At 47.1% G+C, this 72,089-nt stretch overlaps 1 long non-coding RNA gene and 1 gene segment (V, D, J or C); one reads left to right on the top strand and one right to left on the bottom strand.

Moving 5' to 3' along the window:
* Positions 1 to 21,789: 21,789 nt before the first annotated feature.
* Positions 21,790 to 39,942, bottom strand: LOC144497147 (uncharacterized). Its single transcript, XR_013498519.1, has 3 exons — positions 37,782 to 39,942; positions 36,373 to 36,508; positions 21,790 to 22,048 (listed from the first exon to the last, which is right to left on the bottom strand). It is a non-coding gene; the product is annotated as an uncharacterized LOC144497147 (long non-coding RNA).
* LOC144497146 (Ig kappa chain V region Mem5-like) lies at positions 36,285 to 45,842 on the top strand. The segment is given in 4 exon segments: positions 36,285 to 36,422; positions 36,609 to 36,896; positions 37,531 to 37,569; positions 44,925 to 45,842. Coding segments are annotated over 4 exon segments (705 nt in total).
* Positions 45,843 to 72,089: the final 26,247 nt, after the last annotated feature.

Raw genomic sequence — 72,089 nt, 5'->3', positions numbered from 1 at the left:
TTGAATCATTTTGCAATGTTACTGAAACATTTGTAAAGAAGGTTACTACAAATTCAGCACTGAAATGGTTAATAGTGAGAGTATTTAAAGACACAGTGTCCCTTTAAGAGACTGTTAACCAGTCAGGAAGCTGGAACTATTGTTCAGTCTGTCTGGGGGAAACAGGTTGAGCATCAACAAACCACAGATCACACACAGATCAGGAGAACTTTATCCCAGAACATTGCAGCAGACTTGGATCAACACAGTTCACACAGGATTCTGATTGGCTGTCAGTGTAGAAGCTTCTAGATTTCATTGCAAACCTTACCGCACAGCACTTGGCTGAGTTTAAGGGTGAGGCTAGAATTAGTCCCAGTGTCCGGGGATCAGTCAGGGTCACTGTTCCAAAAGCCCCCATGAACCCTGGAGGCTGCGAGTGTGTGGACAATGGGCAAGGATCAGGAATCCACAAGCTCGAAGACAGAAATACATTTGTATAGCATCTGCCACCACCATCTCAGGAGTGGGATTTGAAGCATCATTCCGTTTCTGTGGATTCTCTGCTGCTTTCAGTTCAATGAAGAGTGCAGGAGGACATGGCAGGAGCAACAGCAGACATACTGAAAAATGAGGTGTTAACCTGGTGAAGCTACAACACAGGACTGTGTGTCAAACAGCAGAAGCAGCAAGTGATAGACAGAGCTAAACCATCCCACAACCAATGGATCAGATCAAAGCTCTGCAGTCCTGCCATATCCAGTGAATGGTGGTGGACAATTAAACAACTCACTGGAGGAGGAGGCAACACAAATATCCCCATCCTCAATGATGGAGGAGCCCAGCCCATCAGTACAAAAGATAAGGTTGAAGCATTCACAGTAATCTTTAGCCGGAAGTGCCGAGTAGATGATCCAGCTCGACCTCCTCCGGAAGTCCTGCAGACTAGTGCTCCAGAACATTCCATGCCCCGAGCCAAGCTGTTCCAGTGCAGGTACAACACTGGCATCAACCCGGCAATGTGGAAAATTGCCTGGTTATGAATTGTCCACATCAAACAGGACAAATCCAATCCACACAATAACCATCCCATCAGTCTAATCTTGATTATTCACAATGTTATTGCTGTTACTGCTGTTTGTGATTGATATAAATGATCTGGAAGAAGGTGTAACTGGGGTGATCAGTAAGTTTGCGGACGACACGAAAATGGCTGGACTTGCAGATAGTGAGGAACATTGTCAGAGGCTACAGAAGGATATAGATAGGCTGGAAATTTGGGCAAAGAAATGGCAGATGGAGTTCAATCCAGATAAATGCGAAGTGATGCATTTTGGTAGAACTAACGTAGGGGGGAGCTATATGATAAATGGCAGAACCATAAAGGGTGTAGATATGCAGAGGGACCTGGGTGTGCAAGTCCACAGATCCTAGAAGGTGACGTCACAGGTGGAGAAGGTAGTGAATAAGGCATATGGCATGCTTGCCTTTATAGGACGGGGCATAGAGTATAAAAGTTGGGATCTGATGTTGCAGTTGTATAGAATGTTGGTTTGGCCGCATTTGTAATACTGCGCCCAGTTCTGGTCACCACACACTACCAGAAGGACATGGAGGCTTTAGAGAGAGTGCAGAGGAGGTTTACCAGGATGTTGCCTGGTATGGAAGGGCTTAGTTATGAGGAGAGATTGGGTAAACTGGGGTTGTTCTCACTGGAAAGACGGAGGATGAGGGGTGACCTAATAGAGGTGTATAAAATTATGAAAGGCACAGATAGGGTGAACGGTGGGAAGCTTTTTCCCAGATGGTTCAAACGTGGACAAAAGAGCTGAACTCCAAAGGTGAGGTGAGAGTGACTGCCCTTGACATCAAGGCAGGATTTGACCAAGTGTGGCATCAAGGAGTCCATGCAAAACTGGAGTCAATGGGAATCAGGGGGGAAAACTCTGTGCTGGCTGGAGTTATACCCAGCACATAGGAAGATGGTTGTTGTTTGGGGTTTAACTCTACAATCTATATTAATGAGCTGGATGAAGGGAATGAGAGGATTGTCGCTAAATTTGCTGATGGTAAAATGATTAGTAGGAAAGCAAGTTGTGAGGTGAATACAGAGTCTGAAAAGGGATAGAGGTAGATTCAGTGAGTGGGAAAACATTGACTGATGGAGTATAATGTGGGAAATTGTGAGGTTGTCCACTTTGGCAAGAGGATAGAGCAGAATACTAGTAAACTGGAGAGATTCTATCGAGTGATCTGTGTGTCTTTGCATCCAGGAACAGCAAAAAATTAGGAAGGCAAATGGAATGTTGTTCTTCATTCCAATGAGGATGAGTATAGAAATAGGGATGTCTTACTCCAGCTGTACAGCACGTTGGGAAGATCACACCTGGAATATTGTGGACACTTTTGGTCTCCATTCCCAAGTAAGGATATAGTAGCATTGGAAAGAGTTCAGAGAAGATTCACGAGGCTGATTCCACTGAGTAATGGATTGTCTTATGAGGAAAGCTTGAGCAGGTTGGGCCAATACTCATTGGAGTAGAACTTATTCCACCACCTCAGCACCATCTTCACCAGGGCAATTAGGGATGGGTAATAAATGCTGGTCTGCATAGAATCACAGAAAATAGGAGATGGAGGAGGCCACTCAGCCCTTCATGCCTGCCCCATTATTCACCATGATCATGGCTGATTATCCAATCAGTATCCAGATCCTGCTTTACCTCTAAATCCTTTGATCCCATTCACCCCAAGACCTAAATCTAACTCCTTCTTGAAAACATACAATATTTTAGCCTCAACTGCTTTCTGTGGTAGTGAATTCCACAGGTTTACGCCTCTCTGGGTGAAGGAATTTCTCCTCACCTCAGTCCTAAAAGGTTTACTCCGTATCCTCAGACTGTGACCCCTGGAACCCACCACGGAACCCACCACGGACAATCCCACCATTGGGAACATCCTTCCTGCAACTACCATGTCTAGTCCTGTTACAATTTTATAGGTTTCTATGTGATTCCCCTCATCCTTCTGAACTGCAGCAAATATGATCTTAACCAAAACAATCTCTCCTCCTACATCAGTCCATTATCCCGGGAATCAGTCTGGTAAACCTTTGCTGTGCTCCCTCCGTTGCAAAAACATCCTTCCTCAAATAAGGAGACCAAAACTGCAAACAATATTCCCAGTGTGGCCTCACCAAGGCCCTGGATAACTGCAGCGATGATGTGGCGATGCCGGCATTGGACACCCCAGTCCAACGCTGGCATCTCCATATCATGGCTACCATCGACACCGCAACTGGGGCTCCAAGTGGAGAGAATCTCCAAGGAGATCGCGCATATCGACATCTTACTATAACTGCAGCAAGACAGATACGAGGAACCATTTCCCTTAATTATAGAGGCAGCAGATTTTGAGAGTCTTGAGGGAAATCTTTTCACCCAAAGGGTGTTGGGAATCTGGAACTCACTGCCTGAAAGGGTGGTGGAGGTGGGAACCCTCACAACATTTAAGATGCATTTAGATAAATTCCAAAGCAAACAAGGCAACGGACCAAGGGCTGGAAAATGGGATTGGAATAGATAGGTGCTTGGTGGCCGGCACAGACATGGACAATAGAATCCCTAAAGTGCAGGCGGAGTCCATTTGGTCAATCGAGTCTGCATCGACTCTTACCCCATAACCCCATGTATTTACCTCACTAATCCCCCGAACCTTTTAGAGCTTTATAGGTTTCTCTGAGTTCCCCCCTCATTCTTCTGAACTCCAGTGAATATAAACTTTAACTAATTCAATCTCTCCTCATACGTCAGTCCCACTATCGCAGGAATCAGTCTGGTAAACCTGGTCTGCACTCCATGTAGAGCACGAACATCCTTCCTCAGATAAGGAGAACAAAACTGTGCACAATATTCCCAGTGTGGCCTCACCAAGGCCCTGTTTCACTGCAGCAAGACAGAATTATGAAAACGTAGAAACATAGACACAGAAACATAGAAGATAGGAGCAGGAGGAGGCCATTTGGCCCTTTGAGCCTGCTCCACTATTCATTACGATTATGGCTGATCATCCAACTCAATAGCCTAATTCTGCCTTTTCCCCATAACTTTAGATCCCATTCACCCCAAGTGCTATATCCAGCCGCCTCCTGAATACATTCAATGTTTTGGCATCAACTGCTTCCTGTGGCAATGAATTCCACAGGCTCACCACTTTTTGGGTGAAGAAATGTCTCCTCACCTCCATCCTAAATGGTCTAGCCTGAATCCTCAGACTGCGACTGGTTCTGGACTCTCCAACATCGGGAACATCCTCCCTGTAGCTATCCTGTCTCATCCCGCTAGAATTTTATAAGTCTCTATGAGATACCCCCTCATTCGTCTGAACTCCAGCGAAAACAATCCTAACCTAGTCAACCTCTCCTCATACTTTTCATTTCTAGTCAGTGCGAGAGTGTGTGCGTTTCACATGTTTCTTATTTTCTCAGGTATTTAGTAACTAATAAACGTATTCAAGAAAACCTGGTTAAAATAATTCCTTCTAAAAAATTAAAAGAGGGGCGGCATGTTGACACAGTGATTAGCACTGCCGCCTCACAGCCAGGGACCTGGGTTCAATTCAGGCCTCGGGTCACTGCCTGTGCAGAGTTTGCATGTTAACCTGATGTCTGTGTAGGTTTCCTCCGAGTGCTCCAGTTTCCTCCCAAAATTCAATACAGGTTAGATGGATTGGCCATGCTAAAATGCCCCGAGTGTGTTCTTTAGGTGGATTAGCAATGGTAAATGTGCAGGGTTACAGGGATAGGGTGGGGAGCCTGGGTAAGAAGCTCTTTCAGAGAGTTGGTACAGATTCGATGGACTGAACAGCCTCCTTCTGCACTGTAGAGATTCAAAGGCGAATAAAGGATTACGTGGACTGTGTAAGGTTTCCACGGGTGAAGGGATCCATTTTAAATGAACCTTGTTGTGACCAATCGAGGGCGGGGTTGAATAAAGTCAGGGATCCAGCTGATTACTCCTCACCCAGGAGCAAAACAAAATTGGGATCGGGTTCAGGAAGTTAACAAATGAGGGACCTTGTCTGAGGATTGGTCACAACGTGTACACAGCAAGATCCCACACACAGCAATGAGAACAATCAGCATTTTCAGTGATGTTGGATCCGGGATAAATATCGGACTGAACTCGTCCCAAAGAGAAAGTAACTGAGAGTCTCCCCAAAAGCCTGGAACACTGAAGCCACTGGATTGTGGGCCCTGCTGTAGCTGTTTGTCATCAGAACTTTAGCAAGAGATAAGCAGGGAGTGGAGAGAGCAGAGTGAAAGCTGGGGGAGGTGGCACCTCGGTGTCTCACTGTGCTGGTGCTGTGATCAGTTATACCAGAGAGTGTGACAGGGAGTCCGACTTCACATCAAACTCTGCCTGTGTGTGTCACACTGAGACTGACAGGAGTCTAGAGAGTGATTTCACTCCATGCTGCAGGAATGTGAGCACAGTCTGCAAAGGTCCAGATCTCCTCCACACGGTGGGTAAAAGCTGCTTACTTATATCTTGCTGCTTAAAGGGGGGAATGGAAGGAAAGAAATACAGCTGGGCTCCCTGTTCCACACAATGTTCTTCAATCAACCATTTCATTGACTGCAGCTTCCTCACCAACACCTTCAACTATTCAGCATTTGGGTTTGAGAAAGTTTCAGCATTGAAAGGGTTAATAACGGAGGATTGGGCTTTACTTACTCAGTCTGAGTTTGGTTCCTTTACCGAACGTAAGGCACACTGACAGCTTCCAGTGCAGGAGCTGTACAAAAACCTCTGCTCTCTGCCTCACTCACTCACTCACTCACTCATCTCTTCTCTCTCACTCTTTCTCTCTCACTCTTTCTCTCTCACTCTTTCTCTCTCTCTGTTTCTCTCTCTCTGTTTCTCTCAATGTCTCAGTGTTTTGTCGGGAGAGTTGAGAATTCTAATTTGAGATGATAAATCTTTCAGCTGCTCTTCATATGTGGACATGGAGAGTAAGAGGGAAACTCGAGGCCTTCAGCGAGCGGTGGACACCACAGGGACTGGAGTGTGTAGTGGACAGTGCAAATAATTTGTCCAGTTTCCTTTCTTGTCTTTATTATATATTATATAAAACTGTGGGATGTGTCAGTACAGGAGGTGGGACTGTGTGTCCATTATTATATATTATATAAAACTGTGGGATGTGTCAGTACAGGAGGTGGGACTGTGTGTCCATTATTATATATTATATAAAACTGTGGGATGTGTCAGTACAGGAGGTGGGACTGTGTGTCCATTATTATATATTATATAAAACTGTGGGATGTGTCAGTACAGGAGGTGGTGCTGTGTGTCCATTATTATATATTATATAAAACTGTGGGATGTGTCAGTACAGGAGGTGGTGCTGTGTGTCCATTATTATATATTATATAAAACTGTGGGATGTGTCAGTACAGGAGGTGGGACTGTGTGTCCATTATTATATATAATATAAAACTGTGGGATGTGTCAGTACAGGAGGTGGGACTGTGTGTCCATTATTATATATTATATAAAACTGTGGGATGTGTCAGTACAGGAGGTGGGACTGTGTGTCCATTATTATATATTATATAAAACTGTGGGATGTGTCAGTACAGGAGGTGGGACTGTGTGTCCATTATTATATATTATATAAAACTGTGGGATGTGTCAGTACAGGAGGTGGGACTGTGTGTCCATTATTATATATTATATAAAACTGTGGGATGTGTCAGTACAGGAGGTGGGACTGTGTGTCCATTATTATATATTATATAAAACTGTGGGATGTGTCAGTACAGGAGGTGGGACTGTGTGTTCATTATTATATATTATATAAAACTGTGGGATGTGTCAGTACAGGAGGTGGGACTGTGTGTCCATTATTATATATTATATAAAACTGTGGGATGTGTCAGTACAGGAGGTGGTACAATGAGATATTGTTGGAGACACTGACTGTTCCTCTCCTTTCAGCATTTTCCCTTCAATCACAAGTCAGGAGAATTGGATTGAAATGGAGAGCAGGAAAATATTCAAGGTGGAAGGAGAGAGATTTGTACCTGCGATGCAGAATGCCAGAGGCCAGAGCAGCTGGATGGCTGAAATCATGGTGTGTGGTCGTGTCCCTGTGCCTGGTTACTGATAAACTCTCCCTTCACTGGGCTCTGCTTTATAAAGCTGCAGCCTGTCAGAGTCTCACTGCCTGTTCCTCAGTTTGTAAATGGTCTGACCCAGAGAAACCACGTCAGCACCTTTCACTTCCTCTTCTTCTCTCTCCCTCCCTCAGTCTCTGTCCCTCAGTCTCTGTCCCTCAGTCTCTGCTCCCGCTCTCTCTATTCACCCTTCTCTGTTCCCCCTCTCTCTGTTCCCCCTCTCTCGGTCTCTCTCTCTTGTTGTTCCTGTCTTATTCTCCTTCTTTGCCCTCTCCTTCACTCATTCTTTCTCTCTTATCATTCTCTCCCTCTCTCTTCCTCAGTTCAGCTCTCCTTCTCCATCACTTTCTCTCCAGCACTTCTATCCATCTGTCCACTCATCTCACTCTGCCCCAGAAGAGGCACCACCCTCCTGGTATCCACTCTGTCAGTCCCCTCACAACCTGATATGTTTCAATAAGATCACCTCTCATTCTTCTAAACTCCAATGGGTTCAGGCCCAGCCTGTCCAACTTTTCTTCATAAGATAACCCCTCACCCCAGGAATGTGTCGGGTGAATCTTCTCTGAACTGCTTCGAACACAATGATATCCTTTTCCAAATAAGGAGACCAAAATGTACAGTATTCCAGATGTGGTCTCACCGAGACACTGTACAGCTGCAGTAAAACTTCCCTATTTTTATATTCCATTCTCCTTGTAATAAACACCAACATTCCATTTGTCTTCCTAATCACTCGCTGTAGCTGCAGACTAACTTGTTGTGATTCATGTCCCAGGACAGCCAGATCCCTCTGTAGCACCGAGTTGTGCAATCTCTCTCCATCCCAATAGTTTACTGCTGTTCTATTCTTCCTGCCAAAGTGGACACCTTCACATTTACGCAGTTATATTCCAAATGTTTAGCCACTCACTTCCCTTGTTTCCATCTGTTTGCAGACTCTCTATCTCCTCTTGATAACTTACTTTCCCCAACTATCTTAGTGTCAAAAAACAAAGAAAATTACAGCACAGGAACAGGCCCTTCGACCCTCTAAGCCTGCACTGACCATGCTGCTGTCATTGGTACATCAGCTCCATTCACTCCCTTCATCCAAGTCATTGATCTGGATTGTGAATAGTTGTGGTCCCAGCACTGATTGTTCCAGAACTCCACTAATTACAGCTTCCCAACCCCAAAACAATCATTTACCCCTCTCTCTGGTCTCTGTTCGCTAACCAATCCTCTATTAATGCTAATATGTTACCCACACACCATCAGCTTGTATCTTGTGTAGCAAGATTTGATGTGGAAATTTATCAAATACCTTTTGGAATTCCCTAAATATCACATCTACAAGTTCCCTTCATCCACTTTGTGAATTCCTCAAAAGTGAACAATCACACATTTATAACATAAAGAAACTGCTCCACATCGACCATGGTGTCCATGTCCTACTGGAGCCTCCAATAGGGACCAGTAAACGTGGGCTTCCTCCCCACTGAACCCTCCAATAGGGACCAGTAAACATGGGCTTCCTCCCCACTGAACCCTCCAATAGGGACCAGTAAACATGGGCTTCCTCCCCACTGAACCCTCCAATAGGGACCAGTAAACATGGGCCTCCTTCCCACTGGAGCATCCAATAGGGACCAGTAAACATGGGCCTCCTTCCCACTGAACCCTCCAATAGGGACCAGTAAACATGGGCTTCCTCCCCACTGGAGCCTCCAATAGGGACCAGTAGACATGGGCCTCCTTCCCACTGGAGCCTCCAGTAGCTGAGCTTCAAACTTCACATCCTCTCCATCATGTAGGCCTCTTATTTCCATCTCTACAACATTGTCCGTCTCTACACTACATCAGCCCCATGAGCGCAGAGACTCTTATCCCTGCTTCTCACTCCTCCTAACTCTATTATTCCGATATCCTCTCCCGGCTCCCTTCATCCACACTCCATAAACCCGAACTTGTCCCAAACGCAGTGAGTCCGGACCCTGTCTCACACCAAGTGTCGTTCCAACACTACCTCTGACCTCACTGACCCATCACCCCTGACCTCACTGACATGTTACCCTTGACCTCAGTGACATAGGAATATAGAATCTTGAAGCAAGAGTAGGCCATTCGGCCCTTCAAGCCTTCTTTACCATTCATTTTGATCATGGCTGATCATCGAATTTAATATCCTGATCCGCCCCCTTCCTCTCATATCCCTTGATCCCTTTCGTCCCAAGAGCTATATCTAATTTCTTCTTGAAATCAGACAAAGTTTTGGCCTCAACCCCATTCTGTCAAAGTGAATTCCACACATTCTCCACCCTCTGGGTGAAGATATTTCTCCTCACCTCAGTTCTAAAAGGTTTACCCTTTATCCTCAAACTTCAGTGAATATAATCCTAACTAACTTAATCTCTCCTGTTACCCCTGACCTCACTGCCCTCCAATTCCATCCATGGCCTCACTCCTCCCTACCTCTGCAGACTCACATTCCCTCCCTCACCTTCCATCTTCTAACTCTGTTCTCCTGCCCATCGCTGCTTCCTTCATCCCACCATTGACAGCAGAGCCTTCAGACGCCCAGGCCCTACTCTCTGACCTCCCATCCCTAATCCCTCCCCCTCTCCATGTCTCTCTCCCCATCAAACTCTATCCTTTCACCCAAGTCTTCAATCTCTCCTCTTAACGTTCCTCCACCCCCACCCCCTCCCACCCCTATTCCTTACTGCAGCTCTGTGAAACATCTTGGGCTGTGTTGTACACTAAGGTGCTATATAAATTCAGGTTCTGTGTGGATTTCAGTTGGGGTGAGAATTGGACACTGGTGAAGGCTCCTGCAGTCAAATATCCTGCCGACAGGTTCCAGAGTTCAACACACAGAATGGGACATTGTGTAATGTAGAACTTTTTAATAATTTATTCATTCACGGGAAGTTGGTGTCACTGGCTACACCAGCATTTATTGCCCATCCTTAATTACCCTGAGGAGATGGTGGTGAGCTGCCTTCTTGAACCGCTGCAGTCCATGAGGTGTAGGCACAACCACAGTGCTGTTAGGGAGGCAGTTCCAGGATTTTGACCCAGCGACAGTGAAGGAATGGCACTATATTTCCAAGTCAGGATGGTGAGGGACTTGGAGGGGAATCTCCGGGTGGTTGTGTTCCCAGGGATCTGCATCTTTCCAGTTAGTAGTGGTTGTGGGTTTGGAAGGTGCTGCCTCAGGAACCTTGGTGAGTTCATGCAGGGCATCTTGTAGATGGTACACACGGTTGCCACTGTTCAATAGTGCTGGAGGAATTGAATGTTAGTGGAAGGGGAATCAATCAAGCGAGGTTGCTTTGTCCTGAATGATGTTGAGCTTCTTGAGTGTTGTTGGAGCTGCACTCATCCTGGGAAGTCCAGAGTATTCCATCACACTCCTGACTTGTGCTCTGTAGATGGTGGGCAGGCTTTGGGGAGCCATGAGGTGAGTTGCTCTCCACAGAATTCCTAACCACTGACCTGCTCTTGTAACCACAGTATTTATATGGCTTTTCCTGTTCAGCTTTTGGTCAATCATAACAACCAGGATGTTAATAGTGGGGGATTCAGCGATGGTAATGACAGTTAATGTCAAGGGGAGATGTTAAAATTCTCTCTTGTTGGAGATGGTCCTTGCCTGGCACTTGCGAGGTGTGATTGTTACTTTCCACTTGTCACCCCAAACCTGGATATTGTCCAGATCTTGCTGCATTTGGACATAGACTGCTTCAGGATCTGAGGAGTTGTGAATGGTGCTGAACATTGTGCAGTCATCAGCGAACATCCCCACTTCTGACCTTATGATGGAGGGAAGGTCATTGATGAAGCAGCTGAAGATGGTTGGGCCGAGGACACTACCCTGAGGAGCTCCTGCAGTGATGTCCTGGGGCAATCTCAGATTGAAATCCTAGAACCACAACCATCTACCATTGTGCTGGGTGTGACTCCAACCAGTGGAGTTTTCCCCTGATTTCCATGGGTTCCAGTTTTACGAGGGCTCCTTGATGCCACACTCGGTCAAATGCTGCCTTGATGTCAAGGGCAGTCACTCTCACCTCACCTCTGGGGTTCAGCTCTTTTGTCCATGTTTGAACCAAGGCTGTAATGAGGTCAGGAGCTGAGTGACCTTGGCGGATCCCAAACTGAGTGTCAGTGAGCAGGTTATTGCTGATTACAGCTGTTAGAATGTGTCATCGACAGTTCTATCAATCTCTTTGCTGATGATGCAGAGTAGACTGATGGGGCGGGAATTGGCCAGAATAGATTTGTCCTGTTTTTTGGTATACAGATCATACCTGTACAATTTTCCACATTGCCGGATAGATGCCAGTGTTGTAGCTGTACTGGAACAGCTTGGCTGGGAGCAAGGGAAGTTCTGGAGCACAAGTCTTCAGGACTATTGCTGGATTATTATCGGGACCCAGAGTCTTTGCAGTATCAGCCTTATTTTTTCCACTAATGTGCTGGGTTCTGCCATCATTGAGGATGGGGATATTTGTGGAGCCCCCTCCTCCAGTGAGTTGTTGAATTGTCCACCACCATTCACAGCTGGATGTGGCAGGACTGCAGAGCTTAGATCTGATCCATTGGTTGTGGGATGGTTTAGCTCTGTCTATCACTTGCTGCTTCTGCTGTTTGACACACAGTCCTGTGTTGTAGCTTCACCAGGTTAACACCTCATTTTTCAGTACATCTGCTGTTGCTCCTGCCATGTCCTCCTGCACTCTTCATTGAACCAGGGTTGATCCCCAGGCTGGGTGGGAATGGTAGAGTGGGGGATATGCCGGGCCATGAGGTTACAGATTGTGGTTGAGTACAATTCTGCTGCTGCTGATGGCCCACAGTGCCTCATGGATGCCCAGTTTTGAGTTGCTAGATCTGTTTGAAATCGATCCCATTTAGCATGGTGGCAGTGCCACACAACACGATGGAGGGTACCCTCAATGTGAAGATGGGATTTTATCTCCACAAGGACTGTGCGGTGGTCACTCCTACCGATACTGTCATGGACAGATGCACCTGCAGCAGGCAGGTTGGTGAGGATGAGGTCGAGTATGTTTCTCCCTCTTGTTGGTTCCCTCACCACCTGCCGCAGTCCCAGTCTAGCAGCTATGTCCTTTAGGACCCGGCCAGCTCGGTGTGTGGTGGTGCTACCGAGTAACTCTTGGTGATGGACATTGAAGTCCCCACCCAGAGTACATTCTGTGTCCTTGCCACCCTCAGTGCTTCATCCAAGTGCTGTTCAACATGGAGGAGAACTGATTCATCAGCTGAGGGGGTTACGGTATTTAGTTTCCTTGTCCATGTTTGACATGTTACTGAGAGATTACATGGAGTCTGGAATGTTGTTGAGGATTCCCAGGATAACTCCCTCCTGACTGTATCCCACTGTGCCTTCTGTGCTGAGAGATTGGAGGTAGTGGACACGGTTCACCATTTTCTCCCGTCTCAGTAACAAACATCCAGCTGCTCTGAGCTCCTTCTTTCACTTCCTCTGTTGGTTACGTTTCAATCTTCCGATCTGACAGTCTTTGCAGTTATTTTTGACATTGGGGATTTGTGCTGTGGCCTGAATCTCTAACAATAACTGTCCAATCAGTGAAAAGAACAGCAGCTCAGAGCAGTCAGGACTGAGGAGCCAGGCTCACTGGGAAACACATTGGGAAGATCAAAGCCATTGGTCTTCAGCTCCCGATACAAACTCCATCCCTCCCCCTGAGCACTGTCTGCTGCTCAACCAGACTCTCTACAACATTGGCCTCATCTTTGACCCCGATCTGACCTCCCCCAAATCCTCCACATCACAAAGACCAGCCTCTTCCCCCGGGAATCGGAATGAGCTGACTACACAGGAGAGTTTTCACAAACAGTGAGAGAAGAGGCAAAGACTTGGGGATAGTAGAGACAGATGGAGGAAGCTCAGTTTGAACATTTTCAATTGGCTCCCCCGCAGCCTCAACAGCTTTATTTCAGGGAGAAAGTTCCAGATTTCCACCAGTCTCCAAGTGACGAAGTGTTTCCTGATCTCACCCCTGAAGGGCTGGGCTGGGATTTGAAGATTCAGTGACCTTGTTCATTCCAATAACATTGGCTCAATTTCCCATCATGCCTTCATCTCTACATTTGTCCATTCTCTAGCTAATAATGAATGTTTTAACTTCAATCTCAGTCAAATCATTTCATTCACCCCACTTCAGGTGTAGTGAGAGACACAGTACAGTAAAACAGTATTGACCGTTTCCTAGTGACAGGTGTAGTGAGTGACACAGTGCAGTAAAACAGTATTGACCGTTTCCTAGTGACAGGTGTAGTGAGAGACACAGTGCAGTAAAACAGTATTGACCGTTTCCTAGTGACAGGTGTAGTGAGTGACACAGTGCAGTAAAACAGTATTGACCGTTTCCTAGTGACAGGTGTAGTGAGTGACACAGTGCAGTAAAACAGTATTAACCGTTTCCTAGTGACAGGTGTAGTGAGTGACACAGTGCAGTAAAACGGTATTGACCGTTTCCTAGTGACAGGTGTAGTGAGTGACACAGTGCAGTAAAACAGTATCGACCGTTTCCTAGTGACAGGTGTAGTGAGTGACACAGTGCAGTAAAACAGTATCGACCGTTTCCTAGTGACAGGTGTAGTGAGTGACACAGTGCAGTAAAACAGTATCGACCGTTTCCTAGTGACAGCTGTAGTGAGTGACACAGTGCAGTAAAACAGTATCGACCGTTTCCTAGTGACAGGTGTAGTGAGAGACACGGTGCAGTAAAACAGTATTGACCGTTTCCTAGTGACAGGTGTAGTGAGTGACACAGTGCAGTAAAATGGTATTAACCGTTTCCTGGTGTCAAGTGTAGTGAGTGAGAGGGAAAAATTTAGATTGGGGACTCAAAATGTCACTCACTGAATTGTTTCAAACAATTAAAAAGGTGAAAATGAATTCATTTGCTGCAAATCGCTAAAGCTTTCATCCAGGAGAGAGAGAGAGATCGTGAGAGACACAGAGAGAGAGAGAGGGAGCGAGAGCATGAGAGAGGGCAAGTGAGTGACAGACCGAGAGGGTTCCCCTCGGGGCGTTCTTGAGCAGTGACAGGCAGGGACTGAGGAAATGGGAGCTTCGGCTGTTTAGATTGTTCCTGTCGGTGGAAGTCTCCAAGATTCCTCCCACCCCCTCCACTACTACTTGTAGCTTTGTTTTGAGTCGGAAAGTTTAATGTTGTTCATATAATTGTTATCAGAATGGAAATATACATATCTTTCTATGTGTGTGTGTTTGTGTACAATGAAGAATTTGTGTGTGTGAGCTTTCATGTGTTTCCTTCCCTAATTTCTCATTTGTGTGTGAAGTTTCAGCAATTTGAAGCTTCACAATGTGGATAATGAGTTGGATTCAAGGACAATATAATGAAACAAAGCAAAGTTTGAAGTTATGAGGTTTGAGTTGAGATTTCTGTCCAGAAAGCAGAGTTTGATTGTTCTCTAAAGATACACCAGCTTTTCCCTGTGTTGAAAATGAAGCAGCTTTGCAGCAGCCTCTTGCAGACGAACACAGAGTGAACTCTTTGCAACAACTGCTTAAACTTTCAGATTGCTGAATCCATTCCCCTGAGCAGAATGGAGCTTGTGTCTTTATTTTCAGAGAACCACAAATGGAACAAGATTGCCGACAGCATTAAGACTCTGAGAATTGATCTGAAGATTTTTATTCCCACAGCATGGTCATGGTTTAGAACCAGGTGGCACAGTGGGACCTGGGTTTGATTCCCGGTTTGGGTCACTGTCTGTGTGGAGTTTGCACATTGGTTTAGAACCTTTACTTTATGTTGAAAGAAAATGATTTAACCCCTTCAGGGCCAATGGTATCTTTTGCTTGGGGACAAGAGGTCTGATATGGACACACTGATCAAGGGTCTTATATAGCTGCATCATTATCCCCGGACTCCTAAACTCAGTCCCTCGATTGATGAAGGTCAGCACACTATATGCCTTCTTAACCACCTCCTCGACCTGTGAGGCCGATTTAAGAGTCCAATGGACCCGGACCCCAAGGTCCTTCTGATCCTCTACACTGCTCAGAGTCTTACCCTTGATATTATACTCCTTCATCCCATTTGACCTGCCAAAATGGATCACTACACATTTATCCGGGTTGAAGTCCATCTGCCACTTCTCCGCCCAGTCTTGCATCCTATCTATGTCACGCTGCAGCTTCTGACATCCCTCCAAACTATCCACAACACCACCAACATGTGTTGATAAACATGTGGGATTTTCAATCTGGATACAAAGTCACACACATCAAGAAAAGGGAGTTTCAGTTTTGAAAGTGGAAATTATAATTCTTACAAAGTTTAAAGATTTGAGCTTTGGGTCCTGATCGAGTTCTCAACAGGAAATGTTTATTTTAAAAGGTTTGACAACAATTGACACAAATCCAAATGCTGAAAGCTTCTGTGCTGAAGGAAGAGTTTAAAATGTGTTTGTCTCTTCCCAAAATATGAACCCGAAAGCTTGAAGTTTGTCAGAAATGTAACTTGTATCAGAGTTAAAGCAGGCAGCTCAACAACAAAACTATTCGGATCTGGAATCATTTTAAAATGTAAAAATCACCAGCAACAATCTCCAGAGTTACTTTCCAGAGAAGAGAATGTTGTTTGAGGTGTTAAGAACCGCGCTGATGTTAAATGTGAGAGGATCTCAAAGCTCAGAATGGGAACATGGAACATTGGTTCTTAGTGGTGTCGATTTTCACTCTGGTATCCTGTGAGGAAAAGTGTGTGAACCAGGGAGAAATAGTCCAGTCTTTGTGTGAACAATTAATACAGAATATTCATCCAGGTAAAAGAAAAAAAACACACAAGCTCTATAATACACGACAATATATTTAACTACACTGAGGGCTAGACACACACACTATTACATGAAGCTACCCCTTTGTTCTCAATCACCTACATTTCCTGAACACTGAGATGTCCCTTTGTTCCAAAACAACATCCAATATTATGTAACTCTGTGAGCTAAATCCAGTGAATAATTACCACACACAGGTTATGTGTCAGCGTTCGGGAAAATTGTCTTCAGTTTCGTGAAGGTGAAACCTGCTGCTTCTTTTCAGGAGACTGTTTCTGCAGCTGAGTGTGTGCTGATGTTAGCTGTGTCTGTGTCTGTCTCCCCTTTTCCCCAGTCACTGTGCTATGGATATATCATTCTTTCCCTTTGATGTTACCCACCCTGTGGAATCGGCTTTGGGCATTTCCGTGTCGATTTCCTTATCCTTCCACTTTGAAGTTATCTTTTCTAAACCCCATTGCTTTCCTCAGGTACCTCAGTAAACACTTGCTTTTCTCACTGAGATGCCAATTCACATCTCAACATCTCTTCAGACATCTCCCTGATTTATTTTCTTTTATCCCAATGTCATTTGTTTATTTTCATTTTCCCCAATTCTTAACAGAGGGGAAGGTGATAAAGACACAAAACATGTTAATGTCTGGACTTCCTCAGAGTCGTGTCCTCGGCCCAACAATCTTCAGCTGCTTCATCAATGAACTTCCCTCCATCATAAGGTCAGAAGTGGGGATGTTTGCTGATGACTGCACAATGTTCAGCATCATTCGCGACTCCTCAGATACTGAAGCAGTCCATGTTCAAATGCAGTAAGACCTGGACAATATCCAGGCTTGGGCTGACAAGTGGCAAGTAACATTCACGCCACACAAATGCCAGGCAATGACCATCACCAATAAGAGACACTCTAATGCCCTTTGACATTCAATGGTGTTACCATCACTGAATCCCCCACTGTCAACATCCTTGGGGTCACCATTGACCAGAAACTCAATTGGACTCACCAGATAAACACAGTGGCTACAAGAGCAGGTCAGAGGCTAGGAATACTGCGGTGAGTAACTCATCTCCTGACTCCCCAAAGCCTATTCACCATCTACAAGTCAGGAGTGTGATGGAACACTCCCCACTTGCCTGGATGGGTGCAGCTCCAACAACAATCAAGAAGGTTGACAATCCCGGACAAAGCAGCCCACTTGATTGGCACCACATCTACAAACATTCAATCCCTCCAGGACCGACACTCGGTAGCAGCAGTGTGTACTATCTACAAGATGCACTGCAGCAATTCACCAAAAATCCTTAGACAGCACCTTCCAAACCCATAGCCACTTCCATCTAGAAGGACAAGGGCAGCAGATACATGGGAACACCACCACCTGCAAGTTCATCTCCAAACCACTCACAGTCCTGACTTGGAAATATATCACCGTTCCTTCACAGTTGCTGGGTTAAAATCCCGGAATTCCCTCCCTAGTGGCATTGTGGGTCAACCCACAGCCCGTGGGCTGCAGTGATTCAAGAAGGCAGCTCAGCACCACCTTCTCAAGGGCAACTAGGGATGGGCAATAACTGCTGGCCAGCCAGCAATGCCATGTCCCATGAATGAATGAAAAAATGTCAAATCGACCTGATTTCTATTTGAAAAATATTCTGAGTGTAGGCCTGAGGCCTGCTGCTGCCACTAACTTTTATAATTTTGTATTTTACATTTTATTTCTGCGCTGCTTTGATTTGTAATATTTGAACTCAGTTTGTATTTTCTTACCTGATCCACACTGATCTTAACCCAGCTGTGATTGTGCTCTGATTCATTCAGAAGAAGAATCAGGGGTGAGCTGTTTTTCCAGATCGTGTTTTCTCTCTGGACTGGCCACACAACTGCTGTTCAGACTCAATCTTTTATTTCTCCACTTTCTCAAGTTAGAATATTAAAATAAGTTGTTTCTTGTTTATTACAGGTACTGTTCTACCGCATTCTGTGGTGTTGCCGGTGTGGGACTGGGGTAGGCACAGTAAGTAGTCTCACAACACCAGATTAATGTCCAACAGGTTTATTTGGTAGCACGAGCTTTCTGAGCGCTGCTCCTTCATCACCTGATGCATTCTGTGAGCCTTGGTCTACAGACCAAGTCGCTGAGGAATCTTATCTGGTGTGCTCACCTGAAGCATCAGAAGATGAAGTTTAATTGATGGACATAACAGCTGATTGATGACAGATGTGAAGACATCATCAAGAGCTCCGTCAACAAGCTGAATATTACAAAGTCTGCTTCACATTGAGGTCCCTGTGGGAAGAACTGAGATTTGTTTTGGGACAGACAGTGTCACAGTCTTCACAAGACTGGAATGGAGCCAGAAATCCAGGTTAAAGAGACATTGTTTCAGAGACTGAGTGCTGCAGCCAAGGTGGAATAGTCACCCAGGGACAACAGGAGGAAGGGTTAGAAACAGAAACGTTTAAACAAAAGTTTATCTATTAATGCAACAATTAGTCTTACATTAACGCTGCAATGAAGTTACTGTGAAAATCACCTCGTCGCCACACTCTGATGCCTGTTTGGGTACACTGAAGGAGAATTTAGCATGGCCAATACTCCTAACCAGCACGTCTTGCAGACAGTGGGAGGAAACCGGAGCATCCGGAGGAAACCCACACAGACACGGGGAGAACATGCAGACTCAGCACAGACTGTGACCCAAGATGAGAATCGAACCCGGTTCCCTGGCCCTGTGAGGCATCAGTGCTAATCACTGTGCCACCGTATCGCCCCTTAAGTGACTGACTGTAGTGTTCACCCATTGAGGTTACTCAGCAACTTGGGCATGTGTGTACCCAGGGGAGGGTAACGTGTACCAATTCTGGGGGAGCTGTCATGGAACAGAGCAAATTGGGGTTATCGTTTGTGTTTAAACAAACATCCGACTGTCTTCTATTCTTCAGATATATACAGAGTGCTTTCTCCTTTCAATAAAGTTATCTTTCTTCCTTTTCATACACATTATCTTTCTTATATATTCTTTTTATCATTATTCAATAAAATGGTTGTTTTAACACAAAACTTGTCCCAGTCGCTCATTCCTGTTCCGTCCAGAGTCCGGTTCTGAACCTCAGTGAGACTCTGAAAGGAACTCTCACCGCTCCTTACATGAAAACACTTTATTGGACTGGAAAGTCCCTCCAGACAAACTGAACCAGATCAGTTGCTAACTATTGTCTGTGTAAAAGGTTCTGAGCAAATGATTCAGGGTCAGAGATGGAGTGCGGGAAAAAGGACACAACATACAAACTACTGAAGAGACCTGAATTTAATAATCTGGCCATCAGCTGTGACATTGGAACCAGACAGGGGGAGATAAGCAAAGATCCAGAGTGAGAGACCTCCCCACCCCCCACACCTCCTTTGACATGAAATGGTTAATATGGCCGAAAGAGTAAGAAAACAGTTTTTTAAACGATCGACGCAATAGAGAAACTGACTTGAAGAGAATCGTGGCCAGAAGGAATAAAAAACAAAAAATGAGAAGGAATCTGTGTTTGAGACAATTGAAGGATCTGGAAAAATAATTTTTCCCAACAACTGACCACAAGTTGGGTTCAGGTAAAGGGAGAGCTGGACAAAGGATGGGTGGGTGTATTAGTGAGTGTATTAATCAGCTACACAAAGTAGGAACACAGGATTAACACCATGATGACAGGCAGAGCTGGGAGCCTCACTGGAAGTGAAGATACTGGGCCATTGAAAGAGAGGAGAAGAAGCTACATTGTAGAGTTGTGTAGACAGCTTCAGGAATTGAGGTCTGAGCTCACACAGCAGCAGGAGGAGCAGAATGAAATGAGGGGGAGCGACTCCCCCAGGACATGCCAGAGTGAGGGATAAGGTCATGGTTAAGGGGGCACCGGAATGCCCGGGATTTACCCTCCAATGATGGCAAGTACCAGGATGTTCCAATCGGGAGCCTGGAGGTGAGCGACAATTTGACCAGCCTCGTTCTGACCTTATTGGCTGATGGGGCTACAGAAAAGTGACCAAACTTGTGCCCCCTGGGTAAGAAAAGAGTCAGGAGGAGTGTGAGTGACAGAGCAGGAAGTGAATCCAATGACAGACATACAACTTCAGGGGGACAGTAGACCAGAGGGCTTCCAACTCATTAATATGACTGACTCACAGTCTGAAGGGAGGGGATGGGACATGTTGTCTCAGGAATTGATAGATAATGTTAGGACAGATATTGAAGATATAAGATTTAGTACGGTGCCTCCACACACATATCAGACTGTGGAGAAATTCCATATTATCAATGTACAGGAAAACTGACAGGAATTAGTAGTTACACAGCCCGTGACAGGAGCTGGGAGAAACACAATCACATTTCTGATCAGTTTATCACAGGAAGATAATGACGGAACATATCAGGGGCAGAGGGATAGAAACTTCTTGAAGACTTTCAAGACAGTCCAAACCTCCCCTACACACTGCTGCATTCTCACAGGAGATTGCTTTCTACCTCATAGAACCCCTACAGTGCAGAAGGAGGCCAATCGACCCAGCTAATCTGCACCGACAACAATCCTCCCCAGCCCCTATCCCCATAACCCCATTTATTCACCCTGCTAATCCCTCTAACCTACACATCTTGGGACACTCATGGTCAATTTAGCTTGGCCAATCAATCTAACCTTTGGAGTGTTGGAGGAAACTGGAGCACCCGGAGGAAACCCACACAGACACCGGGAGAATGTGCAAACTCCACACAGTCACACCAGGCTGGAATTGAACCCAGGTCCCTGGCGCTGTGAGGCAGCAGTGCTAACCACTGAGCCATTGTGTCTCCCGAGTCATTTATTTCACACACAAACACAGAAAATGCTGGAAAATCTCAGCAGGTCTGACAGCATCTGTGGAGAGAGAGCAGAGTCAACGTTTCAAGTCTAGAGTCTTGAGGGCGAGCGACGACCCAGGAGATGCCAGAGTGAGGGATAAGGTAATGGTTCACCGGGAACCGGAACGCCCGGGATTTGTTTCAGATTTCAGCAGACGCAGTATTTTGCTTTTATCTCAGACATTTATTTTACTGAATCTTTATTTAACCAGGTGAGTCAGTTGAGAACCAATTCTCATTTACAACAACAACCTGACCAAGAGGCTATCGCCACAGCAACAGAAATGACAAAATACAATTGATTGAAAGATTAAAAACAATCCAACACAAATTAGCAGTGACAGAGAATTGACAGTTTAGTCAGTACAGGATCAGTTAACAGAGATTTAACCTTTCAGTGAAAGGCTTCCATGGACAGGATGAGATTCCTATCCGCAGGATTAGAGACTGACATTATTCACACTTTCTGCTACAGATCCCTGACTCCTTTACGGTGACAAACTCTCATCGTGTGGGTCGGACCCTCACTGGTTATGTATTCAGTCCAAGGTGGGACAGGAGGTTAAACATCGACGCTGCCCCAGACCGAATGTCTCGGGGAGCAGTGGAGAGAACCCTGACCACAACCAGAAAGTTGATGGAACAAAGCAATCGAACAATCCCAAGGGGAAGGGGGCAGGTGAACCTGGCCACAGGAAAGACTAGGAAACCGGAGGATTCAGTGAGAAATCGAGGGGAGATGGTGAGAATGCAGAATAAATGGAGGGAAGTAGGGAGGGTGACAGCAGCTGGTGAAACTGTTACAGTTTAATAGTTAGTCTGTGTATTTGCTGTTATCAGAGAGCTGTTGTTATCCAAAGTGGTGCAGATGCTCATTGTAATAACTGGAGGAGACTCGATTTGGAAATAACTAACTAAAGGCTTTATTGATGAGAACTATTTACAATGAAGGGTTTAACAGCACAACGATACAGGTCTACTCCCAACAACATCCTGACTCCAACTGAAGCCTCCAGCCCCAGGAATGATCACCCTCACTCCCGATTGGCCCAATATCACATCCTCACACTCCATTGGCTCCAGCCTGGTCATGTGGCCCGTGAAGGATTGCCCCTTAAAGGGGCCAGGCTCACACACTCCTTCCCCAGTAACATCTTGGACTCCCTATGATAAAACACCAAGTAAAACAGTTAACACATAGGCAGAGAAACAACAATATTACAGAAGGGACACTAGGGAAAGACAGTTCATAATGTCAGCTGGTCCAGAGATTTCCAGAACCTTGCGGAACGCTGCAACTCTGTCAGGGGCTCTTCAGCAGCCATCGACACGGGATCCACTGATGGGGTGGATGTGCTAACCACCTCTGGAGCTAGGCCCTGGACGGCCCCTTCCTCTGACTCACCCACCCAAGCCAGAGGCTGCCTTGGCCTCACCATGGACATGGAGCTGTCTTGTTCAGAGGCTGCTACACACAAACTGGATACAGGGCCCACTTGCTCAGCTCCTGGAACTGGCTCTAAACTCTTGCGTAGGTAGCCAACATGCTCCTTAACTCTTCGGCCCGGTGTCTCCCCCAAATATGAGACTGGTCCTGTCTTCTCCACAACTCTCCCTGGTACCCAGGTGGGTCCGCCACCCAAATTCCCTCTCAACACAAGGTCGCCATCATTAAACAATCCGTCCCCTTTCTGAGAGTCACAATATTCTTTCTGAGAGGCTTGCCGAGCCTCCACCCCCACCCCCCGACAAATTTGGAGACACTAAATCTAAACAGGTACACAGGCACCGACCCATTAACAACTCTGCAGGTGTGACCTCGGCATGACCCCAGTGATGGCGTGAGGTGTAGTGTTGTATGACAGCAAATAACTGCCCAATCACAATGGAACGGCCATTTGAACCTGCTTCACATGAAGCCTTGAACGTCAGCATGGCTCGCTCCGCCAACCCATTCGAGGCAGGATGGTCGGGGGCTGACCTGACAGGACAAATGTCATTAAACTTGACCAAAGTCTGAAATTCATCAGCGTGAATGCTGCTCCGCTGTCTGATAGCAACGCTTCAGGAAGACCATTGTTGGAGGTAAATAATACCTTTGAGACTAGTCGTGAGTCAAAGTATAGTGGTTTATTTTCACAATTGTGGGAGAAGTCCGATCCCTAACGCGGTCTCCAGACTTCACACCGAATATGAGTTAAGATCAAATATTTATACATATATTTTCGTCCCTGGTCACGTCCGCATCTTCCCATGATTATTGCTGCCTCAGCGATTCCATCCTTCACATAGTCCGCGTAATCATGGCCATCTCAAGGCTGTCTGTTTTGTCATCTCTATGTGGACATTTTATGTTCAGTTATATTACACAGTTATTTTTACACAGAGGGTGGTGGGGGCCTGGAATGCGCTGCCAAGTAGGGTGGTGGAGGCAGGCACGCTGACATCGTTTAAGACTTACCTGGATAGTCACATGAGCAGCCTGGGAATGGAGGGATACAAACGATTGGTCTAGTTGGACCAAGGAGCGGCACAGGCTTGGAGGGCCGAAGGGCCTGTTTCCTGTGCTGTACTGTTCTTTGTTCTTTGTTCTTTGACTCCTGTGGGTTGTTTAGATTATAAGTTTGCACAAACAAGTTAACTGATGTACAGGGGCCTATATAACACTTTATATCGGTGAGGATGAATAGTATATAATGAATATATATGAATCTATGATTATACGATCACAGAAGGCATACATGTCAGCTCCACCGTGTAAAACAAAGATACATAATATAACTGAACATAAAATGGAGTCTAGCTTAGCTTATACCAGCTGGGTTAGCCACATTCCTGACATACAATTAGCTGGGAAAAATCATGAACTTGTACACAGCAGCTGCTTCCCTTATCTGGGTGACGAAAACAAGTTCTACAGACACAAAAACAATGAGCTCCACAGTGAGTCTCACAAATCTCTAAGTATTACAGAGTTCGGGTCTCAATGCTTAAGTGTTACAAAGTTCATGAACCCATTCCCATCTTCACCATGGATCACAAAGATCTGCCTCAGTTTATCGATGGTAAATGGAGACTGTGATGGGTCTCATGAGCTGATCGTCCAGCCACTTGGAATGGGCATCGACTGACATCAGGAACATCTGCCCCCAAAAATGTCCAGCCAAATCTACATGAAACCTTTTCCACAGACGGGCCGGACATCCCAAGGGAGCATGTTCGCTGGTGGAGGTAACGCTTGCTGAGTCAGACAACTCTCACACTGCCCAACCGTTTGTTCAATGTCTCTGTCAATGCCAGGCCACCAGACATAACTTCTGGCCAACACTTTCATTCTGCTCTGGCCAGTTTGGGTATCATGTAACTCTTGGAGCAGTGGCCATTGCACAAGGGGTGGTACGCTGACACAGACCCCCCGACAATAGCACCCCATCTTCGCAGGGTATCTGGTCCCTGCAATGTAAATACAGCTTCATTTGCTCTGCCTTGTCCAAGTGCCACCCGGTCAGTACCATTTTCTTGCCCTTTGCTAACACCGGCTCCCTATCTGTCCACGTCTGAGTGTGGGCTGCTGAGACAGGCAGGGTGTCCAAATAATGCAGAGCCAATACTATCTCCTGTGGAACAGGCGGTGACGGTATGGTCTGGGGTAGTGGCAGGCGGCTCAATGCATCTGCATTTGAGAGCTGTGTTCCTGGCCTAAGCTGGAAGGTTTAGATGTTTAGTGCCAGCAGCAATGCCCATCTCTGCCCCCTGGCAGAGGCAATAGGTGGCACTGGCTTATCCTCCCGGAAAAGCCCCAACAATGGCTTACGGTCTGACACGATGGTGAAATGCCGCCCATAGACGTATTGGTGAAATTCCTCACTGTGTAGATAACTGCTCGGCTTTCTTTATCGATTTGTGAGTACATTTTCTCAACGTCTGACAAAGTCCTCAAAGCAAATGAATTTAGCCTCTCCGTCCCATCTGCCAGTCTATGGGATAGAACTGCTCCAACTCCATATAGCGTCATACAGTCACACAGCACAGAAACAGGTCCTTCGGCTCACCATGTCTATGCTGGCCATCCAAACCAATCTATAATAATCCCATTTACCTGCTCCCATATTCGAACCCCGGCTAATACAAACAACAAAGAACAAAGAACAATACAGCACAGGAACAGGCCCTTCGGCCCTCCAAGCCCGTGCCGCTCCCTGGTCCAAACTAGACCATTCTTTTGTATCCCTCCATTCCCACTCCGTTCATGTGGCTGTCTAGATAAGTCTTAAACGTTCCCAGTGTGTCCGCCTCCACCGCCTTGCCTGGCAGCGCATTCCAGGCCCCCACCACCCTCTGTGTAAAATATGTCCTTCTGATATCTGTGTTAAACCTCCCCCCCTTCACCTTGAACCTATGACCCCTTGTGAACGTCACCACCGACCTGGGGAAAAGCTTCTCACCGTTCACCCTATCTATGCCTTTCATAATTTTATACACCTCTATTAAGTCTCCCCTCATCCTCCGTCTTTCCAGGGAGAACAACCCCAGTTTACCCAATCTCTCCTCATAACTAAGCCCCTCCATACCAGGCAACATCCTGGTAAACCTCCTCTGTACTCTCTCCAAAGCCTCCACATCCTTCTGGTAGTGTGGCGAACAGAACTGGACGCAGTATTCCAAATGCGGCCGAACCAACGTTCTATACATCTGCAACATCAGACCCCAACTTTTATACTCTATGCCCCGTCCTATAAAGGCAAGCATGCCATATGCCTTCTTCACCACCTTCTCCACCTGTGACGTCACCTTCAAGGATCTGTGGACTTGCACACCCAGGTCCCTCTGCGCATCTACGCCCTTTATGGTTCTGCCATTTATCGTATAGCTCCTCCCTACATTAGTTCTACCAAAATGCATCACTTCGCATTTATCAGGATTGAACTCTAAGTATTCCAATTGCCTTCTTCATCGCACTATCCCTCAGGGATTCATGGACTTGTACACCAAAGTCCCTTTGTTCTTCAATTCTCCCTCGGGACCTACCATTCATTTTGTATATCCAACCTTTATTAAATCTCCCCTCACACTTATCAGGATTAAATTCCACGTTTCATTGCTCTGTCCACCTTCCCCATCGGTGGTGACGTTCACGAGGGGTCATAGGTTCAAGGTGAAGGGGGGGAGGTTTAACACAGATATCAGAAGGACATATTTTACACAGAGGGTCGTGGGGGCCTGGAATGTGTTGTCGGGCAAGGTGGTGGAGGCGGACACACTGGGAACGTTTAAGACTTATCTAGACAGCTATATGAACGGAGTGGGAATGGAGGAATACAAAAGAGTGGTCTAGTTTGGACCAGGGAGCGGCGCGGGCTAATTGTTCTTTGTTTCTCGTTTCAAGGCTTCATTCTATGATCATCTTGCTGGTGCCAGTACAGAGCGAGACTGCGGATAGTTGGGAACCTGTCTCGGGGGCAGGGAATTCAGATGGTGTTCGTAAAGCAGAAGTGGAAATGAATAGGGTTGGGAAGCATTTTCTGATCAGGGCCAGTGTGATCTCCTGGACTCGTTTCGATCGCCTCAGGGGGTCGAGAGGAATTTCCCAGATTTTTTTTTCCCCATATTGGCCCTGGGGTTTTCACTCTGGGTTTTCGCCTCTCCCTGGAGATCACATGGTCTGGAATGGGGGGGTGGGGGAGAGTTAATAGGTTGTGATGAACAAAGCATCGTAGCTGTGAGGGACAGCTCGGTGGATAGGATATTAGGATGTAGATAGGCTGGAAAATTGGGCGGGGATCCTGGATTCAGGATTCAATCCTGGACCGGGGAGCGGCGCGGGCTTGGAGGGCCGAAGGGCCTGTTCCTGTGCTGTATTGTTCTTTGTTCTTTGTTCTTATCCCCAAAATGCTCACACACTGATACTTCAACAACTTACCCAGCTTCATTCTCGAGGATTAGGTCGAGCACGGGCCATCCCAAGTTGGATTATCGATCTACTGACATAAAAAGCTCTGGAATCACTTCAAAAACTCCACCCTGTCTAATCCTTTCACACTGAGGTGATTCCATTAATATTGGTGAGGTTGAAATCCCCGACTACTGCAGACCTATTCCTCTCACACCTCTCTCTGTGATTTGCCTACATATCTGCTCCTCCATCTCCCTCTGAGTGTTGGGAGGCCTGTAGTGTAATCCCAGCACAATGATCGCCCTTTATATTTCTCAGCTCCACCCATATGGCCTCATTTGAAGAGTGTTCCAATATCTCCTCCCTCATTACTGCAGGCTTGGTCTCTTTAATCAATAAAACAATGTCCCCTCCTCTCTTACATACCCCACTCCCCCCCGACCCCCATCACACCTGAAACTTCTATACCCTGGAGTGTTGAGTTGCCAGTCCTGCTTTTCTTTCAACCATGTCTCAGTGATTGCAACAATCTCATATTTCCACGTGCTGACCAACTCTCTAAGTTCATCTGCCTGACCAGACAGGCTCCTTGTATTAAAATAGATGCAGTTTAGCCTTCCAATCTTCCCATGTGCCTTATCATGCCCAAGTCTTCTCTGCCTGCTGGACTGACCGAGTTTTCCTTCTATATCTGACTGAATCTCACTCCAAACTGTACATCTACAGTGTGTCCCATCCCCCTGCAAAGTATGGCGAGGCGTCACAAGTGATTCCGAATGGTTTGCTCGGGTCAAAGTGCACGAGCAATGACGATGATTGTAAAGCTGGCTTGACTTTTACTAAAGTTTCTTTCTGCGCTTCTCCCCAATTCCATCGCTGATGTTTGTTTAGAAGCTGGTGTGGGGAGGGGGGGACCAGAATTGTTGCTGAGTTCAGCAGGAACCTTCCAGTTGAGGAAGCCATTGGGAGGCTGGTGATCAGGGAGTGGGGGTGTTGGGGCCGGCAATTGGAGGGGTGGGTGGGGGTTGGGGAAGCCATCAGGAGGCCAGTCTATTGGGGAAGGGGAGGTGGGGGTGGGGGGGTTGGGGGCTGTGATCAGGGGAGTGGGGAATTAGGTTGGGGAAACCATCGCGAGGCAGGGATGCGGGGCTGCTGATCCAGTCCTCACGGGTGGGATTAACCCCGTCCACTGGTGTAAATCCCTGACGGATTTTGTGAAACACCGAGTGCTGGAAATTCAACTAAATACACCCAGAAAACGGCAGGAAAATCTCCCATTTTTCCGCCCCGATGGCACATTATTTTCTGGGAAATTTGCCCCCATCTTTTGGAGAGAGTGATGGACACAATGTACATTGGACATGACCCACTAATAACACTCCGTCTACCTTCAACTCATTGTTTAACCTCCAGCCCACCTCCTGTTCCAATCCAGATGTTTCAGTCAAGGACTCAGTAGGTCTATAACACAGGAGGAGGCCATTCAACTCTTCATGTCTGTACTAGCTGTTTTATTAGAGTCATTCACAACTAACAGCTCAGTTTAATGTGTGTTGTGGGAAAGTGACTGGAATGTTTTTTTAGAGGCAGGACGAGTGAGAAACATGAACGGATCAGAGAGAGTCAACACGGATTTCAAAAGAGTCATTTATGTTCAACTCAGCCGCTTACATTTGTGAATGAGCCACTAATGTGCTCATAAAGGAATGTCTCTGGATGTTATTTCTATGCATTTCCAGAAGACATTCGGGCAGGTGCCACATGAGAGGCTGTGAATAAAAATGGAAGCGTATGGAATTTGAGGAAAGCTTTTGCCATAGATAAGGAATTGATTTGGAGGTAGGAGACAGAGAGTAGGGATAATGTGTGTGTATTCCAATCAGCAAGCTGTGAATAGTGATGTCCCCAGGGATCTGTGCTGAAGCCTCAGCTTTTCACTATATTTGACAATGACTTGGATGAAGCAATAGAGAGACACATATCCAAGATTACTGAGCACACTAAGTTAGGCAGCTTAGAGGAGGTTACAGAGATAGGGAGGGTGCAGGATAGGGAGAGATTTGAGAGGCAGGATGTTTATGTTAAAATCGGGGCATGGCTGGACCGGGGGTCAGTGTAGGTCAGTGAACACAGGGGGTGACGGGTGAACGGGATTTGGTGTGAGTTCAGATCCGGGCAGCAGAGTTCTGGGTGAGCTGATGATAACGGAGGGTGGTGGGTGTGAGGTCGGCCAGGACAGCATTGGAATAGTAATGTTCAGAGATAACAAAGACACGGATGAGATTTTCAGCAGCAGATGATGTGAGGCAGGGGGGACTCGGGAGATGTTACTGAGGTGGAACTAGGTGGTCTTAGTGATGGAGTGGATGATGTGGTGGGAAACTCATCTCAGGGTCAAATAGGACACCATGGCTGTGGAGTGTGTGGTTCAGTGTCAGACACTCCAATGGGGAAGGGATGGAATCAGTGTTGAGGGAACAGAGTTTGTGACGGGGTCTGAAGACAATGGCAGATGGAGTTCAATGTGGAGAATGTGAAAACATCCACTTTCAACCGAAGAAAGAGAGAGCAGTGTAATCTTTGTGATGTGGAGGATTTGGAGGGTCAGATCGGGGTCAAAGATGAGGCCAATGTTGTAGAGAGTCTGGTTGAGCAGCAGACAGTGCTCAGGGGGAGGGATGGAGTTTGTATCGGGAGCTGAAGACCAATGGCTTTGATCTTCCCAATGTGTTTCCCAGTGAGCCTGGCTCCTCAGTCCTGACTGCTCTGAGCTGCTGTTCTTTTCACTGATTGGACAGTTATTGTTAGAGATTCAGACCACAGCACAAATCCCCAGTGTCAAAAATAACTGCAAAGACTGTCAGATCGGAAGATTGAAACGTAACCAACAGAGGAAGTGAAAGAAGGAGCTCAGAGCAGCTGGATGTTTGTTACTGAGACGGGAGAAAATGGTGAACCGTGTCCACTACCTCTAATCTCCCAGCACAGAAGGCACAGTGGGATACAGTCAGGAGGGAGTTATCCTGGGAATCCTCAACAACATTCCAGACTCCATGTAGTCTCTCAGTAACATGTCAAACACGGACAAGGAAACCTCCTCTGGTTACCACATCCTGTCCACCCTCAGCTGATGAATCAGTTCTCCTCCATGTTGAACAGCACTTGGATGAAGCACTGAGGGTGGCAAGGACACAGAGTGTACTCTGGGTGGGGACTTCAATGTCCATCACCAAGAGTTACTCGGTAGCACCACCACACACCGAGCTGGCTGGGTCCTAAAGGACATAGCTGCTAGACTGGGACTGCGGCAGGTGGTGAGGGAACCAACAAGAGGGAGAAACATACTCGACCTCATCCTCACCAACCTGCCTGCCGCAGATGCATCTGTCCATGACAGTATCGGTAGGAGTGACCACCGCACAGTCCTTGTGGAGATAAAATCCCATCTTCACATTGAGGATACCCTCCATCGTGTTGTGTGGCACTGCCACCGTGCTAAATGGGATCGATTTCAAACAGATCTAGCAACTCAAAACTGGGCATCCATGAGGCACTGTGGGCCATCAGCAGCAGCAGAATTGTACTCAACCACAATCTGTAACCTCATGGCCTGGCATATCCCCCACTCTACCATTACCACCCAGCCTGGGGATCAACCCTGGTTCAATGAAGAGCGCAGGAGGACATGGCAGGAGCAACAGCAGACATACTGAAAAATGAGGTGTTAACCTGGTGAAGCTACAACACAGGACTGTGTGTCAAACAGCAGAAGCAGCAAGTGATAGACAGAGCTAAACCATCCCACAACCAATGGATCAGATCAAAGCTCTGCAGTCCTGCCACATTCAGCCGTGAATGGTGGTGGACAATTAAACAACCCCCTGGAGGAGGAGGCTCCACAAATATCCCCATCCTCAATGATGGAGGAGCCCAGCACATCAGTGAAAAGAAAAGGCTGATACATTTACAACTGGATACAGCAATGACTCTGTCTCCTGACAATAATCCAGCAATAGTCCTGAAAACTTGCGCTCCAGAACTTGTCGTGCCCTTAGCCAAGCTGTTCCAGTACAGCTACAACACTGGCATCTACCCGGCAATGTGGAAAATTGCCCAGACATGTCCTGTATACCAAAAAACAGGATAATTCTATTCTGGCCACTTACCACCCCATCAATCTACTCTGAATCATCAGTGAAGTGATTTAAATTGTTGACAGTTCTATCAAGCGGCACTTACTAGCAACAACCTGCTCAGTGACACTCAGTTAGGGTTCCGCCAGGGTCACTCAGCTCCTGACCTCATTACAGCCTTGGTTCAAACATGGACAAAAGAGCTGAACCCCAGAGGTGAGGTGAGAGTGACTGCCCTTGACATCAAGGCAGCATTTGACCGAGTGTGGCATCTAGGAGCCCTCGCAAAACTGGAACCAATGGAAATCAGGGGGAAACTCTCCACTGGCTGGAGTCACACCCAGCACAAAGGAAGATGGTTGTGGTTATTGGACTTTTAAGTTTAAGTGTCAGTATTAGTGTCACAAGTAGGCTTACATTAACACTGCAATGAAGTTACCAGCAAAATCCCTTAGTCACCGCACTCCGATGCCTGTTCGGGGACACTGAGGGAGAACTTAGCATGACCAATGCATTTAACCAGCAGGTCTTTTGGACTGTGGGAGGAAACCGGAACACCCGGAGGAAACGCAAGCAGACACGGGGAGAGCATGCAAACTCCACACAGACAGTGTCCCGTGCCAGGAATTGAACCCGGGTCCTTGGCGCTGTGAGGCAGTAGTGTTAACGAGTGTGTCACCGTGCCACCCAATATGATGAGAAGATGGTTGTGGTTAGCGGATTGCAATCTGAGATTGCCTTGGGACATCACTGCAGGAGTTCCTCAGGGTAGTGTCTGAGACACAACCATCTTCAGCTGCTTCATTAATAACCTTCAGAAGTGGGGATGTTCACTGACGATTGCACAATGCTCAGCACCATTCACAATTCCTCAGATATTGAAGCAGGAACATTCGTGCCACACAAGTGCCACGGAATCACCATCTCCAACAAGAGAGAATTTTAACATCTCCCCTTGACATTCAATGTCATTACCATTGCTGAATCCCCCACTGTAAAATCCTGTTGGATATGATTGACCAGAAACTCAACTGGACCAGCCTATAAATACTGTGGCTACAAGAGCAGGTCAGTGGATAGGAATCCTGCGGTGAGTAACTCACATCCTGACTCTCCAAAGCCTGTCCACCATCTACAAGGCACAAGTCCGGAGTGTGATGGAATACTCTCCACTTGTCTGGATGAGTAGAGCTCCAGCAACACTCAAGAAGCTCAACATCATCCAGGACAAAGCAGCCCCAGTTGATTGGCACCCATTCACAAACATTAAATCCCTCCACCACTGTCGGACAGCAGCAGCAGTGTGTACCATCTATAAGATGCCCTGCATGAACTCACCAAGGTTCCTGAGGCAGCACCTTCGAATACCATGACCACTATCATCTGGAAAGACAAATGTAGCAGATCCCTGGGATCAACACCACCAGGAGATTCCCCTCCAAGCCACACGCCATTCTGACGTGGAAATACATCTCCATTCATGCACTGTCGCTGGGTCAGAATCCTGAAAACGCTCCCTAACAGCACTGTGGGTGTATGTACACCTCATGGACTGCAGCAGCTCAAGAAGGCAGCTCATCACCACCTTCTCAAGGACAATTAGGGATGGGAATAAATGCTGGTATAACCAGTGACACCCACACCCCGTCAATGAATACATTTTTAATAATTCCTACTTTATACAATGTCCCATTCGATCTGTTAAAATCTGGATCCTGTCAGCAGGATATTTGACTGCAAGAGCCTTCACCACTGTGTCTAATTCTGTCCCCAACCAAAATCCACACAGAACCTGAATTTATATAGCACCTTAGTGTACAACATAGCCCGTTATGTTTCACAGAGCAGCATAAGAGGAATGGGGGAGGGGCTGGGGGTAGTTTAGGAAGAGAGATCGAAGGCTTAGGTGAAAGAATGGAGTTTGATGGGGAGAGAGACAAGGAGAGGGGGAGGGATTAGGGGTGGGAGGTCAGAGAGCAGGGCCTGGGCGTCTGAAGGCTCTGCTGTCAATGGTGGGATGAAGGAAGCAGTGATGGGTCGGGGAGCAGAGTCAGCAGATGGAAGGTGAGGGAGAAATGTGAGTCTGGAGCAGGAACGCAGGGTAGGGAGGAGTGAGGTCATGGAGGGAATTGGAGGGCAGTGAGGTCAGGGGTAACAGATCAGTGAGGCCAGCGGTAACAGGTAAATGAAGTCAGGGGCGATAGATCACTGAGGTCAGGGGCGATAGATCACTGAGGTCAGGGGCGATAGATCACTGAGGTCAGGGGTGATAGATCACTGAGGTCAGGGGTGATAGGTCACTGAGATCAGGGGTGGCGTTGGAACGACACTTGGTATGAGACAGGATCCGGATCCACTGCATTTGGGACAAGTTGGGGTTTATGGATGTGGGGAGCTGGGTGAGGATATCGGAATAATGGAGTTAGTAGGCGGGACATGCAGGGATAAGGGTTTCTGTACTTAAGGGACTGATGTAGTGTAGAGACAGACAATGTTGTAGAGATGGAAATAAGAGGCCTACATGATGGAGAAGATGTGGAGTTTGAAGCTCAGCTACTGGAGGCTCCAGTGGGAAGGAGGCCCATGTTTACTGGTCCCTATTGGAGGCTCCAGTGGGAAGGAGGCCATGTTTACTGGTCCCTATTAGAGGCTCCAGTGGGAAGGAGGCCCATGTTTACTGGTCCCTATTGGAGGCTCGAGTGGGAAGGAGGCCCATGTTTACTGGTCCCTATTAGAGGCTCCAGTGGGAAGGAGGCCATGTTTACTGGTCCCTATTGGAGGCTCCAGTGGGAAGGAGGCCATGTTTACTGGTCCCTATTGGAGGCTCCAGTGGGAAGGAGGCCCATGTTTACTGCTCCCTATTGGAGGCTCCAGTGGGACATCATGGTCGATGTGGAGCAGTTTCTTTCTGTTGTAAACATGTCATTGCCCACCTTTGCGGAGGTCACAAAATGGATAAAAGGGAACTTGTAGCTGTGATGTACAGGGAATTCGAAAAGGTATTTGATAAATTGCCACATCAAATGTTACAACACAAGATACGATGGTGTGTGGGTAAGACGATGGTGTGTGGGTAACATATTAGCATTGATAGAGGATTGGTTAGCTAACCAACCAGAGAGAGAGGATAAATGATTGTTTTGGGGTTGGGAAGCTGTAATTAGTGGAGTTCTGGAACAATCAGTGCTGGGACCACAACTATTCACAATCCGTATCAATGACTTGGATGAAGGGAGTGAATGGAGCTGATGTCCCAATGACACTAAGATAGGTGGGAAAGTAAGTTATCAAGAAGCGGTAGAGAGTCTGCAAAGGGATAGGGACAGGGGAAGTGAATGGCGAAACATCTGGAGTATATCCTGGGTAAATGTGAAGGTGTCCACTTTGGCAGGAAGAATAGAACAGCAGTAAACCATTGAAATGGAGAGAGATTGCACAACTCGGTGCTACAGAGGGATCTGGCTGTCCTGGGACATGAATCACAACAAGTTAGTCTGCAGCTACAGCAAGTGATTAGGAAGACAAATGGAATGTTGGTGTTTATTACCAGGAGAATGGAATATAAAAATAGGGAAGTTTTACTGCAGCTGTACAGAGTCTCGGTGAGACCACATCTGGAATACTGTGTACAGTTTAGGTCTCCTTATTTGGAAAAGGATATCATTGTGTTCGAAGCAGTTCAGAGAAGATTCACTCGACACATTCCTGGGGTGAGGGGTTATCTTATGAAGAAAAGTTGGACAGGTTGGGCCTGAACCCATTGGAGTTTAGAAGAATGAGAGGTGATCTTATTGAAACATATCAGATTGTGAGGGGACTGACAGAGTGGATACCAGGAGGATGGTATCTCTTCTGGGGCAGAGCGAGCTGAGAATACAGAAGAACAAAGAGAATGAGCGGTGTGCCACAGGGATCGATGCTGTGTCCACTGTTATTTGTCATTTATATTAATGATTTGGATGAGAATATAGGAGGTATGGTTAGTAAGTTTGCAGATGACACCAAGATTGGTGGCATAGTGGACAGTGAAGAAGGTTATCTCCGATTCCAACCGGAATTGGGCCAGTGGGCTGACAAATAGTGGCGGGAGTTTAATTTAGATAAATGCGAGGTGATGCATTTTGGTAGATTGAACCGGGCAGGACTTACTCAGTTAATGGTAGGGCACTGGGGAGAGTTACAGAACAAAGAGATCTAGGGATACAGGTTCATAGCTACTTGAAAGTGGAGTCACAGGTGGACAGAGTGGTGAAGAAGACATTCGGCATGCTTGGTTTCATTGGTCAGAACATTGAATACTGGAGTCAGGACGTTTTGTTGAAGTTGTACAAGACATTGGTAAGGCCACACTTGGAATACTGTGTACAGTTCTGGTCAGCCTGTTATAGAAAGGATATTATTAAACTAGAAAGAGTGCAGAAAAGATTTACTAGGATGCTACCGGGACTTGATGGTTTGGGTTATAAAGGAGAGACTGGATTGGCTGGGACTTTTTTCTCTGGAGCGTAGACGGCTGAGGGGTGATCTTATCGAGGACGATAAAATAATGAGGGGCATAGATCAACTAGATAGTCAATATCCTTTCCCAAAGGTAGGGGAGTCTAAAACTCGAGGGCAGAGGTTTAAGGCGAGAGGGGAGAGATACAAAAGTGTCCAAATGGGCAATTTTTTCACACAGGGTGGTGAGTGTCTGGAACAAGCTGCCAGAGATAGTAATAGAGGCGGGTACAATTTTGTCTTTTAAAAAGCATTTAGACAGTTACATGGGTAAGATGGGTATAGAGGGATATGGGCCAAATGCAGCAATTGGGGTTTGGGGTTTTTAAAAAAAGGGCGGCATGGACAAGTTGGGCTGAAGGGCCTGTTTCTATGCTGTAAACCTCTATGACTCTATGAGATAAAGTGATGGAGAAACTGAGAGGAAGAGAGGGAGGGAGAATGAGAAGAGAGAAAGAAAGAGTGAATGAGAGGGTAAACAAGGAGTGTGAGACGGGAAGGACAAGAAAGGGAGACAGCGAGAGTGTGGTGGATAGAAACAGAGACTAATGGAGAGTTACTCAGAGAGTGAAAGAGACAACAATGAGGGAGAGATATTAATAGAGTGAGGGAGACAGAGACTGAGGGACAGATATTGAGAGAGAGAGAGAGTGAGGGAGAGATATTAATAGAGTGAGGGAGACAGACTGAGGGACAAATATTGAGAGAGAGAGAGAGAGAGCGAGACAATGAGTGAGGGAGAGATTTCGAGAGACAGAGACTGAGGGACAGAGACTGAGGGACAGAGACTGAGGGAGGGAGAGAGAAGAAGAGGAAGTGAAAGGTGCTGACGTGGTTTCTCTGGGTCAGACCATTTACAAACTGAGGAACAGGCAGTGAGACTCTGACAGGCTGCAGCTTTATAAAGCAGAGCCCAGTGAAGGGAGAGTTTATCAGTAACCAGGCACAGGGACACGACCACACACCATGATTTCAGCCATCCAGCTGCTCTGGCCTCTGGCATTCTGCATCGCAGGTACAAATCTCTCTCCTTCCACCTTGAATATTTTCCTGCTCTCCATTTCAATCCAATTCTCCTGACTTGTGATTGAAGGGAAAATGCTGAAAGGGGAGGAACAGTCAGTGTCTCCAACAATATCTCATTGTACAGCGTCTTTCTGTGACAGTTCTTACTTCACTCTGTTTCTTTATTACCCCTCAGGTATCAATGGAGACATCATCATGACCCAGTCTCCCCCGGTGCTGTCAGTGAGCCTGGGCCAGACCGCCACCATCACCTGTACGGCCAGTCAATCTGCTAGCAGTTACGTGAGTTGGTACCAACAGCGTGAAGGACAGAAACCGGCTCTGCTGATCTACTATGCATCAACACGATTCACAGGAATATCCGACCGATTCACCGGCAGTGGATCTGGGACACAATACACCCTGACAATCAGCAATGTACAGAATGAGGATGTCGCTGATTATTACTGTCAGTACGGTTACAGCACCTCCAGCACAGTGATACAGAGCCTTACAAAAACCCCAACACACACAGCACCACCTCCTGTACTGACACATCCCACAGTTTTATATAATATATAATAATGGACACACAGTCCCACCTCCTGTACTGACACATCCCACAGTTTTATATAATATATAATAATGGACACACAGTCCCACCTCCTGTACTGACACATCCCACAGTTTTATATAATATATAATAATGGACACATAGTCCCACCTCCTGTACTGACACATCCCACAGTTTTATATAATATATAATAAAGACAAGAAAGGAAACTGGACAAATTATTTGCACTGTCCACTACACACTCCAGTCCCTGTGGTGTCCACCGCTCGCTGAAGGCCTCGAGTTTCCCTCTTACTCTCCATGTCCACATATGAAGAGCAGCTGAAAGATTCATCATCTCAAATTAGAATTCTCAACTCTCCCGACAAAACACTGAGACATTGAGAGAAACAGAGAGAGAGAAACAGAGAGAGAGAAACAGAGAGAGAGAAAGAGTGAGAGAGAAAGAGTGAGAGAGAAAGAGTGAGAGAGAAGAGATGAGTGAGTGAGTGAGTGAGGCAGAGAGCAGAGGTTTTTGTACAGCTCCTGCACTGGAAGCTGTCAGTGTGCCTTACGTTCGGTAAAGGAACCAAACTCAGACTGAGTAAGTAAAGCCCAATCCTCCGTTATTAACTCTTTCAATGCTGAAACTTTCTCAAACACAAATGCTGAATAGTTGAAGGTGTTGGTGAGGAAGCTGCAGTCAATGAAATGGTTGATTGAAGAACATTGTGTGGAACAGGGAGCCCAGCTGTATTTCTTTACTTCCATTCCCCCCTTTAAGCAGCAAGATATAAGTAAGCAGCTTTTACTCACCGTGTGGAGGAGATCTGGACGTTTGCAGACTGTGCTCACATTCCTGCAGCATGGAGTGAAATCACTCTCTAGACTCCTGTCAGTCTCAGTGTGACACACACAGGCAGAGTTTGATGTGAAGTCGGACTCCCTGTCACACTCTCTGATATAACTGATCACAGCACCAGCACAGTGAGACACCGAGGTGCCACCTCCCCCAGCTTTCACTCTGCTCTCTCCACTCCCTGCTTATCTCTTGCTAACGTTCTGATGACAAACAGCTACAGCAGGGCCCACAATCCAGTGGCTTCAGTGTTCCAGGCTTTTGGGGAGACTCTCAGTTCCTTTCTCTTTGGGACGAGTTCAGTCCGATATTTATCCCGGATCCAACATCACTGAAAATGCTGATTGTTCTCATTGCTGTGAGTGGGATCTTGCTGTGTACATGTTGTGACCAGTCCTCAGACAAGGTCCCTCATTTGTTAACTTCCTGAACTGGATCCAAATTTTGTTTTGCTCCTGGGTGAGGAGTAATCAGCTGGAACCCTGCACTCGATTGGTCACAACAGGGTTCATTTAAAATGGATCCCTTCACCCGTGGAAACCTTACACAGTCCACATAGTCCTTTATTAGCCTTTGAATCTCTACAGTGCAGAAGGAGGCTATTCAGTCCATCGAATCTGTACCAACTCTCTGAAAGAGCTTCTTACCCAGGCTCCCCACCCTATCCCTGTAACCCTGCGCATTTACCATTGCTAATCCACCAAAAGAACACACTAGGGGTAATTTAGCATGGCCAATCCATCTAACCTGCAGATCTTTGGACTGTGGGAGGAAACTGGACCATCCGGAGGAATGTCTCAACTCACATTCTGTCACACCCGCACCAGTACACAGAGCTCAGGTGTGCAGTTGGATTTTTAACCCATTTCCCTGTTGTTTCCTGAAAGGTAACAAACAAACATGTCTTTCACCCTCGAGTCAGTTTACTTTGAACTCAGACCATTTCCACATTCTGAGGTATAACTCAACAGCAGATGGGTTTTGAATGTCTGCTGAGATGTGACAATCAGTCTCCATTGTTTCCGTAACAAAAGGAGATTAAAGTTTAGTCTGAGACATTTTTTCTATCTCCATTTCTATTTCCTGTTTGATGAAATCCCTGACATCTTTCAGGTGTGACATTCCATCTTCTCTCAGGACAATCAGTCAAATATAACCCACATCGGAATTTTCCAGAAGCTGGTCACTTTACATTCTCGGCCATCTTGGCTCAGTCATCGTCTCATAGAAATTTACTGCACAGAAAGAGGCCCTTCAGCCCATCCTGTCTCTGCCGGCCATTAAGCACCCAACTATTCTAATCCCATTTTCCAGCACTTGGTTCATAGCCTTGTATGGTTTGGAATTTCAAATGCTCATCTAAATACTTCTTAAATGTTGTGAGGGTTCCTGTATCTACCATTGTTTCAGGCAGTGAGTTCCAGATTCCCAACAGCCTCTGAGTGAAAAAGTTTTTCCTCCAATCCCTCAAAATCTTCTGCCTCTGAGATTAAATCTATGCTCCCTGGTTTTTGAATCTGCTGCTAAAAGGGGAAAAGTTTCTTCGTATCTGCTCTATGTCTTCATAATTCTGACCTGCTGCAGTTATACAGGTCCTTGGTGAGGCCGCACTGGGAATATTGTGCGCAGTTTCGGTCTCCCTATCTCAGGAAGGATATATTTGCTCCAGAGGGAGTGCAGAGAAGGTATCCCAGACTGATTCCTGTTATAATGGGACTGATGTATGAGGAGACATTGAGTTGGTTAAGACTTGTATTCACTGGAGTTCAGAGGCAACTCATGGAGACCTAACAGGTGAGGGGGATTAGTGAGGTAAATACATGGGGTTATGGGGTAAGAGTTGATGCAGACTCGATGGGCCGAATGGCCTCCGCCTGCACTTCAGGGATTCTATTGTCCATGTCTGTGCCGGCCACCAAGCACCTATCTATTCCAATCCCATTCTCCAGCATTTGGTCCGTTGCCTTGTATGCTTTGGAATTTCAAGCGCTCATCTAAATGTTTCTTAAATGTTGTGAGTGCTCCCACCTCCACCACCCTTTCAGGCAGTGAGATCCAGATTCCCAGCACCCTCTGGGTGAAAAGATTTCCCTCAAGTCCCTCAAAATCTGCTGCCTCTGTGATTAAGGGGAAAGGTTTCCTCATATCTACCCTATCTCTGTCCCTCGTAATTCTGTCTTTCTGCAGTTATACAGGGCCTTGGTGAGGCCACACTGGGAATGATGTGTACAGTTTTACTCTCCTTATCTGAGGAAGGATGTTTTTGCGACAGAGGGAGTGCAGCAAAGGTTTACTGGAATGATTTCTGCGATAGTGGGATTGATGTAGGAGGAGAGATTGTGTTGGTTAAGATTATATTTTTTTTAAAGTTTATTTATGAGTCACAAATAGGCTTACATTTACACTGCAATGAAGTCACTGTGAAAATCCCCATGTGGCCACATTCTGGCGCCTGTTCGGGTATACTGAGGGAGACTTTAGCTTGGCCAATTCACCTAACCTGCACACCTTTTGGACTGTGGGAGGAAACCTTAACACCTGGAGGAAACCCACACAGACATGGGGAGAATGTGCAAACTCCACACAGACAGTGACCCAAGACGGGAATCGAACCTAGCCCCCTGGCACTGTGAGGCAGCAGTGCTAACCACTGTGCCACCGTGCTGCCCCCACTGCAGTTCAGAAGAATGAGGGGAGAATCGTATAAAAATCTATAAAATTCCAACAGGACTAGACAGGGTAGATACAGGAAGCATGTTCCCAGTGCTGGGAGCGTCCAGTTTGAGGCGTCATAGTCTGAGAATATGGGGTAAACCTTTTAGGACTGAGGTGAGGAGAAATTCCTTCACCCAGAGAGGCGTAAACCTGTGGAATTCACTACCACAGAAAGCAGTTGAGGCCAAAATATTGTACGTTTTCAAGAAGGAGTTAGATTTAACTCTTGGGGTGAATGGGATCGAAGAATTTGCGGGGGAAGACAGGATCTGGCTACTGATTGGATGATCAGAAATGATCATGATGAATAGTGGAGCAGGCTCAAAGGGCCGAATGGCCTCCTCCTGTTCCTATTTTCTGTGATTCTATGCAAGACCTGCACTTATCACCCATCCCTAATTGCCCTGGTGAAGTTGGTGCTGAGGTGGTGGAATAAGTTCTACTCCAATGAGTATCGGCCCAACCTGCTCAAGCTTTCCTCATAAGACAATCCATTACTCAGTGGAATCAGCCTCGTGAACCTTCTCTGAACTCTTTCCAATGCTACTATATCCTTCCTTAAGTATGGAGACCAAAAGTGTCCACAATATTCCAGGTGTGATTTTCTCAAGGTGCTGTACAGCTGCAGCAAAACATCCCTACTTTTATACTCATCCTCATTGCAATGAAGAGCAACATTCCATTTGTCTTCCTAATTTATTGCTGTTCCTGGATGGAAAGACATCCAGATCACTCGATAGAATCTCTCCAGTTTACTAGTATTCTGCTCTATCCTCCTGCCAAAGTGGACAACCTCACATTTTCCCACATTATACTCCATCTGTCAATGTTTTCCCACTCACTGAACCTATCTCTATCCCTTTTCAGATGCTGCATCCTCCTCACAACTTGTATTTCTACTTTTCATTTTATCATCAGCACGTTTAGTGACATTCCTCTCATTCCCTTCATCCAGCTCATTAATATAGATTGTAGAGTAAAACCCCAAACAACAACCATCTTCCATTGTGCTGGGTATAACTCCAAAGAGCGGAGAGTTTTCCCCTGATTCCCATGGGCTCCAGTTTTGCGAGGGATCCTTGATGCCACACTCGGTCAAATGCTGCCTTGGTGTCAAGGGCAGTCACTCTCACCTCACCTCTGGAGTTCAGCTCTTTTGTCCATGTTTGAACCAAGGCTGTAATGAGGTCAGGAGCTGAGTGACCCTGGCGGAACCCAAACTGAGTGTCAGTGAGCAGATTATTGCTGAGTAAGTGCTGCTTGGTAATCGCTCTGGATATGTTCAGATCACATTGCTGATGATCGAGAGTAGACTGATGGGGCGGTTATTGTGCGGATTGGATTTGTCCTGGTTTTTGTGCACAGTTCATAACCGGGTAATTTATCACAATGTTGGGTTGATGCCAGTGTTGTAGATGTACTGGAACAGCTTGGCTAGGGACGCTGGAAGTTCTGGAGCACACGTCTTCAGGACCTCCAGAGGAGGTCGAGATGGATCATCCACGTGGCACTTCTGGCTGAAGATTGCTGCAAGTGCTTCAGCCTTATCTTTTGCACTGATGTTCTGGGTTCCTCCGTCATTGAGGATGGGGATATTTGTGGAGCTCCTCCTCCAGTGAGTTGTTTAATTGTCCACCACCATTCACGGCTGGATGTGGCAGGACTGTAGAGTTTTGATCTGATCCATTGGTTGTGGGATGGTTTAGCTCTGTCTATCACTTGCTGCTTCTGCTGTTTGACACACAGTCCTGTGTTGTAGCTTCACCAGGTTAACACCTCATTTTTCAGTATGTCTCCTGTTGCTCCTGCCATGTCCTCCTGCACTCTTCATTGAACTGAAAGCAGCAGAGAATCCACAGAAACAGACTGATGTTTGTCTGATTTGTCTGTGTGTTTATTAGATGTGACTGAGCAGATAGCAAGAGTTTCAGCAGCAACAAAGACATTTCTCTAGTTCACCTCCCACTTTCCGCATCCACTTCCAAATCCTCATGGGGAAAGGGCTCAGCACCTGTCAGCGACTGGTTAAATGTCCCCCCTCTAGACTACAGGCCTCCCATAATCTGCTCTCCATCTCTCTCCTGAAGACACTCTCTCTGGCTGGGGAACAGCTCCACCCTCCCCAAGTGGCCTCATTCCTCATTTTTCAGTATGTCTGCTGTTGCTCCTGGCATGTCCTCCTGCACTCTTCATTCAACTGAAAGCAGCAGAGAATCCACAGAAACAGACTGATACCTCAAATCCCACATCATCCAGGCTGAGATCCAGTGCAGTATTGAGCGAGTGCTGCACTGTCAGAGGTGCCGTCTTTCAGATGAGACAATCTGATATCTGTCCTCTCAGGGGGTGTGAAAGATTCCATGGTACCATTGGAAGAAGATCAGGGAGTTCTCCCCAGTGTACTGGTCAATATTTATCCCTCAATCAACATCACTACAAATCTGCTTATCTGTTCATTCTCACTCTGCTCCCTGGGATCTTGCTGTGCACAATGAGCTGTAAAACACTTTGGGACATTCTGAGGTGGTGACAGGTGCTATAGAAATGTAATTCTGTCTTTGAGGTTGGAGATTCCTGATCCTAACCCTCACTCATTATCCACACACTCACACCCTCCAGAGTTCATGGGGTCATTCGGAGCAGTGACCCTGTCTGACTCCTGGACACTGAGACTAATTCTAACCTCACCCTTGACCTCAGCCAAGTGCTGGGCAGTAAGGTTTGAAATGAAATTTAGAAGCTTCTACACTGACAGCCAATCAGAATGCTGTGTGAAGTGTGTTGATCCAAGTCTGCTGCAATGTTCTGGGATAAAGTTCTCCTGATCTGTGTGTGATCTGAGGTTTGTTGATGCTCAACCTGTATCCCCCAGACAGACTGAACAATAGTTCCAGCTTCCTGACTGGTTAACAGTCTCTTAAAGGGACACTCTGTCTTTAAATACTCTCACTATTAACCATTTCAGTGCTGAATTTGTAGTAATCTTCTTTACAGATGTTTTAGTTACATTGCAAAATGATTGAACCAGCTTCAAATCAAACCTTTACCCTGAACTAACTTGAAATCCAACTTGCCACTTTCCAGTACAGCACAGGAAACAGGCCCTTCGGCCCTCCAAAAATCCATCCCTTGGATCCCATCAGCTTTTAATTTTAAACAGCATTATCCGTCCTCCAGTCCTCCCACACCACACCTGTAGCCAGAGAGGATTGGGAAATAATGGTCAGAGTCTCTGCTTTTTCTTCCCGTGCTTCCCTTCGCATCCTGGGATACATTTCACCCGGGCCTGGGAATTTCTCCACTTTCAAAGATGATAAGCACATTAGTATCTCCTCTCTCACTATCATTATCCCATTAATTATTTCACAATCCCTCTCCTCCTGAACTACAATGTCAACTTTGTCCCTCCCATTTGTGATATCTGATGTAAATTATTCATTAAGAACCATCACCGTGTCTTCTCCCTCCACACACAAGTTATCTTTTTGCTCTCTCATCAGCCCGATTTAATCCTTAGTTATCCTCCTTGCAATGTCCCACGCTATTGCTTGATGAACATATTTGTCCTGAACTCCATCTCCAGCTCCAATATCCTCCCACTGCTCTGACACTGATTTACCTTCAAGTCGCTGTTTCCTGTCCATTTTGGCAATTACAGTAAGATGTCTCACAACACCATGTTAAAGTCCAACAGGTTCATTTGGTAGCAAAAGCCACTAGCTTTCAGAACAGGCTGTTCCTTCGTCAGGTGGGTAGGAGTTGTGATCACAAACAGGACACAAAGACACAAACTCAATTTACATGAATAATGATTGGAATGTGAGTCTTTACAGCTAATCAAGTCTTAAAGGTACAGACAATGTGAGTGGAGGGAGCATTAAGCACAGGTTAAAGAGATGTGTATTGTCCCCAGACAGGACAGCGAGTGAGATTTTGCACATCCAGGCAGGTTGTGGGGGTTACAGATAGTGTGACATGAACCCAAGTTCCCGGTTGAGGCCGTCCCCATGCGTGCGGAACCTGGCTATCATTTTGGCAAATCCCAGTTTCGTGAAATTGGCCTTTTCACAATTTACAATGTTTACTCTCAATCGCTCTTTCCCCTTTTCCATAACGACTCTAAATCTAACTGTATTATAATCACTATTACCCAAATGCTCTCCCACTGATACACCTTCCACTGCCCAGATTCATTCGCTAAAACTGCCCAAAACTGCCCCTTCTCTTGTTGGGATTGTTCCGTGCTGGTTAAAAAAGTTCCCCCGGAATGGATTTTCGGAATTGTGCAATGTTGAAACATTGACACTGATTTGATCCCAGTTTATATTCGGGAAGTTGAAAGCCTGAAAATGGCAGTGATTAAAATTCCTTCTCTTCTCTTTCAGCCCGTGAGAATTCACAACCCACGCTGACCCTGCTGCCCCCCTCCCCGGAGGAGGTCAAGACCAAGGGCACTGCCACCCTGGTGTGCCTTGCCAATCACTTCTATCCCGATGAGGTGGAGGTGAAGTGGAAGAAGGATGGTGCAGCCATTTCCAACGGGATTCAGACCAGCAACTACCTGCGAGCTTCAGACAACACCTACAGCGTCAGCAGCCTGCTGACCCTCTCTGGCTCCGACTGGGAGTCCAACGCCCGCTTCTCCTGTGCCCTCACCCACGTGAGCCTCTCCTCTCCCCTCAGCAAGAGCGTCAGGAGATCAGAATGTGCCTAGAGTGTTAGAGACAGTCCACAGAGGAGACACAACTTGGAATAGAACAGGGGTGAGCTGGGAGGGCAAAGGTCATTGTCAGCACTGAATTACAACTCTCGTCATTCTCGGGACTGAGTCTGAGACACTTCTGAGGGTCAGGAGTTAAAGCACGTTATTGGGATAGTGTAGAGGGAGCTTTACACTGTATCTAACCCTGTGCGGTTCCTGTCCTGGGAGTATTTGATGTGGACCGTGCAGAGGCAGCTTTACTCTATATCTAACCCCGTGCTGTTCCTGTCCTGACAGTGTAGACTCGTGATAACAAGTATAACCTCTGGAAGATGCTGAAGAGTGTCAGCTGTACAATAATAATGTGACCCTGTGAAGTGTCTGCTTCAGTAAACCAGACCTCCTTCCTGCTCACCCTGCAGTTACAATTGAAGCTTTAGTCACTGTTTAAAGGGACAGGATTCTCATGTTATTGAGAAAATCTCCACAAGTGTTTTAATAAACCTCCATTCTCCCTGTGAATTTCTCCAGCTTCCTCTGGCTGGGCTGTTTTTTCTGTCAATGTCAATGTGTAAAAGGTAATAAACATTAAGAATATTCAGTTTCTGTCTGGTGAGTGCTTTGGAAATGTCCCACCTCCCCATCAGCTGATTGGCTGCATTTCACCAAGAGATTGTCCTGATTGGCTGCTTGGCCTGTCAATCAATGACACATCAGCAGAAGATTGGATTCAAAGCCAATGATCATTCATTTGAAAATGATCAGTTTGATCTGGGATCTCTTGAGTGACAAGATTGAAAACAGAAAAGAAACTGAAAGTTGCTGGGATCAAACCATCACAATCACAATTCTCCACCCCATATTCACCACCTCCCCCTTGACCTTAACAATCTCACGTGGTCTCACTGCTCCCATAGTTTCAATCAGAGATCAGACCATCTCTGATCACTTCCTTGTATCACTCCCCAGCCACATCCTCCATCCACACCTCCAACCCTACCCCCTTCTGTATCCATCCCTGCAAAAACCTATTCCCCAATCCACTGACAACCGCACTTTCCAATTCCCATCTATCGTAAATTTCATTTTACCAGAAGCCAGTTGATTCTCAGACCAGCTCTGTGGGGAGGCAACCCCTTTGTTTCCCCTCACCCAACTCTTCCAGCTGTGTCCATTCACTTACAACCGCACTTTCCAAATCCCAACTATCTCGTCTCTGGCCCTCCGATCACCACAACATTTCTGCAGCGACTGATTGGCTCCCCCTCACCCCCACCTTTGATATCCTAATCCCCAATAAAACCATGATTCCCTCTCCCCCCGGCCGTTCCCCCTGCTCCGGCCTCATCTCCACTCACTTCATCCCAGGGACACAGACTTGAAAGGATCTGGTGGACAACTGGTTTATCCATCCACTGGCTGATCTGGCTGGAGCACTTCAAACACTTCCGGCTCCTACTCTCATCTGCTAAAACTGCTGACTATTCCAGGATCATCCTGGAATGAGAAGATAAGCTCCGGCTTCTTTACCCAACTGCAGACCAACTTCTTAAACCCCTCTCCCCTGTCCCCTCCCCCCTCACCTCCAGCAACAAGTGTGAGGATCTCACCGAGGTCTTTGTGACTAAGATTGAGACAATCCAATCAGCTGCCTCTGCCACGTCCCTTCCTTCCTCTAACCATCTGGACAAACATCCTCTAATTCTCCCCCCCCCGCCCGAGCCCTGAACTCACATCTTTCTCTAGTTTCTCTCCGATCCCCCACTCGTGACTTCTCTGAGCTCATCTTGTCCATGAGAGCTACCTGCTGTTCTCAGTCCATCTGCTGCTGAAAGCTTCATCCATGCCTTTGTTCCTCTAGACGTGACTATCCCAATACACTCCTTGCTGCTCTCCCACATTCCACCCTCCGCACACATCAGCTCATCCCAAACTCTGCTGTCCCAGTCTGAACTCACACCAAGTCCCGTTCCCCTATCACCCCCTGTGCTCACTGGCCTACACTGGCTCCTGATCAAGCAATGTCTTGATTTTATAGTTCTCATCCTTGTTTTCAAATCCCTCCATGTCCTCACCCCCTCCCTCTCTCTGGAATCTCCTCTAGCCCCACAACCCTCCGAGATATCTGTGTTCCTCTAATCCTGGCCTCTTGTACATTCCTGATCATAATGGGCCCTATTTTACCATTGCGTCGCGCCCGTTTTTGGGTGGGGAACGTGGTAAAGTCGGGTGTGAGGCCATTAACGCGATCTGCGCCCGCGCCCGCGCAGATGGCTACTTTACCGAAACGCGGGAATGGCGGCGATCCGCTTCGCACCCAAAATGGGCGCAACGGTGATTTAAATGTATTTGCATGTATTTCAATTGAATTAATGAACTGCCCGCCCACCTTTATCAGCATTTCCCCCTTTACCGCCACGTTCGCTGATCCGGAATCGCGCCGAAACGGACATGCTGAATAAAAGTCTGAATCGGGCGCTCCAGCTGCTGAAGAGCGAGTTCAGAGCTTCCAGCGGCTCCCTGACTCAGATCGGTGGTGGGGGGGAGGAGGGAGGCAGGTCAGAACATTCTCTGGTTGGGGGGGTGGGGGGAGGGGAGTGAGGCCAGATCGTTGTCTGGTTGGGGGTGGGGGGTGGGGAGGGGGGGGGCAGGAGGAGGACATGGGTCAGATGTATCTCTGGTGGGGAGTGGGGGGCAGGGTGGGGGGGAGGGAGGCCCGATCGTTGTCTGGTTTGGGGGGGGGAAGGAGGAGGAGGCGGGTCAGATGTATCTCTGGTGGGGAGATGGGGAGGGGGGGGGAGGGAGGCCCGATCATTGTCCGGTGGTGGGGAGGGCGGGGAGGGCTGATCGTTGTCTGGTGGGGAGGGAGGAGGATGCGGGTCAGATGTTCCTCTGGGTGGGGGGAGTGAGGCCCGATCCTTCTCTGAGGTGGGGGGCGGAGGAGGGAGGCGGGTAAGATGTATCTCTGGTGAAGGGGGGGGTGGGAGGCCCGATCGCTCACTGGTCGGGGGGGGCACTGGTCAGGGGGGGCGCAGATGGATCACTGGTGGGGCGGGGGAGGGGGACAGGGGAGTCCGCTGCCACTCTGCGGGTGATCGGTGGGGGCCGGGGAGGGGGGGTGGAGAAGGGGGCAGGAGTCGCGATCGGTCTAGGTAGCGGGGGGTTGGGGGGTTGATAAGGGGGACAGTGATGTCTGTGGGGGCCAACGCTCCCGCTTTTCGCTCCCGAGCCACTTTCTCCGCTTTCTGCGGTCCGGGAGCGATCTGACTTGGGCACACTTTTTCACATTTGTTTCCAACTGCGCATGCGCAGTTCAGAGCTCCGATCGTTTCGCGCGCGCTAAGCCCCGCCCACACCGCGAATGAGACCCGCGGTTTTTTTTTTCAAGCTGGGTGCGTATGGGGGGTGCCTGAAAGCAGATTTCTCAGTCGGATCTGAATTGCGCCCAGATTCGGCACTTGGAATGAAAATGGTAAAATCAGGCCCAATGTCTCCACCATTGGTGGCCAAGCCTTCAGCTGCCTGGGTTCCAAGCTCTGGAATTCCCTCCATAACCCCCTCCACCTCTCCAACTCACTTTGATCCTTTCAAACTCTCATTGTCCACCTCTTTATCTCATCTTTGGTTGGTCTGAGCTCCTGACCCAGAACTTCCAATCTCCGGATGGTCGTATCCCGGATCTATATGGGGAATTCCCCTGAGTCTGGAACCCTCTGAATCTCGGACTGAAATCTGGAGAATTCAGATGTTTCTGACTCCCTGCCCAGAATAGTTACCCAGGAAAAGTTAGAACGATTCAGAGCAGTTCCAACACCGGGGTCAGTGTAAAACTGAAACATGTCCCCTGACTCCAAAGGGCACCTGTCTGACCCCCTCACAAAGAACAAAGAACAATACAGCACAGGAACAGGCCCTTCGGCCCTCCAAGCCTGTGCCGCTCCCTGGTCCAAACTAGACCATTCTTTGGTATCCCTCCATTTACACTCCGTTCATGTGGCTATCTAGATAAGTCTTAAATGTTCCCAGTGTGTCCGCCTCCACCACCTTGCCTGGCAGCGCATTCCAGGCCCCCACCACCCTCTGTGTAAAATATGTCCTTCTGATATCTCACCTTCCTGAATACCGCCCTGACTCGATTGGCAGCACCAAAAAACACCAACCACCCCGTGACCTGACCAGCCCTTCAGAATATCCCCCAATCTCAAACTCACCTCAAGCCACAACGCATCCAAACCCTCACCCACCCCCGTGCCATCTTACCCCCCCTTACCCCCTAAAGCATTTGCCTCATCAATCACAGGAGGCACCACACACACACACACACACACAATTCCTAGCTCATCGATCGTAGGAGGCATCACAAACACACACAACTCCCAGCTCATCAACAACAGGTAGCATCACACACACACACACACACGCGAAAACACACGCACACACACGAAAACACACACACACGAAAACACACACACACGAAAACACACACACACAAAAACACACACACACGAAAACACACACACACGAAAACACACACACACAAAAACACACACACACGAAAACACACACACACACGAAAACACACACACACACGAAAACACACACACACACACGAAAACACACACACACACACATAATTCCCAGCTCATCAACCATGGGAGGCATCACACACACACCACACACACAACTGCCAATATAATACAACGTGCTTCACAAGAACAATCTGAGACCGAGCCCCATGGGGAGATGAAAGGGATTATTTTATATTTCTCTTCATTTTTAGAGAGAGTACAAGCACTGGCAGAGTGAACATTAAGGAGTTAAATGATAACGTACCCACATGTGAGCACAGTAAGAGAATTAAAACAACTATGATTTTAAGACATAGAAGTTGATATTCTAAATGTATTTCAAGTATTCTACTGTGATTGTACACTTTGGCCAATGCAAGGTACTGAAAGGCATGGTGGGAAAGGTAAAATGTTTCGAGCCAAAGGCCTGGAACCCATTAGTTTGCAAACTCATATCTGGGAGATCCCGATGAGGGAACACATTGTGCAACATAATGTTTCAATCAATTCACGGCCCAGACATAGAAACCCTACAGTGGAGAAAGAGGCCATTCGGCCCATCAGGTCTGCACCAAACACAATCCCACCCAGGCCCTACCCCCATATCCACCCACTAATCCCTCTAACCTACCGAGGACTCTAAGGGGCAATTTTAGCATGGCCAATCAACCTAACCCACACATCTTTGTACTGTGGGAGGAAACCGGAGCACCCGGAGGAAAACCACGCAGACACGAGGAGAATGTGCAAACTCCACACAGGCAGTGACCCAAGCCGGGAATCGCACCCAGGTCCCTGGAACTGTGAAGCAGCAGTGCTAACCACTGTGCTACCGTGCCGCCCAATACATACATTGAATAGACATGACCCTGGATACAGCAACACATGTCTATTCAGCTTGGCAGTGAGCTGGTAGGAACCTCCACTTTGATCCTTACGGTAGCATCTACCGCATCCAGGCAACAGGGAAATAGCTTTAGTCAAGAAGTGAGTAATGTCCTGTTGTAATGGACGAATGAGAAACCATCATGCTGGAAAGTACTAAGTGGTTGACTGAGGTATTTGGCAATAATTTATGTTAACATATGGACATTAAATGAAATTAATTTTAAACTAATGTAAGGCGGAGAATCAGATTGAGAAAATGTATAACAGTTCTGTTTTTACTGATAACGTCAAAACTGGCCTGAGAGGTCCCGATATTGTGTATCTGGAGCTGATAAAGGGATAGGGAATAAAGGAATTCCTCCCTTTCCTCCGTGCGTGGGAATGTGTGAACAGACCCAGCACTTGCTCAAATTCAATTGTGATGCACACAGATAAGACATATACACAGAGGTGTTCATACAATAGACAGAGTCATCGTCACAGAGATGTTCACTGTGTCAAATCCCCAAATTCTCATAATTCCATCTATATTTTCCCACTATAGCTAACAGGGCCAGGGTCGTGAGAAGTAGCATGAAAAGCATCTTATCACTTACTAATAACCTGCGCGACCGTTATACAACGGTCCAAAGGCTATACCGCCCGCGCGAAACACCGCGCACCCGTTCAGCTTGCTTGGAGGTTGGTCATTGTCTGTACATTCCTGCAATGGGAGGATATCACATAATTTCCCAATTAGTTTCAGCATATTCTTTCAACTGAGTTTAATGACCTTTCCCCCTTATGTCTATGCAGGCACAGGTATCTTCACTAATTATAACTTCATACGGCCCATCCCATTTTAGTACAAACCCTGATTTGTCAGGTAGTGTTTTCACTCGGACGTCCCGCTGTTGGGATGTCAGGGAGCATTTCAAGCTCTCTCTCTGTGTGTCTCTTATCTCCTAATTGTCTTTTACCAATTTACGCATCCCTTTTAGTTGGGTGCTTAGTTCCAAAACATATCTCCTGATTTTATCTTTTAGTGGACCTACATCGGTCCCACCTGTTATAATGCTTTCTAGTAATTGCATCGCCCGTCCAGTCATTAGCTCATAAGGGGTTAATCCGGTTGTTCGGTTTGTGGAAACCCTTAATCTCATTAGTATGGTGGGCAATACCTTTGGCCACAAAAGCCAGTGCATTATACATTTAACTACATACCCCCCTTGCATAGAAAGCTTAGTGTACTTAAAATCATATACTATATAGCTCCGATCTTTGTATGATGTATCTTACATTATATCTAATATGATCATTTGTTTGAGCAGAAATGATCCCTCTATAGACAGATTGTCTCATAAGGTAAACAACAGTGTTACGTGGTCACTGAGCCAGACACAGCTCTTTAAAAACACAGATAACCGAATGAGCTATCTGTTGTGTCCAGTCGAATGCTGCAAGATTTTTGAGTCTGGCGGTAAGGCCAGTCACCAACTCTTTCTCTCTCTCTCTCTCTCAAGTCATCCGGTTTCACTTCCTGTCATGTTAATGTTAGTTGTGCAAGTTATTACAAATTATGACAAATTATGGTTAAATGTTTGGAATAAATAGCCTTTTCTTCCACAGAATTATGTTGTATCAATACACAATATATATCAACATATAAAATTGGTTAAGGCTCTCCAGGATTTGATTCTCTCGGGTATATCAAAACCCTCTTAATTTAAGTCGTTTTTATTTTTAAGCTGCTCCAGATCGGAATCCCTGCATTTTAGAACAATAACAAGCACAATACATATAACAATAACAATTGTTACTTGATTAGAAATGTTTTGGTTTGATTCCTAGCTGGCTAGGTTTTAAGCTTTGCAGTGTTTTTACATCTGGAAAACCTTGAACAATAGATGGCACACGCAATTCCAACGGCAGTATCTAATTTTACAGAACTATCATCAATGTGAGATGGTTTAAATGATGTAATTTGTTGCATGTTATCGGAACATCACAAATTTCATATTATTATCATTTTATTTAAAAATAACTAACTGGTAACACAAGTTCCAACAATTCATGGTGTTTAAAAATACTCAAGGACAACATCTTTATTTGTATTAACAAATGAGTTTAATCTCCTGCTGTAACTTGGGGTAATCAGAACTACGATTCATTTCACTAATTTGATACACTTTAAACTGACTCAGAGACAGTATATTCATCTTATTCTTTTGTTCCTGCTTTTCTTTGTTTTCACAAAATTGCCTTTCTTTTAACTTCTCAACTACACTCTTATAATTTCAACTTCAAGACAAGGAAAGAGCACATGGTCCTTCCAAGGTTTAACTCCTTTCTCAACATTAAAACATTCAAGCGAACACCAACAAAACATTCACGCAATCACGTTGTTAAACACACAGATACACATGGAAGCTTCCAACCTTTATTCAGACTTAACATCTTAAACTGGGATGAAAATAAAACATTGAAGAAAACTGAACGTTGACTAACAGTCGCTTTTATTCTGCTGTTTTCCAAACTGTAATTCAACTCAAAACAGAAGTAAATTCAAGAAATCTTATCACTTTAATTTCGAACAGTTTGTAACAAACACTTTCCCAGCATTTTCTTATCTCAATTATATGGATTTGCCAATTTGGTATTATAGGCGGGCACTCTCTTTTAGCCTGTCTGGCATTTAATACAGTTTCATGGTTGATCCGTGTAACACATTTTAATTAGAATGCATTATGGCCGTATAATGATTCCCAGCATTACACACACACACTCCCATTCTACCTTCTGTAACTCCCTTCTCTCTTAAGTTTTGACTCTATATCTTAAGATTACTCCAAGTCTTATAACATGAATTTCCTGTGGCGGAAAGGATGGATTAGTTCTCTGCTCGTTTCAGCAGAGAGCCGGAGGGGTAAGTTCACTCAGCTGAACATAAACAAGTGATTAATCATCACTTCAAATACGCAGGAATAATTCTTTCCATTTATCTTTTCATTGTCAATTCTATCAAGAGTACATTTTATAACAAAAGCCTGATCCAAACAATCCATTTATTTTTGTCACTTTTTAAATATCTCTACTTATTAAGACGTTTACACTTTCTCACAGACTCTCCGGTTTAAGCTCAAGATGAGCACATAATTAATTATTTCTCTTAAATGGTTAACTCTCCTTACAACTCTTCAGCTGTAATGTAATGCACGCCTGTAAAATTTCAACTGGGGAGAATAGTTTATTAAACATTGATCTGCGATACCCTCTTCCACCGCATGTGGCTCTCGATCGCACACTTTCACCCCTCTCTCTCTCTCTCTTTCCCTTGTCAAGAGAGAGAGAGAGAGAGAAACTCTCAGCCTGCTGGTGTTTAACCCTTTACTCCCCTCTTAACTGTTTTGTTGTCCATTACATGTTTTCCGATTGGTGCCAGTGTATTCTTTCAACTGGGTCCAGTGTTTCCAGACGCCTCTGCCTTGCATATCTATACAGGCACAGGTGTCTCCACTAATGATAACCTCATAGGGGCTTTCCCTTCGGGGGCGAATCCAGGTTTTTCGGGTAAGGTTTTTACCGTAACCTTGCTGCCCGCCGGGGGTATCTCCGGGGTCTGTTCTAGTTCATTGTACTCATCTACCGCTATTTGTTTGCCCCGTACTTTTTTCCGCATATCTATTAATTGGGAGCTTAATTATCATAGAAACCCTACAGTGCAGAAGGAGGCCATTCGGCCCATCGAGTCTGCACCGACCACAATCCCACCCAGGCCCTACCCCCACATATTTTACCCGCTAATCCCTCTAACCTACGCATCCCAGGACTCTAAGGGGCAATTTTTAAAAAATCTGGCCAATCAACCTAACCCGCACATCTTTGGACTGTGGGAGGAAACCGGAGCACCCGGAGGAAACCCACGCAGATACGAGGAGAATGTGCAAACTCCACACAGACAGTGACCCGAGCCGGGAATCGAACCCGGGACCCTGGAGCTGTGAAGCAGCAGTGCTAACCACTGTGCTACCGTGCTGCCCTAATTCTAACACATATCGTCTAATCTTGTCCCGTAATGGGCCTACATCTGTCCCTCCGGTAATGATGGACTCGGGCAGTTGCATAGCCCTTCCGGTCATTAGCTCATATGGTATCAGCCCAGTGGTCTGATTTGTGGTGGCTCTGAGTTCCGTTAATATGGCGGGTAATACTTCTGTCCATCTCTTTCCTGATTCCTGCATGGCCTTTGCCTAGGAGATCGTAAGTGTCCTATTCATACGTTCCACCATCCCCGAGCTTTGAGGGTGGTAGGGTATGTGAAATATCTGTCTTATCCCCATCAGTTGACATGTGGTTTTTACAACCTTCCCCGTAAAGTGCGTGCCTTGATCGGAGTCTATTTGCAAAGGCACCCCCCATCTTGGGATAACTTCCTCAGCTAGTATTCTGGCCACTGTAGTGGCAGTACAATTTTTCATCGGGAATGCTTCTACCCATCTGGTGAATTGGTCAATAATTACCAAGCAGCAGGTTCTCCCGTGTGACTGCGGGAGAGGTCCTGTAAAGTCAACTTGCAGGTGTTCCCAGGGACCCTGAGGGCGAGGCTGGTGCCCCATCTTGATTTTTACGGGTCTTCCAGGGTTATACTGTGCACAGGTTATGCACCGGTGACAATATCGGGCAATGTCCCGTCCCATTCCTTTCCACCACCATTCCTTCCCCACACTGGTCACCGTGGCATCCCTCCCCACATGTGACAGCCCATGATGTAACCGCATCAGAGTATGCTGGATACATTCCGGGGCTCGCACTTTATCATTTAATCTTCCCAAATATAACACCTGCTCTTTCCCTATTTGGGCTTTCCTGGGGCTCGCCTTTAGTCCCTGTTCTTCTAAGTGTTTCAAGACTGAGTATAGCACCGTCTGATGTTCTGCTCTAGTTTCGGAGGCTATTAAGATATCATCTACATACTGCAGAATTGTGCTCCCTTTTGGGACTTCCACCTGTTCTAATATCTTACTCATTACCCGGTGAAATATAGCCGGGCTGTTATGGAAGCCTTGCGGGAGCCTAGTCCATGTGCACTGCTTATCGCCCACGGTAAATGCAAATTTATCTTGCGAATTAGGGTCCAGGGGAATGGACGACAAACCGTTGGCGATATCCAATCCCGTGAAGATTCCATGGGATGGTGACAACCCGTTTAAAATGGTGGAGGGGCGAGGCCACGATGGGGTGTAGCTTGGGGGTCACTTTATTTGAAGCTGTATAATCAATGGTTAATCTATAGCTCCCGTCCGGTTTAGACACCGGCCAGGTGGGGGAGTTGGTGGTACGAGTGGTTTCCCGTAGGATCCCTCTCTTTACCAATCCCGTCGCAATTTCCTCCACTGCCTTTTTGGCTTTGGGCTTAATCGGGTTTTGCCGATGTGGTTTATGTTCTGGCCCTACCACTATTATAGGGTCAATTTTGACGAATCCAGTATCCAGTTTCGTTTCCGCCCACACGCCGGGGGACGGAGGCGCAGATGGCGCCAAATCCAGTACCTTCTAACCGCCAGTCGTGTCCCATTGCAGATGCTGCATGGATGGTCCCTAAATGGTTTACATATGTTCCGACCCTGTCTTTTCTCCCATCGGGGCGGGGCCAAATCAATTCACCTTTCCCTTAATCTATTCAGACTTTGTATTCCTTCATTAGGTCATTTCCCTTAATAGTTCCTTCATTATTTCTACATACGTAAAATCGCATAGGTATATACAGGTTATTAATTTCTACTAGGGTGGTTTCACTTAAGTAGGCAGGGGTCTTCTGTCCGTTAACACCCCTTATATAGATCATTTTATTGGTGGTGGGCAAGGGTAGATCAGTGATAGATATGGAGGCTCCCGTGTCCACCAGCATTTCACATTGCCTTCCCCCTACTAGTGCAGACACGTAGATTCTACCCTCTTTTGTGCCCAGGCTTGTGGGGGCTGCCTCCCGTCAATTCCCTCCCTCGTCAATGAGGGGAGGGCGAAGCAGTTGACTCGGTCTGCCGTGCTTGCTCCAACAGGTGGCCTCAGTGTGGCCAACCTTATTACAAAACAGGCAGGTAGGGGCTTTTCCACTGCCCCCCTTTGGAGCTCTACAGCCTCTGGCAAAGTGACCCGGTTTCCCACAATTATAGCACGCACCCTTGGGTTTAGCCCCTCCACTGTTTGCACTAACTGTTTCCTGTTTTATTCGTGGGTATGGTTTCTCATCTGGTCCATCTCTAATTCCAGATGCCCATTCTACTAATTCACAGCTCCAGGGTCCTGGGTTCGATTCCCGGCTCGGGTCACTGTCTGTGTGGAGTTTGCACATTCTCCTCGTGTCTGCGTGGGTTTCCTCCGGGTGCTCCGGTTTCCTCCCACAGTCCAAAGATGTGCGGGTTAGGTTGATTGGCCAGGTTAAAAATTGTCCCTGAGATGTGTAGTTAGAGGGATTAGCGGGTAAAATATGTGGGGGTAGGGCCTGGGTGGGAATGTGGTCGGTGCAGACTCGATGGGCCGAATGGCCTCCTTCTGCACTGTAGGGTTTCTATCATAAGCCTGGGTATTGAGAACTCCCATTTTAAGGATTTTCTGGTGAGCTGGCGATAGCCCATCTTTAAATGCTTGGAAAAAGGCTCTATCTGTTCGGGTATTCCCGAACGTTCTTGGTATACTCTACAGAGTCGTTCCCCAAATTCGGAGGCTCCTTCACCCCTTTGTTGTTTAATATTGGTAAGTCTGGACCAATTGGTTGGTGCATTACCCAAGACTCATTGGACTTCCGCCTTAAACCGAGTAAATGGCTCAATCATTGCCTCGATCTCGGCGGTTGTCTCTGTCGCGTACGTCCACCTTCCGCCTCGGTAATCCAACCGAGCTTGGTCAGCGACATTAGCCTGGACCCCACCGTCACCCATTAGTCTCCACTTATCCCACGGGCAAACAGCCCGTACCAACTGGTGTATATCCCGCAAATGTAACTGGTGTCCAACCCAAAGGGTGTCCAGTTCTGCCCAAAATTTGCGATTGTTACTCCGGGGCTGGAGCCTTCCCAGGGGTGCCAAAAATCTGTTGTCGTTCACCTGGGGTAAAGGGTTTATATCGGGCAGTGGGATGCTGTAACGTCCCGGTCCGAGTTATGGGAGCGAGATCATGGACCTCTTCCTCATCAGGGTCTCCCACTGGTGCCGTGGGTTGTACGGCCGGCCCATAGGGAAGCAAGAATCCCCCGGCAGGGTCCTCTAAAAGTTGGTTCCGCTTCTCTAATTTGCTATCGCGTGTTTCCAACATTTTAATTTTTGCTTTGTCGTCAGCCCATTTCTTACTCGAGACTGAGACCTGTCCAATTAATCCAGCCAATTGGTGAACTAAGAGAACCCCAATTTTCTTAGTTCTATCTTTCTTTTCTTTTTCCAACCACTTTCATTATTGGTCTAGCGGGTGGTCTAAATCCGATCCCTCTTTTATCATCTGTTTAATGAGTTTGTCCCTCTTAATTATATATTCAGGTATCAGGGACCCCGGGCCCCACTGTCCTTGTCCCGCCATATCATTGATAAGGTCATACTCACCACCTTGGAGTCTTCTCATCTCCTTTCTCGCTCTCTCCCTCCCAGGTTTCTCTTATCTGAGTTCGGTGATACCTGTCAGGGGTGATCAGATCCCTCCGTACCACCACTTACACAATATTTTTATTCAGCTGGCTTTCACATGAAGGCTTTTCCTTCCACTCCGGGACCACTCAGACAGTCTCTATCTATCACTCATCACTCACGTCTGAACATCACACCTCAGGCAACCCTGACACCCATTTCAAATCCGAACATCAGTGTGGGAGATTCCTGCTCTTAACAGTCAGTTTACGGCAGGGTGTCAGAGCCAATTGCCTCCTTGTCCGTATGTGCTCAGTTCAGACGTCTTTCATCAGTTCAGACACTCTCTCATCACAGATGGTCACCCAATGTATTTTGACCCACTTCATCAAGTTCAGTAACTATTCCGGTCTCCCATTCGTGGCCATTCGACTGGTCCCATAAACAGTCCCGGGTTTCGGCACCATTCGTCGCAGGTAAAGATACCTCTGAGTCTATTCGTAGGTCAAAATACATTGGTTTATTTGCACAATTGTGGGAGACCGTCCGATGCCTAACATGGCCTCAGATGTCTCAGCAAATACAGGCTAAACACATACATTTATGCCCCACCTTGCAAGTCCGCAGTTTCCCAGGCTCACAGGTTCCCAGGCGGTTGCACATCTTCCTGTGTGAACCTTGCTGCCTTGGTGTTTTCTTCACGGTTATCCCAAGGCCGTGAGTGTTGTTGTTCTCTGTGAGCACAGGTGGGGTATCTTACTAATGTACAAAGTTACAGTCTTTGCACAAACAAGTTAATTGGCATACAACAATTTATATACGTTCGTAGGTACTTGTATAATGTATATCGGTACAGGTTATGATGAATATATATGAAGGTATCATAATACGTCACAAAAGGCAGAGATATAGGCATCCATTGTTACACAGCAATACATAATTAAAGAATACAAAATGGCGGATTAGCCACATTCTTGAACAGAAATACATACAACAGCTGTGCTCTTATCTGTTCTGGAAACATGAGCATGGAAGCCCTAACGTAAACATGAGTTCTACAGTATTTCTCACACAAGCTCTAAATATCACAGAGGTCACTGTGACACTTCGAGTATTGAAGTTCATTAACCCATTCCCGACTTCATCATTGACCAGATACTGAACTGGGTGAGCCATAGGAAAACCGTGGCTACAAGAACAGGTCAGAGACTAGGAATCCTGCAGTGAGACGCTCACCTCCTGACCCCCAAGGCCTGTCCACCATCTACAAGACACAAGTGTGATGGAATACTCTCCACTTGCCTGGATGAATGCAGCTCCAACAACATTCAAGAAACTAGACACCATCAGGACAAAGCAGCCTGCTTGATTGTTACCCCTTCCACAAACCCTCCACCACCAATGAACAGTGACAGCCGTGTGTACCATCTACAAGATACACTGCAGGAACTCACCAAGTCTCCTTCAACAGCACCTTCCAAACACACAAGCACTACCACCTAGAAGGACAAGGGCAGCAGACACCTGGGACACCATCACCTGGAGATTCCCCACTGATGCGCGTTATCACACACGAGGCTTGATGCTCAGGAAATAAAGGCTTTTATTTGCTGTAACAAGGCAGCTACTAATTATATACACGATCCCAGACTGAGGGGTCCCAGACAGAGCAGAGACCTTTATACCTCTCCCAGGAGGCGGAGCCCGACTGGGATGTACCACAATAACTATAATGCAAGGTGTAACAGCCCAACCCTAACCCCTACAGCAACAAGTAGAACAACCCATCCCTAACCCCAACAGCAACATATATACATACTTGTAGTACTGGCCAGACCCTGGCTCAGTACTATCTAGTGGGAACCAATGATGGTTCACCACATTCACCCCTCCTTTGAAGACAAAGGCCGGCGGGGTACAAAAAAACAGAATAATTTGTCATCAGTCTATAAGTTCAGACGGTCAGGGGGACCGCACCGTTGTTGCGACCTCCTCAATACCGGCGATGACACCGGAGTAGGCACTTGCAGTGGCGTTCTCCTCAAGGCGACGTCCAACTGTTCCTCCACAGACTCACGGGCCGGTTGACCCTGAGTTGATGGTAATCCATGGAGTTCCGACACGCCCTGAAGTGGCGACCGTCCTCTGGACTCAGGCAAGCTGTACACGGGAGTAAAAGGGTTAAGTAATGGTCCCGATGCTGCCCGCGCCGTGTCCGGTGGGGAAACAAGAGTTATGGGGGTTGTAACAGGGGGTATGGGAGCGACAGGGGTTTCCACGTCCCCTGCTGGCGCCAGGTCTCGGATCGAGACCGTGTCCTCTCGCCCGTCAGGGTATGCCACATAGGCATACTGAGGGTTGGCGTGGAGGAGATGGACCTGTTCAACCAAAGGGTCGGACTTGCGGGCCCTTACATGTCGCCGCAGGAGGACAGGTCCTGAGTACGTCAACCAAGACGGTAATGAGGTCCCAGAGGAAGACTTCCGAGGGAATGAAAACATCCTCTCATGGGGAGTAGCATTGGTTGCCGTACACAGGAGTGAGCGTATGGAATGGAGCGCATCAGGGAGCACCTCTTGCCAACGGGAGACTGGAAGGCTTTTTGACTTCAACGCCAGTAAGACAGCCTTCCAGACTGTAGCATTCTCCCGTTCCACCTGTCCGTTACCCCTAGGGTTGTAGCTCGTGGTTCTACTAGAGGCAATCCCGTATGAGAGCAGGTATTGCCTCAAGTCATCGCTCATGAACGACGAGCCCCTGTCGCTGTGAATGTAGCTGGGGTACCCGAACAGGGTAAAAAGATCACGGAATGCCTTGATAACCGTGGCAGCGGATGTATCAGAGCAGGGAACAACAAAAGGGAACCTCGGGTACTCATCAATGATGTTGAGGAAGTACACATTTCGATCTGTTGAGGGCCCTTAAAATCGACACTCAGTCTCTCGAAGGGACGAGTGGCCTTGACTAATTGTGCCCGGTCAGGTCGGTAAAAGTGCGGTTTGCATTCCGCGCAAACCCGACAGCTTCTTGTTACGGACCTGATGTCCTCCACCGAGTAGGGCAGATTGCGGCCTTTTATAAAGTGGTAGAGCCGAGTGACCCCAGGATGGCATAGGTCATTATGGAGAGCCTGCAAACGGTCCTCCTGTATACTGGCGCATGTTCCACGTGAGAGGGCATCCAAGGGCTCATTGAGTTTCCCTGGACGATACATGATGTCATAGATATAGGTGGAGAGTTCAATTCTCCACCGCAAGATCTTGTCGTTCCTGATCTTGCCCCTCAGCGTGTTATTAAACATGAACGCCACGGACCGCTGGTCCGTGATCAGGGTGAACCGTTTTCCCGCCAAGTAATGGCGCCAGTGCCTAACGGCCTCCACAATGGCCTGGGCCTCCTTTTCCACCGCGGAGTGCCGAATTTCGGGGCCTTGGAGGGTGCGGGAAAAAAAGGCGACGGGCCTGCCCGCCTGGTTAAGTGTGGCGGCCAGGGCGAAATCAGATGCATTGCTCTCCACCTGAAAGGGGATGGACTCATCAACAGCGTGCATCGTAGCTTTCGCGATGTCGGCTTTTAATTTATCAAAGGCCAATCGGGCCTCTGGTGTTAGGGGAAAAGAAGTGGACTTGATGAGCGGACGGGCTATGTCCGCGTAATTGGGAACTCACTGTGCATAATAAGAGAAGAAGCCTAAGCAACTTCTCAGTGCTTTTGCACTAGTGGGCAGGGGAAGTTCAGAGAGGGGACGCATACGGTCTGGATCAGGGCCAATGACCCCGTTTTCCACCACGTATCCGAGGATGGCTAAACGGCGCGTACGAAACATACACTTCTCCCTGTTGTAGGTCAGATTCAGGCGAGATGCAGTGCATAGGAAATTCAGGAGATTTGTGCCGTGGTCCTGCTGGTCATGGCCGCAGATGGTGACGTTATCCAGGTACGGGAAGGTAGCCCGCAGCCCGTTCTGGTCCACCATTCGGTCCATAGCACGCTGGAAGACCGAGACCCCATTGGTGACACCAATGGGAACCCTGAGAAAGTGATACAAGCGACCATCCGCCTCAAAAGCCGTGTATTGTCGGTCCTCTGGGCGAATGGGGAGTTGGTGGCAGGCAGACTTGAGGTCTATGGTGGAGAACACCCGGTACTGCGCAATCTGATTGACCATGTCAGATATGCGCGGGAGGGGATACGCATCCAGCTGCGTGTATCTATTAATGGTCTGACTATAGTCAATGACCATCCGGGGTTTGTTCCCACTCTTGACCACCACGACCTGCGCTCTCCACGGACTAGCGCTAGGTTGTATGATCCCTTCCTTGAGGAGCCGCTGAACTTCAGATCGAATGAAGATCCGAGCCTCAGCGCTGTAACGCCTACTCTTAGTCGCAATGGGCTTGCAGCCTGGCACAAGATTCTGGAACAGGGAGGGTGTGGTAATCTTCAGCGTCGAGAGGCTACAGGGCACTTTGGAGGCTGCTGTTCTCCCACTGAAAGCGAAGGGAGTGACCCACCGTACTGTAGGGTTACACTCCTCAGGTGGACCATGAAGTTTAGTCCGAGAAGTATTGGCGCGCAAAGGTGCGGCAACACCAGGAGCTTGAAACGCTCGTAAACTGTGCCTTGCACCGTTAAAGTTACCACGCAACTCCCTAGCACGGTGACAGACCGGGACCTTGATGCCATAGAAATTGTCTGTTTGACAGGTTGAATCCGGAGTCCACACCGCTTCACAGCGTCTGGGTGGATAAAACTCTCAGTGCTCCCGCTGTCAAACAGACAATAAATCAAGTGGTCGTTTACCTGAATGTCCATCATAGATTTGTCAAGTCTATGAGGCTTGGCCTGGTCCAGGATGATCAACGCCACCGTTGGTTCATGAGCGCCACTGCAGGCAGCTGAAATCGACGAGGATGACCCCTGCTGGTCGTTCGCGGTCGGTGCCGACCAACATGGCCGCTCCCATAGGTCACACGTGGGTGATGGCGCCAAACTCAGCGACCCCTGGTGGTCACACATCTCCGACTCCGTCGACTGTAATGGCGTCGTCCTGGCCTCGCACGTGGACGAAACCCTCGACGATGTCGACGACGAAGAACCGGGCTCTGAGGAATCGCAGGCCGCACTGCTGTTCCGAGAAGCAGATTTAGATCGGCACGCTTTCGAATAGTGCCCCTTCTTACCGCAGGCGGAGCACAACACAACTTTAGCGGGACACCGTTGCCGAGTATGCTTCGCTCCCCCACAGAAGTAACACCGCGGGCCGCCCGGAGCTGCTGCCGTCGTCTGGCCCGAGTGTGAGCACGCCATTACGCAGCATTTCGAACCCGAGGGACGAGGAGGGATTGGCGACTGCTCCTGCCACGTTGTCTCCACGTGGTCTTCAGGATACAGTACTAGGCTTTTGGAGGCCGTCTCCAGCATCTCCGCTAGCTCGATTGCCTGGGTAAGGTCAAGGTTACCTTTCTCCAGTAGTTTGAGTCGGATGTACGATGATCCGACTCCCGCCACAAACGCATCTCGAGCGAGGTCGTTCATATTCTGCTCTGCCGACACTGCTTTGCAGTTACAGACCCTGGCTAGCTGTAGGAGCTCGTTCGCGTATTCCTCCATCGTTTCGCCAGACTACCGTCGTCGAGTGGCGAAGAGGTAACGAGCGTGTATTTCGTTGGACGGTTTAATATAATGCTTCTTAAGAAGCTCGAGGGCCTTTGTGTAGTCGGTGGCCGCACGGATCGCGAGGTAGACGGTGTCGCTTACCCTCGCATGGAGGACCCGGAGTCTGTCATCATCTGTGGTGACCGCTGCGGAGGCTGCCAGGTAGTCCTCAAAACATTTCAAACAGTGGTCGAAGGTGTTAGAGGCGCCCACCGCACGTGGATCTAGTGTAAGGCGTTCAGGCTTCAGTATCTGCTCCATACTCTCTTTTTTTTTCTTCGACGAGAGTTTATTTACAGCAAATAAAATTGATGCGCGTTAACACACACGAGGCTTGATGCTCAGGAAATAAAGGCTTTTATTTGCTGTAACAAGGCAGCTACTAATTATATACACGATCCCAGACTGAGGGGTCCCAGACAGAGCAGAGACCTTTATACCTCTCCCAGGAGGCGGAGCCCGACTGGGATGTACCACAATAACTATAATACAAGGTGTAACAGCCCAACCCTAACTCCAACAGCAACAAGTAGAACAACCCATCCCTAACCCCAACAGCAACATATATACATACTTGTAGTACTGGCCAGACCCTGGCTCAGTACTATCTAGTGGGAACCAAAGATGGTTCACCACACCAACCAACTCATTCACCATCCTGACTTGGAAATATATCGCCGTTTCTTCACTGTCACTGGGTCAAAATCCTCAAACTCCCTCCCTAACAGCATTGCGGATATACCTACAACTCATGGACTGCAGCGGTTCAAGAAGGCAGCTCACGGGCAAATAGGGATGGGTAATAAATGTTGGCCAAGCCAGCGATCCCCACATCCTGTAAAAATGAATTAAAAAGGGAAGGTCCGGAAATCTGAGCTTTGCGCACTTGAAATGGGAGACAGCGTGACTGAGGCAGCCAGAGTGGGATTGAAACTTGGCCATTTGGAACAGTGCGGTAATTCAGTGCAGAGTGGGAGGAGATGCTGTTTTCCCTTTTTGTTTTGTTTTCTTTCTTCTTGCTTCGTAACTCTTATTCTGCAGGGAGAAATCCAGAGAGTATCCTGGGAAAGTAAGTGATATGAAGACCAACCTCATGTGAGAAGTGAAGGTCAGAGTTGAATAAATTTTCTTCAATAATTTAATTGGTGATAGAAATGTCGGTCAAATGCTGGCACTTGGGAGATGTGGGAGATCCGAGAGGCTTCCAGCGTCTCGGATGACTACATCTGCAGGAAGTGCACCCAATTGCAGCTCCTCACAGACCACATGGATAGGTTGGAGCAGCAGTTGGATGCACTTAGGAGCATGAAGATGGCGGAAAGCATCATAGGCAGGAGTTTTAATGATGTGGTGACACCCAAGGTGCAGGCAGATAGATGGGTGACCGCTAGAAGGGGCAGGCATTCAGTGCAGGAATTCCCTGTGGTCGATCCCCTCTCTAACAAGTCTACCATTTTGGACATTGTTGGGGGGATGGCCTATCAGGGATAACAGCAGCAGCAGCCAGAGCAGTGGCACCATGGCTGGCTCTGTTGCTAAGCAGGGAGGGATAAAGAGCACGAGAGCAATAGTTATCGGGGACGCTATAGTTAGGGGTACGGATAGGCAATTCTGTGGACGTAAAAGAGACTCCAGGATGGTATGTTGCCTCCCTGGTGCCAGGGTCAGGATATCTTTGAACGGGCAGAGAGCATTCTGAAGGGAGAGGCTGAACAACCAGAGGTCATGGTACATATTGGTACTAACGACATAAGTAGAAAGAGTGATGAGGTCCTGCAGCAGCAGTTTAGGGAGTTAGGTAGAAAGTTAAAAAGCAGGGTCCCGAGGGTTGTAATCTCAGGATTACTCCCTGTGCCATGTGCCAGTGAAGCTAGAAATAGGAAGATAGTACAGCTCAACACGTAGAACATAGCACATAGAACATTACAGCGCAGTACAGGCCCTTCGGCCCTCGATGTTGCGCCGACCAATGAAACCAATCTAAAGCCCATCTAACCTACACTATTCCAATATCATCCATATGTTTATCCAATGACCATTTAAATGCCCTTAATGTTGGCAAGTCCACTACTGCTGCAGGCAGGGCATTCCATGCCCTTACTACTCTCTGAGTAAAGAACCTACCTCTGACATCTGTCCTATATCTATCACCCCTCAATTTAAAGCTATGTCCCCTCATGCTAGCCATCACCATCCGAGGAAAAAGGCTCTCACTATCCACCCTATCTAATCCTCTGATCATCTTGTATGCCTCTATTAAGTCACCTCTTAACCTTCTTCTCTCTAACGAGAACAACCTCTAGTCCTTCAGCCTTTCCTCATAAGACCTTCCCACCATACCAGGCAACATCCTCGTAAATCTCCTCTGCATCCTTTCCAATGCTTCCACATCCTTCCTATAATGCGGTGACCAGAACTGTACGCAATACTCCAAGTGCGGCCGCACTAGAGTTTTGTACAACTGCAACATGACCTCCTGGCTCTGAAACTCAATCCCTCTACCAATAAAAGCTAACACTCCGTACGCCTTCTTAACAACCCTATCAACCTGCGTGCCAACTTTCAGGGATCTATGCACATGGACACCCAGATCTCTCTGTTCATCCACACTACCAAGTATCTTACCATTAGCCCAGTACTCTGTAATCCTGTTACTCCTTTCAAAGTGAATCACCTCACACTTTTCCGCATTGAACTCCATTTGCCACCTCTCAGCACAGCACTGCAGCTTATCTATGTCCCTCTGTAACCTGCAACAACCTTCCGCACTGTCCACAACTCCACCAACTTTAGTGTCGTCCACAAATTTACTAACCCATCCCTCATCCAGGTCATTTATAAAAATGACAAACAGCAGTGGCCCCAAAACAGATCCTTGCGGTACACCACTAGTAACTGAACTCCAGGATGAACATTTTCCATCAACCACCACCCTCCGTCTTCTTACAGCTAGCCAATTCCTGATCCAAACCGCTAAATCACCCTCAATCCCATGCCTCCGTATCTTCTGCAATAGCTTACCGTGGGGAACCTTATCAAATGCTTTACTGAAATCCATATACACCACATCAACTGCTTTACCCTCATCCACCTCTTTGGTCACCTTCTCAAAGAACTCAACAAGGTTTGTGAGGCACGACCTATCCTTCACAAAACCGTGCTGACTATCCCTAATCAAATTATTCCTTTCTAGATAATTATAAATCCTATCTCTTATAATCCTTTCCAAAACTTTGCCCACAACAGAAGTAAGGCACTTATCTATAATTACCAGGTTTGTCTCTACTCCCCTTCTTGAACAAGGGGAAAACATTTGCTATCCTCCAGTCTTCTGGCACTATTCCTGTTGACAATGACGACATAAAGATCAAAGCCAAAGGCTCTGCAATCTCCTCCCGAGCCTCCCAGAGAATCCTGGGATAAATCCCATCCGGCGCAGGGGACTTATCTATTTTCACACTTTCCAGAATTGCTAACACCTCCTCCTTATTAACCTCAATCCCGTCCAGTCCAACAGCCTGTATCTCAGTATTCTCCTCGACAACATTGTCTTTTTCCTGCGTGAATACTGATGAAAAATATTCATTTAGCGCCTCTCCTATCTCTTCAGGCTCCACGCAGCTGAACAGCTGGTGTAGGAGGGAGAGTTTCAGATATCTGGACCATTGGGATCTCTTCCAGGACAGGTGGGACCAGTAAAAGAAGGACGGGTTGCGTCTAAACTGGAGGGGTGTAAATATTCTGGCCGGTAGGTTTGCGAGTGCCACGCGGGAGGGGGGGTGGGCGGGGGAGGGGGGGTGGGGGGGGGTGGGTGCTACTAAAGCAAAGGTGAATTGACCGAAGGGGAATGAGAGAGTCGGGCCAGTAAGACTCAGTGAAAGAGGAGGCAAGGTGGGGTTGCTGATCAAAGAGGGTCTGGTGAACTGAAGAGCATTTGTTTCAATGCGAGAAGTGTAATGGGTAAGGCAGATGAACTTAGAGCTTGGATTGGAGAACCGTGGTTTGTTCTCATTGGAACGACAGAGGTTGAGGGCGACCTGATAGACGTCTACAAGATTGTGAGGGGCATGGCCAGAATGATTAGTCAGAAGCTTTTTCCCAGGGTGGAAGTGTCAATTACTCGGGGGCATAGGTTTAAGGTGCAAGGTGCAAGGTTTAAAGGAGATGTACGAGGCAACTTTTTTAAACAGAGGGTGGTGGGTGCCTGGAAATCGCTACTGGGGGATGGAGTGGAAGCAGATACGATAGTGACTTTTAAGGGTCTTGACAAATACATGAATAGAATGTGAATAGAGGGATATGGTCCCAAGAAGGGGAGGGGGTTTTAGTTCAGACGGCAGCATGGTCGGTGCAGGCTTGGAGGGCCGAAGAGTCTGTTCCTGTGCTGTAATTTTCTTTTGTTCTTTGTTCTAAATCCGGGCAGTGGATTGGGAAATAAGGCCAGGATGGGAAAGACCAGGAAGCTCACTGTAAGTTCTGAAACAGAAAGAGGTCGTGATCCCAGGAAAAGATCATGAACTTGGAATCAGGAATCTGATCACATGTGGGAAAGATGATTTGACCCATAGTCATAGTGACTATGTCACTACCTATGTCGTCAGTTACAATATGTACCACGACCTCTGGTTGTTCAGCCTCCTCCTTCAGAATGCTCCCTGCCCATTCAAAGATATCCTGGACCCTGGCACCAGGGAGGCAACATACCATCCTGGAGTCTCTTTCGCATCCACAGAATTGCCTATATGTGCCAGATAGAGAGAGGGGAAGAGTAGAGGTCAGAGCATGATAAGAAAAGGAACTGTGGGACAAGGTAGATTGTCACTAGAAGCAGAAGCCTTCCGTGTGGAAAGGTATCAATAGACGCTAATCAATTGAAAGATAAGTTGATAAAAGAAGCAAAACAAAAAGAGTTGGAGAAAATTTGAAGTTTCCACTAAAATATCAGATAGGAGACAGTCAGACTTGACTCACAGTGGATATGTACAGAAACATCTCTCCCTAACAGCACTTGAAAGGCTAAAGCTAGACTGGGAACTCGGGAATTTGAGGAGAGACTTGGGGAACAAGTTCTCAGGGTGGAATCCCCACCTGTCGGGAAAGTAAGCTTGAAGATATTTTTCGCCACTTTAGTGACATACTCCTGGAAGTGCAGATTGATATGGGACTGTGGGACATTGGTTTGCACTGGTGCCTCACAGCGCCAGGGACCTGGGTTCCATTCCGGTCTTGGGTCACCCTCTGTGCGAAGTTTGCACGTTCTTCCCATGTCTGCGTGGATTTCCCCCGGATGCTCTGGTTTCCTCCCACAGTCCGAAAATATGCAGGTTTGGTGGATTGGTCATGCTAAATTGCCCTTGGTGTCCAAAGATGTGCAGGTTTGGTCGATTAGCCATAGTAAATGTATGGGGTTATGGGGATAGGGTTAGAGGGGTGGGCCTGGATAAGATGCTCTTTCGGAGAGTCAGTGCAGACTCAATGGGCTGAATGGCCTCTTTCTGCACTGTAGGGATTCTAAGATATAAATGTGGCATTTTTGTGGGGTGAGAAATTTCAAAGGGAAATATTTTGAAGCATCTAAAGAAGCCTGTGAACTAGAAAGAAAATTGTGAAATTAAACAGGTGTTTATGGATTGAATGATGTATTATGAATAGGGGATTATGAACTATCCGCAAATCCACCAACCTTTGTGTTGTCCGCATTATGAATATGAAATGGCAGTTGGAGTTTAATCCGGACAAATGTGAGGTAATGCATTTTGGAAGGTCCAATACAGATAGGAAATATACAGTAAATGGCAGAACCCTGAAGAGTATTGATAGGCAAAGGGATCTGGGTGTACAGGTACACAGGTCACTGAAAGTGGCAATGCAGGTGGAGAAGGTAATCAAGAAGGCATACGGCATGCTGGCCTTCATCGGCTGGGGCATTGAGTTTAAAAATTGGCAAGTCATGTTGCAGCTTTATAGAACCTTAGTGAGGTCGCACTTGGAATTTCATGTTTAATTCTGGTTGCCACACTACCAGAAGGATGTGGAGGCTTTGGAGAGGGTACAGAAAAGATTTACCAGGATGTTGCCTGGTATGAAGGGCATTAGCTATGAGGAGAGGTTGGAGAAACTTGGTTTGTTCTCAGTGGAGCGACGGAGGTTGAGGGGAGACCTGATAGAAGTCTACAAGATTATGAGAGGCATGGACAGAGTTGATATTCAGAAGGTTTTTCCCAGGGTAAAAGAGTAAAATACTCGGGGGCATAGGCTTAAAGTGCGAGGGGCAAGGTTTAAAGGAGATGTACAAGGCAGATTTATTACACAGAGAGTAGTGGGTGCCTGGAACTCGTTGCCGGGGGAGGGAGTGGAAGCGGATATGGTAGTGACTTTTAAGGGGCGTCTTGACAAGTACATGAATAGGATGGGAATAGAGGGATATGGTCCCTGGAAGGGGAGGGGTTTTAGTTAAGTCGGGCGGCATGGTCGGTGCAGGCTTGGAGGGCCGAAGGGCCTGGTCCTGTGATGTAATTTTCTTTGTTCTTGGTATTTCTCTCTGAGGTTGGCCCTGTTGAAAATGGGTTGTTTCCAGATAAAAGCAGACTCTGCGATGTTAGACCATAAGACATAGGAGCGGAAGTACGGCCATTCGGCCCATCGAGTCCACTCCACCATTCAATCATGGTTGATTTCAACTCCATTTACCCGCTCTCTCCCCATAGCCCTTAATTCCTCGAGAAATCAAGAATTTATCAGTTTCTGTCTTGAAGACGCTCAACGTCTCGGCCTCCACAGCCCTCTGTGGCAATGAATTCCACAGACCCACCACTCTCTGGCTGAAGAAATTTCTCCTCATCTCTGTTCTAAAGTGACTCCCTTTTATTCTAAGGCTGTGCCCCCGCGTCCTAGTCTCCCCTGTTAATGGAAACAACTTCCCTACGTCCATCCTATCTAAGCCGTTCATTGTTCAATTGGTGTCACAAGGAGAGAGCAGCAGGAATCTTTATCATCAATGTGGGTGATTTTCTGTGGGGAGGTTTTGTTGAATTTGATCAATGGATGATCAATGAAATCAAGAAGGAATTCCAGGTTGGAAGCCAGGCTTCAGGAGCTTTTAAACACATCGGTTAAAACATGAAGCAAAAGAAGTCAGGTGTGACATTGAACCGACAATCATTTGGGAAATGTTAATCCCATCCAATAAATCGGGTCAGATCCTCACAAAAAGAGAATCCAGTGTCCAAGGAAGAAACGGATCCTTGGAGAAGTTTGATTGGACAGTTGACCTGGTTGTGTACTCAGACCAGACCTGATGCCAGTTGTGAGGTGTTGGAGCAGAGTACATGATGAAGCAGGCCAGGAGAGAGGGGAAGCTCTGAGAGCAAACAAAACATTGAAGGAACTAAACTTGGAGAAATGCACACTCAAGTTCCCAGCCCTGGGTGAACCAGATGATATGAGATTGGTAAGGAAGGATATAACCGATGTTGGGGGTGTCTAGAACCAGGGCTTACAGCCTGTGGATTAAGGACGGAGTGTTTAGGACAGAGATGAGGAGAAATTTCTTCACCCAGAGCGTGGTCAGCCTGTGGAATTTGCTACCACAGAAAGCAGTTGAGGCCAAAACGTTGTATGCTTTCAAGAAGCAGTCTGTAACTGGTGTTAACCTGGTGTTGTTAAAACTCTTACTGGTGGTCTTGAACAGGGATTAGTGCTGGGACTTCTATTGTTTGTAATATATACAAGTGACTTGGAAGAAAATATAGTTGGTCTGATTAAAAAGTTTGCAGATGATATTAAGATTGCTGGAGTTGCGGATAGTGATGAAGATTGTCAGAGAATACAGCAGGATACAGATAGGCTGGAAAATTGGGTGGAGAATTGACAGGTAGAATTTAATCCAGCCAAATGCAAGATGATGCATTTTGGTAGATGCAATTCAGGTGGGAGCTATAAAATAAATGGCAGAACCATCAGGAGCAGAGACAAACAGAGATCTGGGAGGACAGGTCCACAGATCCTTAAAAGTGGCAGCACAGGTGGAAATCTGATGAAGAAAGCATATGACGTGCTTGCCTTCATCGCCTGGAGCATCAAGGATAAAAGTTGGCAAATTATGTTCCAGTTATAGAAAACGTTGGTTAGGTCACATTGGGA

This window comes from Mustelus asterias, chromosome 8, assembly GCF_964213995.1.
Source record: "Mustelus asterias chromosome 8, sMusAst1.hap1.1, whole genome shotgun sequence".
In the NCBI taxonomy this organism is placed as follows: domain Eukaryota; kingdom Metazoa; phylum Chordata; class Chondrichthyes; order Carcharhiniformes; family Triakidae; genus Mustelus; species Mustelus asterias.
Note: the sequence above shows the minus strand (reverse complement) of the source record. Positions and strands in the feature narration are given on the sequence as shown.